General features: G+C 40.1%; 1 protein-coding gene across 1 annotated transcript; it reads right to left on the bottom strand.

The window, feature by feature from the left end:
• Positions 1-1,411: 1,411 nt before the first annotated feature.
• DCHS2 (dachsous cadherin-related 2) lies at positions 1,412-51,132 on the bottom strand. The gene is made up of 7 exons (XM_088526489.1): positions 49,333-51,132; positions 23,888-24,079; positions 17,241-17,472; positions 6,338-6,574; positions 3,944-4,963; positions 2,324-2,511; positions 1,412-1,542 (listed from the first exon to the last, which is right to left on the bottom strand). The coding sequence occupies exons 1-7, from the start codon at positions 51,130-51,132 to the stop codon at positions 1,417-1,419; spliced, it is 3,795 nt and encodes a 1,264-aa protein (XP_088382615.1). The 3' UTR covers positions 1,412-1,416.
• Positions 51,133-67,060: the final 15,928 nt, after the last annotated feature.

A 67,060-nucleotide genomic window follows, 5' to 3' on the forward strand; every position in this document is an offset into this window, starting at 1 on the left:
GCCACTAAGAAAATCCACTTGCTCTTTGAAGGAATATGTTTAGATATCCAGACAGAAATAAGAAAAATAAAACAAAACAAAACAACAAACACGAAGAGCCTTTCTAATATTGGTTAGTCAACACCCTTTAAGCAAAGGTTTGGGTACTACCTGTTCCATAGTTCTCTTTTTCTTAGGGTGTTATTTTCTTGCAAAATTTATTGTTCGCACTGCAGGAGTCTACAGTTCTCTCCAAATCCCTCTGAGAGAGGTAGTCACTTGCCAAATTAAGGCAATAAAGGTGTGGCAATAAAACAACCCTACCCACTTTTATTATCTGCATCCTTTAAAACTGCAAAATTTTTGATGCCTTAATTGTTTAAGGATCTCCTGCTGGAAGAGAAGAGAACCAGTTCTTTGGCCCTCTGAATTAGAATCTTAAAATCCTCTCATTACCCCACAGAAGTCAAAAGGATACATACAGTATAACATTATCTACATAAATCTTCCAGTAATTTCAGCCTTGCAAAGGAAAGATTACAGCTTTATTGCCTCCTTAGAATGAAGGATAATGTTATAAAAGTAGCTTTATGGTATTTAGTTTTGTTCTTTACTCTGAAGAGACAAACAATCATGAACCAAATTAGCAGACCGAATTAGCAGACATTTGAGCTTTACCTACACAGAAAAGAACATCTGAAAAAAATGTAATAAGCAGATGGGAATAACTTAAATGTGGTTCTGCTCTGTATGATTTCAGTGAAACAGCATGTTTGATGTGCAAAGTGCCACATATTAAAATATCAGTCTTAAAAAATATTGATTACATAAATCCTGTATTATGGAAAAAGTATAAAAATTGTATGGCACCCCCATGTAAACAACTTGCTGACAGATTTTTAGAACCATTTTTGTTCTTGATGTTGATTTTTGTTCTTGATGAGGGAAAGAAGTGTTTTTAAGCTGCTGCACCATGTCAAGCTAACACAATGCTAAGCAAAGGATGAAACATGGCCTAACCCCCAGATCTCATTGTCTGCCCAGATTATCTGTTGATCCTTCTGATCCCTGTCTCAGACTGCCGTGAACTATTCTTTTAGCAGGAAAATTTTCAATTGGTCATGGGAACCGCGAGATCATCTTTCATTTAAGATGTTAAAGAACTGACTGAAATACTAAACTGTACTGTACAGGATCGTGGTCCTAATCTTGCGTGAGTGCTGTTGGGACATTCTCTGGCTGACCCTACAAGCAGCTGAGTCCTTGGGATGATGGGGCAGAGGGTGAAACAAGATAGCTCCTCATGTCTCCTCAAACTTTCAGTAAGACACATGTTAGTATCGATTCCTCCTTACACTGGCACCTTTATTTTAACTGACATTAAATAGAAATAAAATCCTATATGTCTCTGAAACTAATTATTTCCATATGCTTTATTTATGAATAACATTTAGAATTCTTACCTGATTCTATTGAGTATAATACTTCAGCATTGCTCCCAGAATCAAAGTCTTTTGCAAAGATATTGGTGATGAGTGTCCCCGATGGCTGCCCTTCCAAAACCTGCCATCAAGCAGCTTATATATAATTTACAAATATAAAAGAATATCAGTGAGCTTTAAAACGATTCACTTCCCCTAAAGCAATACTTTAGTAGTAGCTATGTTTTCCATTTCAGTAATGCTCACAGTAAGTATAAACAAAGTATTTCAGAAAGTGTTCAAACTAATACATTTCTAGCAATATCCCATTACGGTCTGCAGATATTGCTAATTCAAAACCATTAATACAGCACATTTGGAAATCAAAAATTAAAAGAGTTTACTATACACATATAATTTTATGTATATCTTTTAAAACTAATAGTCAATGAGAAGTTTAATACTTTTACATATTTTAAAAGTATCAAATATACCTGAAAATAAATTTTAAAAGCCCTACCGCTATTTTTGTGTAATATGTTACTGTTTTATTATTTCATCAGTTCTACAGTAAAAGAGCAATTTAAATCCTTTAGAAGTAATATTTCTTAATAAATAATTTCACATCAGTCAAAAAACTTGGGGCTCATAACTGAATATTATTAAAATTCAGTTCAGTTAAGTTGCACATTCTCATCAACGTGTTGGTCACATGGACCAGAGGGTGTTTCCTATTGCTATCGTATGTTAATACCATTTAAGTGACAGCCAGATTACATGCAGTCCACTAAACACAATGGTGGTTATGTAGACAGAAATCCCACTTACAATTTGAGCTTTGGCCACAAGATGGTGCTCAGAACAAGTCTTGAAAGAGCATAGCCAGACCAAACCAGAAGGTTACTGAAACAGCTAGAACAAACCTTGACAGTTAGTTCTTTTCCAGATGTAATCTGCGGGAAGACAGGCTTGTTGTCATTGACGTCAGTGACTGAGATATAGACAGTTGTTGTGGCATTAAGTCGCGGTGAGCCATGATCAGTCACCAGGATAGTCAACTGGTGGTGAGATTGCTTTTCATGGTCTAATGCAACCCAGTTTATAATTTCACCTGATGGACAAAGAAAAAGGAAAAATGTGAGATATCGCTGTACGCTGGTATTAATCTTACTGTATGCAATTATACATTTGCTTTAATGTGAACAAATACTATATGTATTTTGATATATCCTGATTCTTACACTAAAATCCTAGCTTACTGAAATCCATTCCACAGAAATGCTTTGCGAATAGAAAGCTTGTATTTGTACATTATCATTATATTACATTCTTTACTGCACTCCAGATACCCCAGAGCAAAGGTATAAAAGAGTGTAGGCTTAACATGCTGACCTTCTGAAGAAATCCATCTGGCCTTTTCTTCACCATATTTCAGGATAGATAATATATGAGCACAGCCTTTCAATTGCTCGCACATGGCTTTTATTATGCCCTTGGGTTAGGAGATTCTCAACACAATGTCTCTATGATAATCAGGAAGCCTTAGGTCTTCTACACATGTTGGTAAACCCAATGAATAAATCTGACCAAATCTTCTCCCCATCTGCTCAACTGTACTCAGTACACCTGAAGATCTGCAATTGACCAATACTTCACACGGATGACCTAGTACTTTTAAAATCTTCTGGGTTAATTCCTTATGTTGTTTGCCTTTAAACCTTTATAAAAAGGTACTCAACAAGAAATTGCTTTGAAACAACATTTTTATTTTGAGATTCATTAGATAAATTCAAGATCCTCTTCACCCCCAGTGAACACAGGACATCTGGGAAGTGGAATTTAAACAGCAAATCCGTACTGCTTAGACATTCTTGTCTAGACATAAACTGGATTATTTTATAATGCTTGTGTTCCTTATAGGATATCCTTCCACTTGACTTCCCATGCTGTATTCTGTAGCACTATACTGTGTTGTTAAAGTATCTTTTACTGAAGGCAACTGGGATTCACTATGGATTCAACTTTATAATTCTTCACTACACTGAAGAATGTCTCAGTGAGTTTCCTTTTGTGGTGCCATAAACAGCATGAGCTTAGCTTTGATGCTACTTTTAGAAGTTTTGGCAAATATGTTTTAAAATATTAGACTTCAAATATCATAGTGAACTTTATAGTTGTTTGTGGCTAATCTGTACATTTCAACTATGCTTGATGATAGGCAATTAGAAGCTCTCTTCCTGTGCTCTATTGAAACTACTATTTAAAACACCTTCTTTTCATTTGCTATATTGTGATACTGAAACTTACGAGTAAGTGACCAGAAAAAAGTCACAAAAAAATCAAATCCTAAGGGTTCATTCTTCATGAACATGCATCAGGCTTATTTCATTCCAAAAGTTATGGACCTTTGAGTTAAGAATATTCATATACCAACCCAAGAGAGTCAAAGCAGTTCCTGAATTTTGCATATTACTTTCATTCCCTTAGAGAAAAACTACTTTCTGAAAGCAATATTAGGCCGATCACAAATCATAAAACGCTACCTGTGTTGGAATTCATCTTGAAATATGTCTCATCAGACAAGATGATATAGGAGAGTTGTCCATTTCTTCCTGAGTCTTTGTCAACAGCTGTGACTGTGCCAACAACACCCCTGGGAACTGGATTTTCCTCCATTTTGAAGAAGTAGTCATTATGTAAAAATATGGGGGAATTATCATTTTCATCTAGCACATTAACTATTACTAAAGTACTTGCATTTTGCTTGGAGCTTTGGTCCCCTAAGATACTAACTAGGGCTCTAAAACTTAATATCTGTGTATATTCATAGTTCAAATGTTTCTGCAAATAAATCCAGCCAGTATCAGAGCTGATTCCAAAAGCAACAGAATCTGTACTAGACTCTAGGGAATATGTCAGCTTGGAGCTGACATGGTGTGGATCTAGTGAGTGGGCTTGAACTTGAAGGACTTGGACACCCAGCGAGGAAGCTTCACTGATTTCCACTTGATACACCAATTTTTCAAAAGCCAGAGTGGGGCCCATCTTTTGCTCTTCAATAATCACTGACAACTTCAACACAGAACTCAGAGGGGGATTTCCATGGTCTTCTGCTTCTATGCGTAAAGTATATTCCTGCTGCTTATCTGCAAACACCGTCCTGGTGAGGTTCACCACTCCAAAGCTTGGATCAATACTGAATGCATTTGATTGCTCATTTGCCATACTGTATTTGATTACTGCATTTAGGCCACTGTCTTTATCTTCTGCATGAGCAATGTAGATAGCTGTGCCAGGAGGCAGGGTATGTGAAATAATTATTTTACCAGATTTGGTAAGAAATACTGGAGGGTTGTCATTGATATCCAACACAGATATGTTAACCTGGGTGCTACTGTAGACCGGGGAATTACCCAATTGTGACTGAACAGTGAGTAATATAACAGACTGAGTTTCATGGTCGAGTTGTTTTTGGGTGTGGATGATACCAAACTGCGGGTCAATAGAGAATCTTCCATATGGATCACCAGAGGAAATTCTGTAAGAAACCACTTCTAAAGAATCTGTAAGGGGGAACAACAACAATAAAACATAAAAAAGTATGAAACTGATAACCTGAAGGCTTCTACAAACATCTGTGAAGAATGTGTGCCATTAAATTCGGCTCAATAAACGTAACCTACATAGATACTTGTCTGTTTCAGGGTTTTTATGCTTCCTTCTTCCTGTCTCTTGATCCCTTCAGTAAAATAAACACTGCACAGATTTGACCTGACTGTATACATTTTGGCCAATTATGCACTCTTTGACTTGCATCACTAGTACAATAAATCTCTATGGAGAAAATACTATCACTGCCTCTTGTTTCTCCCTCATCCCAAATAACAGGAAAGCACTCTTAAATTACTTTTAAGCAAATAATTTCACTGCATATAGGTGTTCACTATAACGAGGAATAAAACAAATGGTGGTTCCCTGAGAAAACTATATTTTAACGATCTTACTGTTCATGTGTGACCATTGCTATAACCTACCCATGCCAAATGCTGATCAAAACTCTTCTGCACAATTCCACACGCTTCTGGCAAGGTGCTACCTCACCCTGGAAACTGTGGCCAAGAAGTCCAAGAAGTCTGGCTAACCACAGATTCTTAGGAAACTTCTGCTTTTATCACCTTACACACGGAGATCCACAGTCCAAGTATGTGGACTCATGTCCCACTATTCTGCACACGAACCAAACATACATTGCTCTGAGGTCAGGGTTCTTTATGGCGAGGAGCCTGGCAGAATTAAAGCCATTTCCTTCTCAAAGTGATGAAGGAAACAAATAGATTAAAAAGGAAAACTTTAAAACATTAGTCTGGATTTCATCATTGAATTTGGATTTTTTTTTTTTTTGCATCAGCACACCTCCTAGATTACTGAAAACCTCTGCATACTTTCTGTTTGCTCATCAGCGTTGCTCTGCAGTTCCTGTTTTGTGGCCAATGCTTCAACACAAGCCATGCTATTACATACCACTTCCCTACACTTTCGCAGGGCATTGCCCATCTCGCCATTCACAATCACACAAATCCATCTTGCACACAGATGCTTGCATGCAAAACACATGCAAGGAGACTACTTACAATATTTATTTATTTATTTATTTATTTAACTATCTTGCAAAGTAAATCAGAAATAACACAACAGGGGCAGTTTCTCTTCCCCATGGGCCACCAAGATGGATTCCAGTAATCTCCCCTTTGGGAAGTCTGTTCTAAAGAGATTCCTGATATAGCAGTTATTACAGCAGTTGCTGTAAATACTTTCAATAAATGCTATTTATGTTCAACATACTAAATAAATAATATAAAGTTCAAAAAATTATCTGCAGATGTTTCCAGCCTATGGCTACAATTAAAATATTTTTAATCTTTGACTATAAAACTTACTTAAAGGTTCTTGGGCCTTTACAGTTCCAACTGGGCTGCCTTTAGGTATATCTTCAGGAACAGAAAAAGCATACCGAGATTTCTCAAATACGGCTGGTGCCAAAGTGGCCTGAAGGATGTTTACTGTGACTGCTGCATTAACAGCAGAGGAAAGACCACCCCCATCTTGGGCAGAAACAGTCAGAACGAACGCAGAACCTTCCAGGTGGCTAAGAGCGGAGATCAAGTATATAATTCCTGAAAATACACAGAAATAGAAGAATAATGAAAGCACCAAGTTAATGACACTCTTTCAGATTTAGCAGGCTGTCAAAAGGGCTTCAGCATGTACCTTTAGCATAAAGGAAGGTCAGAAAGTATAGACTAAAAGTTACTGACTGAAGAGTTTGAGACATAGGTAAAAATGTGTCAGGTACTTTGCAGTGGTTGTATAAATGTTTTACCTCTTCCCCGTTCACTGTGTATGTAGCATTACTAATACCATTTTGAGGACCAAGTTTTCTCAAATTACATGGTCTTTACCATGCACAATGTCACTGAAAAACAGCAAGTTGCATCTCAAAACTCAGTGTCCCTTGCTGTGATTTTAGAAACATATATTCAGGACATGTCAAACTTCATTTTCAGATTTCCTGTTTAAAACTATGGTAACTTCCCTTAATTAGTGGAGTTGTTTTGAGTATTCAGCAATGTTATGACACACACGATTTGACCAGTAATAATATTTAGAAATCTGGAGGTAAATTTGGAAAAAAAAAAAATATATTACAACAGATCAAGTTATCTTTGCAAATAGTGAAGAAAGCTGCATTTCGAATAGGCTGCAGAGACATTCTATTCAAATAACTGCCCAGATAAAACAAACAGGGCCAAAGCCCTAAAATGCAAATCTTAAGAGCATTGGGGCCCATGATAGGTATCTACGAAACAACCATTTTCTATCTGATCACAGCTCTTCGGTAAAATACCCTTTGCTAGAAAATTCTAAAGTCAGGTTAATTTGCAAGCTATTGCCAAATACCATTTTTCTAAGCTACATGAAACAAGAAAACACAATGCTCTGTCCAGAAATAAAGCATTTTGGATCTACCTTCCTCAAGACAAGTATATTTTTATCACTTAACTCTTATGGGTGAGACTAGCTGTCTTTAAACATATTCTCTTCTGACTGCTAAAATAAGTCTTTGGTAACAGATAGATCATACACAATTTTCAAATACTCTGTATATTTCTACAGAAATCCCCATCTACATTCATGTGTAACTGTCATTACTTAAGGTAGTAGTATGGCTAGAAAGAATGATAAGGTAGAGATGCCATCTTCTACTACAGCAAAAGCTTATCCGAACATCAAAAATAGCTTCATTTGAGAATGACTTCAGTCTCAGCACTTCATGCAAACTGTATCTCCCTAGGGAATGTTCATAATGATCCAAAATTGTTATTTCCAATTGTTCCATGAGCAACTGATAGTTATTCATTCTCTGTTTTGAGCCAATTTAAGGATTTATAAATGAAGATAAAAAAATAAATAAATCAGTTAAGCTTCAGAGCATTCTGAAATCTCTGGTCTAGATGATGTGAACAGAAATACACAACAATTTAACTTCTAAAACAAGAAGCAGTGTGGTTGATGACAGAAGGTCTGTTACCTCATAAATTGTGTATCCAAACTATAAACTGGGGTTTTATAACTACATACAAACTATAGCCTGAGATTATAATTTCAGGACTGAGAGACTAGGTGCTTTCAACCACATAATAGATGAAATAAGTAAATGTAATTATGCTTTAATACTGTTGGACATAACTGATTTAATATTAAAAATAATTTAAGTGTAAGCAGTACGCATTTGTGTCCTCCTGAATATATTTAGCCTAATACTCATTTAGAGTATAGTTCATACAACTATAAAACTCAGGGAAAGACAGAAGTCTCAGTTCAGCTTTAAATAAATGACCCTCCATCACATGTACAGTTCTTCACATTGCCCTGACAAAGTAGAAGATTAGCAGGCACTTACTCGAAAGATTTGCCAAAGTTGTTTGTTTGTTGGGGCAAGGGGGGGAAGCACTTGGAAGCTCTACTTCCTCCTCCGCTGTAGGAGGGTCTATACTAGAAATTCCTCTTCCCCTCCTTTGACAAATAATAAAATACTAATAAAATATTTTATTCATAATATATTTCATAGCATGAAATATATTAGCGACAAGTATTTATCACAAGGAAATAAGAGAATAAGTATCTACAGTACACACGTCTTGCTATGTTGAGAGGTCTTCTCAAGTGCTCAAAAATATGTTTTCAGACATGTTTCTAAAAAAACAGCAGAAACTCAAAACAGATTTTTATGTCAAATACAGTATGCCAACTGGTATATTCATGTAGTCTATTCAAAACGGGTTATTCAATAAAAGATGTATTAATTTTTTTTTTCCCCCCTGATCTTTTTCATATCCTCTTCATTTTTCTCGTTCCATCTGCTCACTTCACTTTACATTCTACTGTTCTCACAGGGAACGACTGCAAGAACAGGAGAGTCTCCATTCAGGTAAATAGGCAATGATTGCTTTATATTCAAAGCATCATTATGATGTTTCTCTCCTTTTTCACTCCACATCATTATCATCAGCTTTATCAGGACTGAGAAACAAGTGCTGTGTTGGCAGTGATGTGATCTTTTTGTCTGATGCTTTCCAACATCTTAACTATTTCTGAGCAGGAGAAAAAATACTTTCACCTTTTCCGAGGTGAAGACAAAAGTTCCTCAGTATTCTAAAATATCTCGGTGGCCATAATGTTTGCAAAACATAGAAAGCTACTTGTAAAGAAGGGTGTTCCAATATGAAAACAAACAGTGACTAATTAAAAATGGATAAATTATTATTAATACACTAAATTCTAGAATTGTAGTGAGCTTGTAAGTAGCAAGGCTGTAGTAAACTGAAGTGCTTCAACCACCAAGGACAATTTGCTACACACCAATGGACATTTTTTAAAAAGCACGTATGCTTTTTATAGAAGCTAACGAAGCCAGCAGTTCAGTAAAACTAAACTTATGAACTTTGAGATACCTTCATAACTTTCTGCCTTTCAGAATAGATTTAGTAGGAAAGATGTCTGGCATTCAAGCTGGATATTTAATGGTCCTATCTGTCAGAGCAAAAATGAGATTTAAGTCGAAGTGCCTTACAGGATCAGCACATGATTCAACTCCAATATATCTTCTCAAAATTTAGGGTGAAGCCACAACTGTAATTTGTGATAATGCATTTTTAAGCAGAAAAATGGAAAACATAAAATCCTTATAAATATTCAAAGGTGCACGCACTATACTTTCCAATTTTACTGCCAGGACATTATAATAACAAACCATCATGACATGCTTAAAATGCATTCAAAGGGTCTCCAGGATCAAGGGAGAATTACTTCTACTAATAACAAAGCACATTATCCCAGTGTGACAAACCACCATCATAACTCAAAGATATAGACGGATTCAGAATTCATTGCTGATCCAGTTCCTGTGCCAGTAACAGAAGCTCTTCCAAGAATCAGTCTCATTTTCGCCTTTCTTTCGGTTGTCTGATGACTGGGTTTTACGATTAGTTAGACTGCTCAACAAAGTAGTATTCCAGCAGCATAAACTTCAGCATTTCCTGAGGTAATCTGAGCAACTGTAGCTCAAAGGAGAAGGAGTTTTAACTTTTTTTTTTTTTTCTCTCCCCCAGCAGAGGTTAAACATATAAACATGGATTTTAAACATTGTCACTGCCAGATTAAATGAAACCATCAAACATATATTACTAACTTGATCACTTCACTATTGGGTATTTTCCTATTGAAAAGGCCAAATATATTCTTTTCCCATTTTGGATACTTTACGATGCCTGTGAAGAGGAAAAAAAAAAAAAAAAACATGGATTTGATTTTGCTATTCTTATTTCTGTTGAGCTGCACTCCAGTGCAGTGACCAGTGAGCTGGTCACTCCTTCAGCAGGTTTGCTCCTAAGTGCTATTTCTTAAGAGTAAGGGCAGGAGACCAGGGCCATATATAATAATTCTTAAAAAAACAAAAACAAACAAACAAAAAAAAGGCAACAACAAAAAGGCACCTCCTGGTCTTTTCATGATGCTGTGTTCAGTCTTAACATTGCAAGAGTCTAGATCACCAAAGCAGGTTCACTTACAAAGACCACATTCTGCATAGCACAAATAGTACTGAATATATCAATAGAATTTCCACATATGCCTCTAGCTCACTACTTTGAAAACTCATCTGTTTTTCTACAGGGTCTCCAAACCAGGAAAGCAAAAATCCAGCACTATGTTTTTACCCATTAGGAGGTAAATGAAATATTTCTCACTAGTCAAGCAGTGCAAAAGTAAAGATACAAATCAGGACACTCAAATTTCAGTAACAAAGTCTGTATTACATGGAAATGTATACTTATTTACTTTAATAGCTTTAAATTTTTTTTGTTGTTCATGGAATAAAAAAAGAGTAACTTTAGAACACTGCAAGTGGAACAAAATAAACAACTGTCTAATTGAGTTCTTGAAGACTATGAAATCAAACTCCCTTGACTTTAAACGATGGCACTATTTCTTCAAAAACATCTTAGGACAGGTCAAGTGAGAACACCCGGCACAGCTCAGACAGTAGGCAGATGGCAAAAGGCATGCACAGTTCATCACCCCAGTTTGCCTCCAAAGCTGACAGCTGAAGCAGCTGCATAATGGTGTGTGTTAGTGCTGATGTGCACAACACGTCCCGACCAACCCAGCACACTAACTTATCAGCACCGAGACATGCGGTTTTATGTATCACAAAGTGCGTAAGAAAAACATTCAGGGTGAGCAACCGCTAATGGTTTTAGTGAACAAGAGGAATATTTCAAGTTTGGAAGGATTAATTACTTTAATTTTTCCATACTAAGTCCTTGATTCATCTCAAATCAACCTCCTATGTCTCCGTGTCATGTTAATCCATTACAGCCTCACTACTTCATCCACCTTTGCCTCTCAAGATAGGACTGGGATTTTGCTTAGTAAAATGCTCATGATAATGCAACAGGAGCTCCTGTGACTCGGCACAGGACACCGAAACTAAACAGAGAAACAGCAAATATTACTTTGATCTAAGCTTCCCTAGCATTACACGTTTAAACAATTCTGCCCTAGTAGCAAAAAAAAATTGCTAATTTGTCATAAAGTAGCATTTAACTAAAGAGACATAATTTGTTGTTGCATGGAGATCTCCCTTGGTTCTTTCTTGTTTTGTTTCCTTTAATACAATAGTAACTCAGAGTATGTTCACTCTCTTTGTAAGGAAAAAGAAACAAGTCTGCATTTCCACATGAGAACCAAGTTTATAAAAAAATACGCATATAATAATACAAACAAAAATGAAGTGGGCAGAACTCTGGATGACAAAGTGCTGTTTTTTCAAACAAACATGGCAACTTCCACAACCAACCTGCACAGCTTCAGCATTGCCATACCATCCCAGTACATCACTTACAGTTGCTGAATTTATTGAAGTTTTCCAAAAACATCTTTTTAATGAAGGATCTATTCACTAAAGTCATTGTCTGCAGATCCAAATACAGCTCAACACACAACCTGATAAAAAAAGAAATCCCCAATGCCATGGTAATCAGAAATGACATTCATTTGATGGTACTGTACAAAAACATGCATGTTTCCAGCACAAAGAGAGACCGGAGTATAACATAAACCCTACAAAATAAAAACAGCAAATACATCTTAAGAGCATTACAAAGCATTCTGGATGCTCATCATGGTTCTCATAAAAGATCTGCTACTTACATACACTGCCCAGGTTAGCTACACTGCCATGCTACTTGCATACACTGCCACATGCAGACTATGTTAAAGTCTTACAGAGCGAAGGCGTTTTGCTAAGGGTATTAGTTCTTTATATGACCTGTTGCTTTCAAAGCTGCTGCTTTTCTTTAAGTTAACCAAGAACATGAAGGTTAGCCCTCACTTTTCCACAGAAACCAACCACAAGGCTCTAAGACTGTTATATTCCTGAAGCATAACCACACAGCAAGATGAAGACAGGGGAAATGAAGTGCAAATGCAATCCATCTATAGCTGGTGATCAGAAAGGCAATACCTCTAGACCCTCACTCAGCTGAAATGGAGGGGAAACAAGAACAAACACTGCTAAATGCTAGCACCAACTTATAATTTCTTATTTCATATTCTGTACTTAAAAGGTGTATATATTTTCTATGAGAGGAAAAACTGTTGATTCACTGTATTTTACTGCATAAGTCTTGTATTTTTTCTCTCCTCTGAAAGGGGAAGTTTTGGTGTAATTTTCCCCTCTTTGTTTTTCTTGTACACGCCATCTGCCTCTTGCAGAGACAAAGAGCTGTGGCACTGGAATGCCATGGGAGTTTCCTCTTTGTCTAATTTGGTGAATTCTTTTGTTTCTGAGATCTGACATGGACTCAATTAAAAGAAAGAGGGGGTAGGCTAGAGTATTTTTGAAAATACTTCGCATTGTATTGTGCACAATGAATCCTGAATACAGATGTGACAGCACTATTGCATTGTTCCACTCTTGGCATGTAGCTTGTAGCGATTTTTCTCCTCATAAATGGTTGATTCTATTGAATTTTATTCCACATAAAAATAAAAAAAGACAAACCTATTAAGAGTTGGCAGTATGTATGTTTTCTTCTGTTCTGCTACAGAGCTTTCTTCCAGGGCCAAAATTAGTGCTCTTATACTCACTAGAGCAAATTTTGTATGCTTCAAGGAAAACATATTGCAACTGGTGCTCTGTATGTTAGATTTTTTCAATAGATGAGACCCCAGCAGGGACAAATGACCACTAATTCTTCAGCTGAATAACTAGCGATTCCTCTCTAACTTAACCTGAGTAAAAGTCTTAAAAGGCAAAAACTAAGTGGGTTAATCCAATGTCTTACATATATTCCTCTGATTTGCAGCATTCTGAATATGCTATCAATTTCCTATGTAAGGTCAGAAAAACAGTCATTGAAGTAAAAAAAAAAAATGTGGCCTCAAAATGTTCCAAAATAAAACACTCCTAATTTTAAATGTTGTTTTATGTGAACCTCTTCATATGTTTTCCAAATGTACTACATACTGTAAGAAGATGCCAAAAGTGTTTTAAAAATAAACTATTTTTACTATAATAATGTATGAAAACATCATTAATCATCATAAAAACGGCTTTGCTTTCTTCAGAAAGAATGCATCTCCATTTTACACTGATGCAGATTAAAATTTTCTATATATTAAGCATTACATAGCATGTAGAGTTAAGCAAACTTGAATTTTTTGTCCCAAAGGGAATGTTTTGATGTTTTCAATTTGTACTGTGATAAAAAAAAAACCCTAAAATTTTTCATGAAACAAAGATCTCCCAGGATTTGATTGGTAAACAATGATTCAATTTTCTTCAATAAAACAAAATTTGTCAACATTTTAACTAGAATGAATCTATTCTAGATCAAAACATTTAATTTTAGGCCAGTTTGACATAAAGTTACATTTACATATGGTACAGACGACAGTAATGGAAGTAGCAAAGCACTAAGTGAAGCACTGCCAAAATCTCTAAGATATAAAAACCAGTGGAGGAACCATTCTATTCTTAACCCTTCCTTTTGCATCCATTACCACCCTGTTAGACACACAGGATACTGGATTTTAATCTGCCTTTAGGCTGACTTAGTTAGAAATTCTTATGTTCTTAAATTTGCATGCACTTCTGTCATTTTCCTTTCTTCTTCTTGGAGGGACCAAACTCCTAGATTGATTCACATGTCTTCTAAGACTAATTCTAGCAAATCAACATTTCCCAAAACAATGCTAATTTTGAAGAAACTGTACTCTATATTAAAAAACTAATAATAATGCAGAAGTACTGACCAGATCTACTAATTCTGTGATTTGAAACAGGTTCCTTGAATCAATACTATAAATTAGATAATAACCATCTTTTATCCAGCTATAAAGGCTATCACCAAGATAAATGAAAAAAAATATACACCCTTAAAAGAAAATACTAATGCTCGTAACACAATGAAAGTTTGTAAGTTAAACTATTAATCCCAAATTCTTAATCACTGCAGAGGTTTTCTACCACATTTCTGATTGCATCATGTGACTTGCATTATGAATTATCTGTTTACCCACAATTATAAATAAGTAATGGGAAAATAAACAAAGCTCAGAGAGTTTCTTAGCCAAAAGAGCTCTTCAATGTGCTCTGTTCTAGTCAGTCCTCCGGTACTGTTCACAGATCGTGCAGGGATCAAATAGCTAGAGAAGGAAATATAAGAAGGCCAAGATGTTGTTTACATCAACGCTAGAAATAAATGGTAATAAAAGAGTCACGAGCTTGCAGAGGAGTTGTTAACAGTTCCACTATCCATGTACCTTTCTAGTTACAGACATTTTAAAGAGGTTTATCTTATGGACAGTCTATACTTAATGAAATGATAAACAGAGTATTCCAGTTATTTCTCTACGGAAAATGTAGTAAAAGTTATTTACAAGGGTGTAAGAGTATATCACAAGCAATACAGTACCTAAAAGCCAAAATAGCAAATAAGTATCACTATTTAAGAGCTTTTTAAAATTCAAACTGCCTTTCTAATGGAGTATCTATCTGCCCTGTGAACACTTCTTCCTTCCCACTTCCACTAAACTTGTCTGTACATGATATCCACATGCCACAGTGCCTTAAACAAAGCTGGAGCCTCTTCAGGCTGGAGCTTGGATGTGGCTCAGCCTTATAATCTTTACATTTCCAAAATACTGTCACTTGTTGACCATCTTGTATGATCTCCAGGCTGTGTATACCCTGCACTTTGAACAACAGTTCACTGTGCAAAACTAAGTTTTATTCATACAGCCACACACTTGCTTTAAAAGAGCAACTGCCAGAAACAAGCTGTATTAGTGAAGAATTTAGGCTATAGTTTTTAATTCCATTATTCATTTATCCTTTAAAAATATATATATGAAAGAAGTGAGAGAAAAATGTTGATCTTTTGTAATGTTTACCAACATTACAAAAACAATCCCCCAAAAAACTACAGTGAGATCAATTTTCAAATCTCCGCTCTTCACTCAATAAAATAGAAATTATACATGGCATGGAAAGCAGCTTCACCTTGCATGAAGATTTTAATAGATCATAGTTTTATTATGATGTGGCAAGCCATTAACTAGTAATTAATTTACATCTCATAATACTGGAAATATTACTCTGGCCATTTATACCTATAATCCTAAGGACTATGATAAAGTCAAAAGACCAATGTACTGATTATCATTCCTCATTTCTGTATATCTTGTCAATGAGAAAAATTACCCATTTAAGAGCTAAAACCTATTAGGATGGTATTTTCACAGGACAGTCCAACACCATCAGAATGCCTCCTTTTAAGTCCTTCAGTAGTGAAAACAGGAAATGAAATAGGATTTGCCAACTACAGATTGGGAAAAACTGCATAACCCATCAGTCACAGATTGTATCTCCACAGCAAAGAGCAAAACACCAAAGAGAAAAATATGGTTTGGTGTTCTATCTCCTGAAGAATTTCTAGTCTAGCCCTTCTGTTTGAAGGGTTTCTTTTTCTAGCCATATTTGTCCATCTCCTTCTGTTCACAAAGTGCAGTCCACCTAACAACTGGATAAAGTCCCTCAATAAAACCATTAGAGAAGCAAATATAAATGAGGGCATATGCCAGGGAGCATGGAAACAGCTTGAGCGAATGGCAAACTGGAAAAGGTCACCATTTTAACAAGTAGTAACACATAAGAACTCAAATCAAAGCCAAATCTTAAAGCATAATCCACGGGGGCTTTCTCTGACAAGCCTACTGGTGCTGCTTTAAAGTGATTGCTTAAGTGCTTGTAGAGATCTAGTTCCCTAATTCTTGATTGACCTATATATTTTTGGCCTCAGTTATACTCTAGAGTTGAAAGGCAGTTGAAGTCCACAGTTAAAGTTAAAATTTTAAAAGAGCCAAGACAAGCAGGCCAACTTACTAAGATTAGTTTCCTTTCTTCATGAGAATATTTTTGGACTGTGTAAGAGGGTGAAAATAGGCACCATTTTGAGAGAACAGGGCCTTACAATAATTCATATGGCAAAGAGCTAATATAAGCATACACATACAACAGCCCTAAATCTTTTTAAAACATATGAAATAATTGCCTGTGTCAAAACTAATTTATCCAAATAAGAGATGATCAGGAAGCAATACTGTTGATGGGGATGTATTCATAGTAGTATGAAAGGGCTGGCTTTCAAGTAAAAATGTTAGCTATGGTTTAACTAAGCAATCTCTTCAACATACTATGCACATTTGTGAATATACCACTTGTGTTCAATACATGTGACAGTGATAATTATTTCCTCGGTAATAAGATTTATTAGATAGAATGAGAGATAACTATTAAAGATTAGAAAAAATATATACCCAACTGGTTTGTGGCCATGTGAAAAGTGATGACTGTGAAATCCATCTGTCTTAGAGAGGAGAAAAAAAAACGCACCTGTTTTTTACTTTTACCTTACCTTTTACCTTTACTTTAACTTTTACCAAAATTGCTTTCCTATCTTCATTGTCACCCCTTCATTGAACTTCTTTCCAGAAACCAAAATTTGGAAGGATTGTAACAGGAAGTAATGGCAGAAAAAAACACTCAATAAGGTAATCAGCAAGTCAAACAGCGAGGCAGCTGGATGTTTTAAAACTAACTAGCAGAATCTAGCTTGCAATTGTATGACATAGCCCCAAATAAAGAAACCATCTTCAAAGAAAAAAATAATACATGCTGTCATTATAGCTTTGCTAAATCATACACTCTCACAGTACCTGTAGAAGAATCTACTGCGAAAAGAGAAGAAAATTCCCCTGGGATAAGTTCATAGGTGACAGTTCCAAATACTCCAGAGTCTCCGTCTGTTGCAACAACATTGATGATCTCTGTTCCTGGCTGTGTGTGACTGCTGATGCTTGTCACATAGGTGGCTTGTTCAAAAGTAGGTTGATTATCATTAATATCTTCTATCTCAATACGAACAAAAGCTTGGGCACTCAGTCCACCCTGTTGGATAAAACGGAAAAAAAAAATGAAAACACTGTCCGTTTTTAAAATGTAGATAGTAGAATGACACAAGTCTGGCTTGAGCTCATTAGTAGAATAAGGAACATACTGCAACGGTACAGATGAGCAATGGAAATATTTACTAAAAATAATTTGAAGTATCTACAAAATCCCAAAATAATGAGTTTAGGCAAAACATATCCTCAGAAAAACATGTGTACTACCTAACAGGATACACATAGTTCAATTTGTTATGACTCTCAGCCGTGAACATAAAATTCTTGTTAAATACTAATGAGTATTATCCATGTTAATTCCTTATTAGTTTCACTTTTTTTTGACTAAAATAAAATGACATATTGATATAAATCAATAATTGAGAGAGAGAACATCCACCAACTGAAGGGACTGTGCTATTTTATTATTTACTTATGACAGTAGGGGTTATGGAAAATGCTCCAGTAAGCATTTCACTTATGAAAAAATTCTGACTTAAGAGCATTACCATGATAACAGTGAACGTCAGAGCATTTCAAATATTGAATAGAAAGGCTAAGAGCAGACCAGTGCAGAATGGCCAACAGCTCTGCTCATGCACAGCATGTATGTATGTATGTCTACATATCCACACCTTCACTTAGCATAGGTAGAGGAAGAATGCTACCAAATTCAACAGAAATGCCTAGCTGGACAGACCTGTTGATGTAAAGTTTATAAACATTATGTAATTTTATTCGCAAGCTTACTTGTAACTCTGAGGAGAGAAGATCTTGCCATGCTTTCCAGAGAGCTTGGCTCAACTTCTTGGCTCTTGTTTTTATTCCCCTTCACAAACAGCTGGGAAAAGAGCCAGACCTTGAGTGCAGCTCGTGTGTAACTTACCTCTTAACAGCCTCCAGCCCCGGCCGCTTTGCTGATCTCCACTTGGTTGAAACTTCTGCTTTTGCTGCCCACCCAAGACTACCTCCCCACTGCAGCACTGTGTGGGCAGGCATGGATCCCCACTTAACCTTGCTTTGCATGGAAACCAGAAAAACAAGCAGCAACTTGCAAGCTAGTTTAGCAAATTATGTGATAGCAAAATCATTGCTGGCCATGGCAAAACACCAAATTTAAGAAGAATTTAGGAAAGAGAAAAAAAAAAAAAAGATAATGCCCTGGCTGCTGAAGCATAGACAGTAAAGGGTCCTCAACGAAATAAATGGCAATTCACTTAAGAGCCACCATCTCATATTCCCTGTTGACCCTCCATCAGTCTGGAGTGCTTCATATTTCCAAAGTTATTTGTGCAAGTGTAACAACTAAAGACATTCTTTAAAAGAAAACAGCTCCCTGGAACAGCCAACAATGAATCCTATGGCACTGAGGTATAGAATGGCATGAAAGGATATACACGCACATATATTGCATACACTGTAAATGGCACATTAAGGCATAGATGGAAAAGAAACTTGACTCTCAAAGCCATGCCAAGAACACAGTGCTTATATGAATTAGTTAATTAGAGAAAATGCCGACCCAAAGCCAATGTTGGGAAGCATAAATGACAAGCTATGCTGAGATATTCCAAACGTAACTATGATATGGTGGCTGCAAGGTTATCATTAAAAAAATGATGCTACATATTTCTGAAAACTAACAGTATATATCAAATATTTTTAAACCTGGACTTCATGATGCCACCTAATGATTCAGACGAGACACTCCTTTAGATTTGTCCCACAGTATATAAATATGTCCCCAAAACTACTGTTGATGTTTTGCCTATTACCCTCCACAGGCTGCACTTTGTTTTGTTTTTCTTTGTGGAAAAAATAATAAAAAAAAAATCAAAGAGCTCACTGGATTTTCACAGAGGCTTTCATTTTTTTTCTCCCATGTAGTACTATTATCATCTCTCTGCTGGGTGGCAGTGACATTGCTATAAAAGCTATAAAGTTTGAAAAAAATTAAGACTGTATCACACAGTATGCTTCTATATTTCACATGCAAACTAGCAAAAGCAGCCCACTTCCTCCCACTATGCTTGGGTTTTCTTCCAAAGAAAGGAAGGAAATGTGTGGAATGGCGTGATTTCTGATCCAGGTTTCATGCTGACATGGGACCAGGCAGAACGAGCACCTCCAGGCCAGGAATGCAGGGTGCACCATGCCAGCACCAGCCTCAAAACGCTGAAATAGCCATGAAATTATTTGCTGCTTATAAGATGGGGAGATGCGGAGATCTGGTGGGCCTCCTGCTAACATCCCCATCCCCTTTCAGGATGAACTTTTACTTGAAGCCTGAATTTCCTCACGAAGGAAATCTCTGCACAGGGACGAAATGGGGGATCCTATGTGTTCAAGCCCACTAGCAGATGCTCTTCAGCAGAGTGACTCCACAGCTTGCAGGTACTTTAGAACAGGAATCAGAAATAGTATTTTTAAGCGAAGTGTGCCAAGGAAGAAGTGAGGTGAATAGCAAAAAAAAAAAGCATCAAAAAATACTAAGAGGTTCACAAAGAATTAAACAGCAAAACTCATGGGAATTTGTGTTAAAGTCCTTCCTCCAAGTGTCACTATTGCTAAACAGACATGAAAAACATCCCACTCCTCAGCCGATTTATATTTATCCTATGGAACTAAGTAAAGACTAAAATCTTTGGGAACTCTGAGCAAGTTGTAGACTTACTATTTGATCTTCCAGAAGACAGACAAAATTTTATGATGGAGACAGATCCTGCTTTTCCTCAAGAACTGTATCCCCATTGCGCAGAAGTCGAGAGACACAAACTTGTTTATGGCCCAGGACAGCGGATATCAAATAACCTTTTTGCCTTTTTAAACTTCCTCTGGCTACAATAATTTTCAAGTAACATCCCAAGTGAGAGGGAACCAACTGCCTCTATTTCTAGCCACATGGATGTACTTCATCTGTTCAGAAGCGAGCATGACATAGAGGATCTTCCAAAATATGAAGACAGAATTAAACAAATGTGTTGTTGAAAGAAAACTACATTTGTTAAAACATGTTATAAGCAAAAACAAAACACAGTTGCTTGTTTTGAAATCATGTCTCAAACATTTTTAACTGCTATTGTGCTTTCTGATGCAACAAGAAGTTACAATTACAGTTTTTCTTTTTTTTTTTTGTCAAAACTGTAAAGATTTGATGTGATAAGATTTGATGTGATATGTTGTGATTTGTGGAAGAAAAAAGGGAAATAAGAAATTACTACCAAGTCAAGATAACCCACAAGTAGTAATTTTCTTTTCTTTGTTAGGACCCGGTTTGTGAGAAGATATAAAGCTATCAGTATACCTCTTTGTCATATTTAAAAAAAAAAAAAAAAAAAAATCTTATCCTGCCCTTGGGGACTCTCTATCTTAATAAGTAGGAATGGTGCTACTTTGAATAACTGTGTTTCTTTTTGTTGACACACTGTAAAATGCTTAAGAATCTGACAAGATTTCCACTGAGGACAGCCACCTTTTCATCAGTAAATTGTGCTGTCAATTTTTGTTCCTAGTTGAACTGTGATATACACGATCTCTGATAGAAAGACATATTCTCTTTGTAAAACCTAAAAGATACTGTGCCAACTGGACAAGTTGCAATGTTGTCATGATGAGAGGAAAAAGACACTACCAGTTACTTCAAAAACTTCCTTAGAAGCTCTACCATCAGTACTGAGTGATTATGTCTACATTTTAATTGTGGCATCATAAAAGACAAAGAAAATTGAACAAGCCACGCAGTGTGGCTTACCCACCCGCCCCCCCCAAAAAAAAATTGAGTTATGTTTTATGCATAGCAGTAAGATTTGAGTTGCAACTGTTATGTCAGCAAAAATAAGCACACTGTTACATAAGCAACAAGCATTAAGTTACACATTTAACAGCTTGGAGACCACCAAGCAAATAAGAAAAAATGTGGAGGGTCTTAGTTCACTTCATCCATGTTGTAAAAGACAACAACAAAACAAACAAACAAAAAATAACATACCACACACACACACACAGGACCTAATATATAAATGTTTTTAAAAAATAGTAATTTTGCCCCTTGCTTCACTTTTGAAAACATGTTAAGAATTCGGTTAGAATTTGTTATTCCATGTGTTCTTTTTGCAAGATTTGATTTCTCAGATATTTGTGATGGTTTTCCAAGCAAAATGTCTTCATCTGTCTTTTATTTCAAGAGTAAAAAAGTTACAATTTCAACATCATTATTAAGAAAATCTTTTTTTTTTTTTTTTTGCTCACTCTCTGGGCTGCTGCAAGTACATAACACAACAGCACGTACCTGTGACTTAAAGGCACTATTTGAACTGTCCGTAGTCATAAGCAAGAGGCAGCATGTGAAGCCTACTACGGGTCCGCACAAAGAACACAGCCCGTGACAGAGACCCCAAAGGAGGACAACACGCAGACGCTCTGTGATTCAGTGCAAATACCTTTCCAGATCACTACTTACACGATTACTTTTCACACAGAAGCGTTTCAAATATGTATGAGACAATAAGTGACTTTGGGATCAAAATGAGTGCTGCCAACTGAAAAAGCTCATGCCAACTTTATTATCAGCCTTGTCCTCATTTAAAACAGTGAGACTTTCCCTCTACAAGGCCTCCCAAGAAGTTGAGATTTTACAAGCATCCATTTAACAAAATCAGTTTTACACTTGCCCCTCCATGGGCCAGGCAATTCTAGTTCTCTCATTACTGTTTCTAAACAGTGAATTAAAAACAAGGCAGTCAAGCTCTAAAACCATGTAATGGAGTAGATAAACAGGTGGAAGAAATTGATAGTTTTGCTGTAAGATAAACTGAGCACCACCTGGAAAATACTTTCTTTTCCTCCTCATTTCTAATTAACTTTCTTATTTTCTTTCCTTTTCATCTCTCTCCCTCCCCTTTAAAGAAAAACAATGGCCCTCATTCTTCCTGTCTTTTCTCAACACATTTCTCCCTGCTTTTGATCACAGTCTCTACTTTGAACTTCATACCTGACATGTTTTTAATCAATCAAAATCAGCAGCAGAATGCCAGAACATAAAATTATCCTACCATAATTCAGCTGTAAAGGTGATATATGACTTAGCATCACTTCAGGTATAGTGGAAATTTTGAAGTGAATATTGATATTAGGTACTTCAATATTTAGCTGTCAGATGACTGATTTGGCTTCTGCCAATTAGATGTGAGCTACAAAGTGCAGAGTTCCAGTAATAAAAATTCAAGCCCTATCTGCCAAAGAAAAGATGATCAAAAATTAAATCCCTCATTTTTGAATATTTGAAAATATAAGTTCCCCAAATGAAGATAAATCGATTTTAAAATGAAACAATCTATAGTTCTTGTGCTTTGGCAGTTTCCCTACAACTTCTGACATGAATTGCCATGACACTATGGCAATAAATAAACCAAAGTACGCACATACCTTATTCAAATAAATATATTTTATTTTACATTTTCAAAATACTCTTCTGGACCAGAATAAAAGGCCATGAGAAACCTATAGAACTTACAGTTCTGATCCTACATAGCCTTTGTTAGTAAGGCTAATCCTGATACTCCCTACATTTGTATGTGTTCTGCAGGCTTCAGAACATGTGAGGCCCTATATCTAATGGAAAGTCTGCATTAAATATACACGAGAGAAAAAAGATGAAACATAGTAAAATACATAATTTTCTTCTGTTATACATTGTAATATTGATTCCTTTACCAATCAGGACTTGGAAATGTGTGTTCATGTGTATGCTAGGAACTCTGAAGACAGAAATTGCTTCACAATGAAATTCCAAAAAGGACACAGAAATACATGTCTGCAAGAAAGATTGGTGATATTGTCCTAACAAAAAGAATTTAAATTCTGAAATTATCACACATTGAAGTAAGACACAGTTGTAGGTTAGCAAACAAACAAAAATGATATTTTTACATCGGTATATATAGGCACAGTACTAAAGGCCCTGTTAATATAAAAGAACGTCTGTTGTGTTGTGCCTGTTGCCTCTAGAAATATTTTTTGGCACTCACTCTACCCATGCAGTTGTTCAATAAACAAATTATTGGTTTATTAGTGGTGCAACCATCTTTAAAACAGCAAGCAGAATTAAAAAGGAGTTCAGCAGTTCCAACAGGAGAGGGAAAATTGCAAGGATCAACAGTTCCTGGAAAGGATTTTGAACTACTTGTTTAGTAATGGTTGTGCTTTTCACAGTGAAGTATATCAATTCAGGTCAAAATGACTCCTGTTGGTTTTGTTGTATTTTATGGTTTTAAAATATCAACTCTGCCCTCCGTAGCAGTAATAAATTAATTCAAAATCACTCAAATTTCATATATTCCATCCTCATTCAAAAATATTTAGCACATCCAAATTTGAAAATGCATTTTACAAGTCTGGCAGAAAGGAAGGGTGAAACTTACCCCATCTGTAGCTTTGACTAGGAGATCGTAAGTAGCTGGATCTTCCTCTCTGTCAATATCTTGAGACACACAGATTTGACCAGTATGTGGGTCAATCTGGAAAGCTTTAGATTTTTCATAGTAATTGAACCCATCATAAAGAAAATACTCAATTTCACCAAACTGGTCTGCATCTGCATCTGTTGCCTTGACCTGTAGGGAAATGTAAAGATGAAAATGTAAAACAGATAAACTATTGGTTAATCATTTAAAGATCAGAGATACTTCGCTTTAAAGATAACTCTTCTGTTATAAAAATAAATGTGCACACGCAATACAAACATATTCTACTGCCTAACCTGTCTGCATACTGCTTGTAAAATAATGACTTAAAAGCTGATGGTGTAATTATTGCAGCAAGCATAAAACAGACTAGATCTTGTCTGCAATATGACTTGTTTACCTGACAATAATTATCACGATCAAATGAACTTCCCATACCTAAATAAGCCATACACATTAAGTCACACTAGTAGGCCACATCTTAAGCTATTTTGCCTTCATGTTAAAACATGTTCATTCTACCAGCAGAGGTAGGTCTAGGTCTCACAAAAAGCATGCCCCCTTTGGATCAGAAAAATGAGTCAGGACTTTTCTTATCTAATGTATTTCTAAAAGTTTCCCTTGAATTAGTTTACTATTTAATTTCAAGGACAGCTTATTGGAACGGTGCTCCATAAAAATTAAGGGATTCAATCTGTCTGTCTTAGAAGCTAGAACTCTACCAACACAACCAAAACTTGACTGCCATATGCACATGCAACAAAAAGGAAACATGTACAGATTGCAATAAATTACTATGAGAGATTAAATTCCCATGTCATTATAGCCTTGCATATGGCTGTAAATGCTGAATATCCAATAAGCACTGCATCTTTTATTTTCAGCTATATTAATTCTATCTTAAAAGCATTGAGGATTCTGCTGTAAATCCAAAACATATGTCATAAATAACTATCTTGAAGAAATACTTCCTTCAGAGGAATGCAACCACATAGCACCAAAGACAAGTAAATGTCCTAAACTGACACGAGAAATGAGTGTCAAGAAAAAGAAATGAGGTTTGCTAGGAACTGGAGCAGAGCAATGAGTGAGCAATGAGTGCAGGGTAATCTATGGCACCAGATGGCTATTTCCAAGAAAAAAAAAAAAAAAGAAAAAAAAAAGGAGGAATTCCTCCCCTTCTTTCCAGCTGTACATATTCTTGTGTTACCACCAAATGACACAAGACCAGTAAGTGGGATGTAAATAAGATGTTTTCAGAAGCCTATGAAAACCTGGAGTAATTTTGAACATGCTGTATCATCTTCTCTCAGCTGAGTTTTAAACTCACAAAACATTAGACAAACAGTAGGGATCAGTGCTCTTAATTTGTTGGGAATGTATTTGGTGGCTAGAAAGCATAAATCTTAAAAAAAAAATCATTTAAAATCATCAGGTGTTTTAAATTTTCAGACAGAACATATTTGGAAGATTATTTCCAACATTAAAATCTTTTTTTTTTTGACACACAGAAAAGGGCAGAAATCAACAAATGTTTTAAAGTATTTTAATAAATCTTAATAAATAAATACTATGGCCATAGGTTTAGTCTATTAAATAAATATATGCCCTGTGAGAAGAAGCCGAGGCTTCTTTAGCCTGGAGAAGATAAGGTTTGGGGGGAATTTAATAGCTGCCCTCCAGTGCCTAAGAGAAGGCTAGTGATAAGACAAAGCCAAGCTCTATCCCAAGGTATAGTGCAGGAGACTGAGAAACCACCACCATAAACTGAAACAGAAGAGGTGCGCACTAGACTTAAGGCAACATTCTCACTATGAAGATAATGAAGCACTGGAAGAGGCTACCTCCCCAGAAAGACTGCAGTTTCCATCTGCAGAAGATCCAAGACCTGACTGGACCAAGACTGGAGTAGCCTGGGCTGAACCTGCTGTCGGCCTGGCTTGAGGAAGAGCTGGGCTGGAGACCCCCGAGGCCTCTTCCAGTCTGCACGAGTCCCTGATTCTGCACAGCACTGTGCAAAAACGCTGCAAATTGATCATGAGAATTCAGCTTCAAGGACACCAGCTATGCCAGCTCAGGTGACATTTGGGCCACAGAACAGAGTTCTTGGTTGTTTGACTTACTAGTACAAACAGGGCCTTAAAGTCCACAGGTTGCGGCTTAATCACAAACCACTTCTCTGACCTCGAAAGAATTATTTTGGCATTAAGATAGCGAACTGAGATTAAGTCTAAGTGAACAAAAACGTGGCTGGTGAAGGCTGAAAAGCATAGACAGAGGAAATGGAAACTGCGTGAAAAGTATCAAAGCAAATTACGAAGCTAAAGCTCACTCATGAAGCCAAAGCTTACTCAAGGCCCATTGCTTCCACCAGAAATTTAAACAGGCAGAGGGCCCAAGAGTGCTTGTTACTTCAATTGGCTTCTTTTTTGGTACTCCCTGAGGCACTGTTTCTCTCTCCTTCACCGTCCTTGTAGTTTGCCTTGCACAGCTGCAGCACAGGATGCAACACAAGTCTTGACTGAAGGCCAACCTTTTGCTCTAGTAAAGTTAAAAGGCAAAACCCACACTCAACTTCAATAAAACAGAGTTCTGGCCCTAAAATTGCTCTACAGTTGTATGTAAATCAAGTCTATAGCACACCGGTCTTGTACTTTTCCATTTTCTTCCATTTCCATTACAAAAAATAAAGCAGAAGCCTAGTATGCTTTTAATACTTTACTGCCTCAATATTGCAGAGCAGTAATTCATTTAGCCTTTGAAAAAAATATATTTTAATTAATTTTTGTGCCTAAAAGATGGTGTGCATGACAATATTGAAAGGTTTCTATCCAACTATGCCTGCAAGTAGCTCAATATGTAAATGCTAACATTTATGTATGCAGTTGACTATGGGTCAATTAGTTAGGGCTGTAAAATCAGGGGGTTTAGCCCATTATGTTCTTCAATTTTTCTCTCGTAAATCATGCAGTCCTTAAATATTTAACAGTACATGCAAAGGACTAATGAATGATATATTTGAATAAAAATAATTCTGTTCAAATCAATATAAACCTGAAGGACCAATTTTGATCAACTTCAGTTACTCAAATCACTTCTCGAAAAGCAAAATTAAGTGACACCAAATTTCTGCATTTATAAAAATGTACTTTTTCTCCTTGTCAGAAATCTTAGCATGCATTCAAATTCAACCTAATTTTAACTTATTAACCTTATTATTTAAACTTTTTATTATAAGTCTTTTTTTTTTTTTAAGTACATAGGCAATCTAATTTTTTGCCAATAGCATCATTGACCTAAAGAGAAAATAAATCTGAAATTAAAAATGAATAAGGAATTTATCATAGAAAACACAGCTGAGGTTGTGCCACCAAACCTGGGGCCTGGGGAGCTATTAACTGTTATTGACACAAGCTGATTTAGAAGAAGAAATCTAGTCAAAACATGCTAACAAAATCAAATTTTCACATGCAATCGAAGAGAACAAGCTGCCACACATTTTAGAAATTAAAGCGTACTGCAGTCATAATCCAAAATACTGCAGGTTATAACATTGCACTGCAGTCATACTGCTCTTAACTATTACAGTAGTTAAGTATTCAAAAGCTTGAATTATAGCACTCCAAGCAAGAGGAAAATGAAGACAGTAGTAGGAATTTTCACAGTGGGCTGATCAAGAGTGCTGGATGTTGGCAAACACATCACAAAGGTGACAGAGCTAAAAAGATTTATAGGCATTGCAGATGTGGGAGGCGAGATGGAGCTGTAACACCTCTGTTCTGACAGCTCAGCTGAATATGATATTGAGAACCAGGAGAACAAAAAGGGAAAAATAGGAGGATTAAGAGGACAAGACCTTTTTTATTCTTTAATTGAACATGTTTCAACACCCTAAGTTGTAAATGCATGTTATTAAGAAGTGTAAACTTGGGAATAAGGAACTACATGACAAAGTATTTCCCTATAAATATTTTTAAAAGCCAACAAAAATCATTGTAGGGATAGATACTCACTGAACTTCTCCATCTGGTCACACTCTCTGTAGCCTCCTTTACTGTATTTGTACACTGACTAGATTGCAAACTCCCCAGAGAAAAACAAACAAACAAAAAACAAAAACCACTTTCTATTGCCCTATTGACATTACCAATAAAGTAGTAAGTGGTTCAAGCGCAGTCATCCTCTCCAGGGGAGGAGAAAAGGAGACCCAGGGAAATGTTAGGGAGAACAGTTGGTTCCTTTCACTTCACTGGAATTAATGACAATTCACAGCAATGGGTATTCTGTCCCACGTTTTAGGACATGATAGAGTATCGAGTTTTTTACTATGTGAAATACCTGCTAATGTGCTTATGTTTAAACCACACTATTAATAACATCTAATCATTAACGAGCCACTTCGCTATATTCTCAGAATACAGCCTGCACTACTTGCAGTTATTCCCTGTAATAAGGGTCACATCCCTAAGTGTTAAATAGAAGAAGAATCTCTCTCCTAATAAAAGCAAACATTTTGCGTAACTGCAGGCTGTGAATCACAGACAATTTATACTTGGAAATAAGAAGATGAGGGCTCTCTCAGTTAATTCCTTAGCCTCCTTTTATGGGAAAGTTAAAGCAAAGCCAAATTCACAGCTTGAATAATGTATTCATAGTGCTTTATAAAAATATGAAATTATTTTGTTCATTGTAGACATAAGAATTAGCAAGGGATCTTTATATCTTCTAGTGACTAGTTCAAAAATTATGTCTGACTTGAAGAAGGACATTTCTCCCCTCCTTCTAAATCACATTTTCATACACATACCCATTTTGTTTCCCACTTCTCCAAAATTCCATGACAAAACTATTAGCTATTTTTGCTGTATACAGGCCTCACACTCACGTAATCAGATGCTTGCAGACCACAATGCATAACAATAAGCAACCATCAGAAAGATCAAGAGATGCAGGACATACTATCTTAACCTCAGTATCATAACCCTCAACAAAATATGGGATACCCTAACAGGAAAGAAACCTTTATTTGCTCTGAAATGCAAAACTCACTGAGGGCACAATCACACACACAGAATGGTTGAGGTTGGAAGGGACCTCTAGAGATCATCTAGTCCAACCCCCCAGCTCCAGCGGGGACACCTAGAGCATGTGGCACAGGGTGGCATCCAGGTGGGTTTGGAAGATCTCCAGAGAAGGAGACTCCACAGCCTCTCTGGGCAGCCTGTTCCAGGGCTCTGTTACCCTCACAGGAAAGATCTTCCTTATATGGAGATGGAACTTCTTGTACCACAATAAATCAAAGCAGCAATTTAAGTTAAGTATGTAAATATACAAACAATTCAAATGGATCTGCTTTGAATGCATGTAACTGGTAGAGACATTTCCAGAAAGCTGAAGAACATCACCTAAAAAGTGTGGTGTGTAAGCAGTGACATGCAGAAATACCACAGGGTCACCACTCGAGGTTCACGTCAGCACGAGCTGTTCTAAAGACAGATATTTAACACGCTTGCTTTACAGAATAGAGCTTACCACAAATTCCATACTGCTCCCAAATGGACAAATCCTAACTGGTATTATGTGAATTAGGCACACATGACAAAAAATCTCTGTTAAGTGCTAGCAAAATTTACCTGATACTCATTATCACGACAAGTCTTACACATGCAGAATGAAAATAACTGTGCAGTTATACACACTCTTTCTTTAATCTCTTGATCTTTAAATGAACACAGCAACGTAGATCATCAGCCACACCTATCAGATCCATCTCAGAACCACGGGGCAAGAAGCACTTCTGTCCCCGTGTCAGACCTTGTACACATACTGGCCACATACAGGCTTGACATCCAAACAAAACTGTGGGATGCACCAGACTTTCCTCTCCTACGACCCCTCTCTGCTCAGGCATTGTCCATGCGTGACCACAGGCACCTGATGAGCATCGGACTGGCACGTTACCCGCATGCAAACTAGAACACGCTATCCCGTGGCACATGCCCCATTCCTGGAAGTGCTGCCAATGCGACAGATGTGCCCTCGGTCGGATGGGATCCGTGAGCAAGCCACGGGCTGAAAGCCTGTCCTGCTGAGCCATACGCAGCTGGGAAGTTGAACATCCACAAGCTGCAGAAGATAACAGGTCCTAACAGTACAGAACCCACTCACAGAGAACCAAGAAAAAAAGACAAGGAGGGACTGTCTAATACTGTAGCCGTGAACCTACTCCAGAAGCAGCTCCTAATTCATTACAGTTTATCCATTTGAGGTTCCATTTGTTTCATTCACCAGTAACTTTTGCTGCATGAAGTGAGAGCTTTTGAATAGCATGATCTAATACCACACAAACCTTTGGCCTATGCAAAATACACCAGATAGCAAAGGGAACATGGTGTGTGGGAGTAACCAAAGAGCAGCTCCGAGCAGAAAGCACGGCTTAGATTTATAGTGTAACATCTAAGGGAAGCGTGCTATGTACCAGCAACAAGCTTTAATTACTAAAAGCAACAGATGGATTAAGTTCTGTGAAGGAAATGAAAAGGGCTGAGGAGGCATAAATTGGCCACATCACTTGCACACATGGAAGTGTCCTTTCTTTTCTGATATGGACTTCTCCCACAGACAAACAAGACATGAGTCCTACACAGCTCTAATACTTCTTGCACAGCAAAAGACGACAGAGCTGTTTTGAAGTGGGAGATTATGAACACCAGATGTCTAAGTCCATCTGATCAGCTCCAGAATTCTCTGAAGTCTTTTGCTTGCTCTTAGGAAAAGGAAATGCTCTGTTTTGAGGACCGCTTTTGAAAATCTTGAATGTAGCCTTTTCAGTGACCAAAGCAGCTCACTGAAATAAATTTCAACTTCAGTGAGCAGAACAGCAAGATGATCTGGCGGGAGGAAGGAAACATTCTTCAACATCTGCTCTTCAGAAAGAAAAACTAAAAACACAGGAACTCCCAAAAGAATTACACATCCAACTTGTGTATGCATAATTTGTGCATCCATATGTTAAGGCAAGGTTGAGGCCTCCCTGAATATTCAGGCAGTATGTCTCTAATACTAAATCACTTTTTCGCATGTGCTACTTTTAGACAATCCATTCCATTCCCTATTTCTCTATTACCTTTTTTTTTCCCTCAACTATTTGATGAGACCATTTGCAGCATAGTATTTAACCTATAAGCAGATATTATTAAGTCAAAGAAATCCCTATAACTTGCTCACACCTATATGCTAAATTAATAGGTGTTTAATTTTCATAGTTGTGGACAGTTCCTTATTTTCTGGAGAAACTAGAAAGACACATTAGAACTCAGGGAACTGCTGAATAATGAGGTTCTTTTCTCCATTACTTCTCTCCTTCATGCATATCATTGGTACCTGTCCACAATGTTCATTAACCCCACCCAGCTGCTTTATTAGAGCTTTTCATCTGACCAAAGAATAAAGCTTGTTTTTTCCCTACCTTTGACATGTCACACTTCAGCCCTAGCCTAGGGCCTGTCTTTTCTAATACCTACAGGGAATGGTAGCTCCTCCTCATGAGCAGCCACACAGTACAGCGCAGAGCAGCAGCTTTTCATTAAACTTGTAAAACTTGTAAACTTGTATATTTTCCTATGGAGAGCTGACTCCTGTTGAACTACACAAATGGGAATAACAGCAGCTAAAACTTCACAATAGAACTATTTTATTCTAACCACAGAAGAGACACCAGAGAGCTTATAGATAGGGATATCAAGGCTATAGTGTGTGCTCTTTCCACTTTGCACCATTGACTTCCAGTCTGACTGTAAATACACTAGGGTATTTTAGTCTCAAAATATTGTTCCAATGCACAAAATCAGAGTCTGCTTTTCTGGTTTCTGCTGCCATAGTATACCTTCCCTTTTTTACTTCCTTCCTCCCCAAATGAAACTCTACCTTTTGAAGGGGCATTACAGAAACATAAAACTTCCAGACCAGAACAGGATGACTGATTCTTTGGTATCTTGCTCCTGCTGAATCCTTGACCAACTCTGAAGTTCACATTGATCAGTGCTGTGGAAGGGGGAATCTCAGTCTCTGATAGGGTCCTACAAACTGGTAGAGCCGCACCAGTAGGGATCTTTTCCCATTGATGATCATCTAGTAACATTTGATGCCTATATTCTCGATTTGGGAATATACCATTTACATGACACTAGGAGCATCCAGTGTGCAGACTTAGGGATAGGATACATAGTGGTTCACACACCAGGACTGAAATGTAACTGTTAAAAAGGCTAAAAAAAACTACAATTTGTTAGAGAATAATGAATAGCACTTGTGGCCTGAAGCAAGCATGGCACCTGCACAGCTGAATTTAGCTACAGCAAAGAAGAGACACAAGGAGCATACCCAGGAGTGTACAGCTGAGTAAATCCAGTTCTTTAGCTGCAAGATTAATAAAGAAAAAAACCAAGACCAATAAAAATGCACTTCAAACCCAAGGGAAAAAACATACCAGGGAACTAGACTTTGCAGATGGAAATAAAAACCTAAGAATGGGGAAAGATGACAGCATCAAGCAAGTAGTGAAATAACACAGATTTTTGAAATGTGATTCCTCTCATAAGTTGTTCAAAAAATGTTACAGAAATTTATGATAAAATAAATGTGCATGCTGAGTGCGCGTTTTGGTGGGAAATCACCTGCTCTAGCACAAAGTAAATAGAGTCCATCTGATCCATAAGTTCCTCATCAGAACTGGAGAAGTCTGCACACTTGAGCAGTCAACTGCTGTGCTTTGCAGACACAGGTTTTGGTGACTGGAAACAAATATAATCTCTACAGGGCTGCCATGCTCTGTGCCCCACTAAGACTCAAACCTGCCCTTTGAGCTCTCGCTGCCGTAACCTAATGCTCCAACAGCCCAGTCTGCCCACACACCTGGTAATGCACATAGCACGTGCAGGAGCACGGTGGGATAATATAAAATGAAGCAAATGCAGAACAGAATCTATCTACTAATATCTAGAAGTCTATCTACAAGTATCAAATATAGTTATCATGCCAGTGACATGCAAAACTCATGAACACTGTTTTTTTAAAAATAATTATTGTTAGAACTTCTTATATAGAACTGATTAATCACTGTTTATATCATAAACACACACATAAATACCCTATCCAGAAGAAAATAAATTGGTGCTTCTTGGAAGCCGCTGAGCTAAAATAGGATTGCCACACAGAAGGGTATGTTTGCCAAGAAATCAATTTTAACAAAAATTGGCAAGACTGCTCAATAGTATTTGCAAGCACGTCAAAGAGATTTCCAGAAACAAAAGCAAACCACAACAAAAATGATACATTGTGTCCTCAGTGAGTGACAAAACTTTTAACAACGCCTTTCCCTTCTGCTGGAGCAGCATGGTCTCCCACGGCGCTGTAGTACCGAACAGCAGGATTTACACTTCTGTTCTCTCACTAATGACAGTTTGCAAAAGCTTCCCTGAGTCTGAGAAACTTCTGCACCCGGCTGTGGTCCACATCACATCCTGGTTCTTCTGTCACTTGTCCATTGCCAAGACCATAGTCTAATTTTTGTAACCATCTCGCTTTCATCTACTCCTGCTCTACAGAATTCAGTTTAGCTCTCCACATTTAATTACACAAAGAGAAACTGTTCATCCCACTGACTGCACAATTCCCAAAACCCCATAAGAGCTCTATTCACGTAGACATTTATAAACCAGATGTCAAAGTAAAACTCTGATGAAATATAACACGTAGCAATAAAAGCCATGAGTCAATACTGAATGGAATATGATAATTTCATGACTGAAGTGAGAGGTGTCTCTTGCAGCAAAATACAGGGGTTCAAAATGCTCCTCAAGCAGCTAAAACTACCACAGAACTCAACAGAAGAATTAAATCCCTAGTGAATACACTCATGCTTACAAGAATATGTCTATGTCAGAGTAAAAATCAACTCAGGAAATCAAACTCAACTCAAAAGGCAAAATTTACATGACAGCAAATGACTCAGTTCAAAGGATCTATTCCAGCAAAGCAGTGTTTAGTAAGCCAGTTCTTCAGTGAATGTGTCTACTTTACGCATGTTTGCTTTCTTTTGCATGCAGTCCCACCTGGTTTGGCATAATATATCAGGAACTACATAGAATACAGATGTAAAATTACAAATGGTGAATTAAACTAGTAAATTTTAAACCTTTTTTTTCCCCCCCTGCAGTAAGCATCAGAATCCCTTAATAACCACAGATACTGTTGAGATCCTGGTCCTTATTTTCCTTGGCTGCACCATATCTAAACAGATCTATTTTCCCTCTTATTCAAACTTAAATCCCTAAGTAACTATTATTATTTTGTCTATTGAGTTAACCTGTCCTCAGTTACACATTACTTTTATCAAACTTAAAAGTTCATACAGCAGTCATTTTTTGTTCAGATAGTGTCATGTGAACAACTCTATTTGGATCTTTTAATGTAAACAATTGTAATGAGACTTTATGAATTTTTATGGGAAACTTTCAGCTATTCCCTTAATATACATTTGGTTTCCATCAGGCCCCAAAGTAATAGCACTGATAAAATGAAAACCCTCTTGTCTTTGGAGAGAACAAGTTTCTGCTGACATGTCTCTGTGCCAACCATAAATTAACACACTGCCAGGGCAGAAGTGGTTTTGCTTTCTGTATAACTTTTTTTGTCTTTTTTGCTTAGCTACCAACAAGATTTGGTTCTTTGATGGTAGTTTCCATAGTGTACCTGTAGTCAGCCAGCCTGAGACATTCAGTCCCATTTCTAAAAACTGAGCAGGAGAAAAGAGTAGAAATATTCAGTAGTAACAAGCTACAAAACTATTCCTAACAATTCTGGTTGGCAGGATACAGAAAAGCTTAAGCATTTGGTTTTCAGTTATATCATATTCCCTTTTAAAACTCTTTTTTTAAGGGCCCCCTTTGAAGCATGCCATTTATTCACCTCCTCTACTTACCTGCCTTCTGCAATATAACCTCCCAATTTCTAAGGAAGTCAAGTAAGAGACTTAACGAGAACTGCCTCCAAGCCGAGAACGTTACTGCCATAAACACGTCACCGGGGTTATTAGGCCTGCACTGAGGGGCTTTGAGGGTTTGGGGGGTTTTGTTTTTTTTCTTTTTTCTTTTTTTTAAAAAAAAGAAAATCACAATAAATTCCTAGTTCTATAAAAACAATAGGAAAAAAGATATATGCCTTATATATGACTAACATCCCTGTCTATCAAATGTAAGACCACCATTTCCTAGTTATCCAAGATCTGAATCAGATTGGTTGACTGAATACTAGTAACATGGTGCTAGTGGAAAGAGAGAAGTTGTTAGAAGACCCTACCATCTTTCTAGTGTCACCAATATCAGCTGTAATCTCCCCACAGAACATTAGGCTACCAGTTTTGGCATTTAAATGAATTTATCATTCTTCCCAAATGCTCCAGAGGCCAGAGGTGCACAGATGCTTCTATTCCTGCTACAGAACCCCAACAGGCCTCTCTACTTGGGCTGCAGCTGAGCAGGTAACTGGCCACACCACAGCTGCACGTCTTGAGAAAGCTCCAACCAGATGAGAACACAGCAAGGCTGCTGCTCAGCAGCCAAAGTCGCTTCTTCAGCCAATGCCTCTTCTCAATTTGACCATTTATTAACTTTCCATCACAAAACAGTTCATATTCAAAGCTTCCAATCCCAATCTTCAAGGCTCGATCCCAATCTTCTGACCTTCTTCACGGATAGTAAAGCCATTTCCAGAGGAACAGCTTTTCTAACTTTACATCTATTTCATGTCACATGTTCAGATATTTTTTTCCATGATGGGAATCTCCCAATAATTTGGTGAGCATTTGCAGAAGAGATGAAGAAGGCAAACCTCAGCTTTACCCAAAGCAGAAAGCAAAAACGTTTTTTTCCCTTAAACTGCTCTTTTGACAACAATGACGGAAACCAAATTCCCCAAAAGTAAACAACAGAAGTTAGTCACCACTGCCAAAAGATGGGAAAGAAGATCGGATTTGTGATCCTCTAGGCAAACAAATACCATGGTAAGAGGCACTGTCTCTTTTAAGAGAGACAGATGTGTAAGTCTTCCGATTGAACAAAATAATTTCCAGATGATTATAAAACTTCATAATAAAGCAATAAACACTGAAGTGTGTATGTAAACATGAAGCAGGGATAGATAGAAAGAAGAGAATTACTGCAGGACTACCACCAAGGAAAGACTCACTGCTATCTTGAGCCTAAAGAGAAAAGGAAGAAAAGCTGTTGCTGATATCCATAAGAGGAAAATGTAAATCTGATTATGCTAATTCTCATATATTTATCCTATATATCCTTATTTACCCTCTATGTTCTTCCCTTTATCTATGTAGTCTCATTGATCTAACAAGACTATGCAACTACAGCTACAGACCAAACTGAAAGTATTAAACCATTTTGAAATATCATGCTAAAGTGTGTATTATGGAATACACACATGGAGTTCATATATTCTTAGATGCACACATATTCAAACCCATACAGAACACAGTTCACAAGAAGAACATAGTACTTTTCTGAATGCTACATCACCACACTGCAGATCAGAAATATATCCTTCAATAACGTGATTTCACCAAGCTAAACAGACACATGTAACCACTAAAGCAAAATTCCTAGAGATGTATTATGAGAATAAGCATCTTTATAGTATTAATATTTGACAGGCTTAGGAAAAACAGACATTTTTGTATGCCAGCAAATAAGAACATAGGCAAGCTTTATAAATCAGATTTAATGGATTCCTCCAGTCATTAATGTTTCACAGCACTGTCTCATTTTACACTTTAACAGCTTTTCTGTCTATGCACCCAACTTCCTGTACAATGGTCTGAATAAGAAAGTGGCACCAAAGCTCTGGCTGTCATGCTAAATAAACACTTGTGACTCCAGAGAAGAAGCAGGTCAGTTGTGCAGGCCCTACAGCTTGCCAATCCTGCCAGTTTTTGTCCCAGAAGATAACGCACGCGGCATTCCTTGGGCTCTGTAGCTGCATCTGCCATGCTTCTAGAGCCAGGGTGCACAAAATACTCTTTTATATTTTCTTACAGATTCTACCCCACAGGGTTCCCCCTGGTGCCTCCTCTGGAAATTCACATTGAATTTTGTCAAGTAGCCTTAATAACAAAGTTAATAACAAAGTTGTGAAAACAAGTCTTAGGACATCTATTCAACTTCCACAAACTTGGAGCCGAGTATAAGCAGCCATGTAAATTGTCACCACTCCAGTGCAGAACATGACACCCAGCCACGGGGGATATTACTCACAATGGTGGATGGATTTTTTTTTTTCAATTGCTCAAGTCTCTTGCTCTATCTAAGGACAATGAATGCAAGCCTCATGGAAACATGGGAGCCTTCCTACAAGAAACTAAAAAGCAGCTGTTAAATTTCTCATTCTTTTCTAAGCTCTGATTTCACAGTCAGGAGTCAGTTTTACAAAGAAAGTGGATGCCTGGTTTCCTTTTTTACAATAGGACCTGACCTGTTTGTTTTGGAGCTCCTCAGAAGAAGGCAGTAGGACGCACTACAGCTGTTGAGCTCCGGAAGAACTAAGATTTCTTTCTGTAATAAAATACTGCCTATGGTCATTTTAAAGGTATAAAATGTGTGGTTTTAAATTTATTTTAGAGTGGTTGCTGGGCAATGGTATCTATGAAGTACCTAGGCAGTCTACATAGCTGGTGTGGATTTTTTCCTGCAAGACACCTGGAAATTTGGCAGCCACTGTGAATTAAGATAGTCATACAAAGTTCTCCAATTCTTGCAGCTTTCAGAAATCAAACTTTGACTTTTACATTGTATTTCTTTGAGTTCAGACAGTGAAATCAAGGTGTATTTAATATGTGTGTGTGTATGCTTTTATACACACACACACACATATAAAAAGGTAGGCTGAAACAGATTAGATTTGTTCACAATAGCTATCCTCACAATATCATAGCAATACAGAGAATGTTTATGAAAGTTGAAAACCTTAAAAAAATACTAAAAGTTATAACAAATTTATGTTATAATACTAATGAAAATAGAGTTGTCAGGCTTCAGAAACAAATGAAAATCTAAAGGCCAGGTGCAAGGACGTTGAATTCTTGCTGCTGTACATGACCGCTCCAATTGCAGTCAGCGACATAACTTAAATTGCAATACAACATGAATATACTATTTAATGCCAGACCTATATGAGCAGGAATGGCATTATAACAGACCACAAGAACCAAATATGATACAGTTAAAAGCAGTCTCAATCTGTATACTTAAAGCCTAGATTAGGTTATTATGTACTTACAGGTACTTAAGCATCTAGACAAAGCCTAAGATACTTGCCATTATCAAAGGCATTATGACAGGACAAGACATTACAGGAAGAGAACTGCAGGAAGAGAGTTCCTCCGATATGATCATTTTGTATACATTTTGAAGAGCATCACCTCTTGGGCCTCCAAAGAGTTACAAAAGATCATACGGATAAGAAATCATTGCTAAAGGGAAGTTTTCACAACTTTACAGTGGTTAGAACTTCCATTTTGAGTGAACAAGGAATTCTGATTTACGACTGACTATAGAGTAGAGAATGTTCATGGCCAGAAATACAGTAGAAAACCTGTATTTTGATATCAAAATATAACAACATTGCCAGAATCAGAAAATATGACAGTTAAAAATATCAAAGCTTTGTATATTAAATTCGCCAATACATGTCCATAATTCTTTACAGGAAGGAAATAGACTGACCACCATCTTGGATAAGGTTGCGTTTGAGGCTTATCAGCCATGCTGCAGAGGGATAAAAATAGCAAGTGTCTTTAGTTGACTTAATTAGAAAAAGAGGAACCCTGCCACACATCAAAACAGCATCATGACAGTACTAGATGTTCAGCATCTGTCACATTGATGTTACTAAGTGCTCCTGATGCTAAAGCATGAAAACGCAAATGTTGCTGACAACAACCATAAAAGCTTATTCAATAATCTATTGCCATCTGTATTACTGAAAGCACATTTTTCATTTAAACAAATTCTTTAACAGCATGCAGAACAAATGACTATTCTGGTTTACACTATGAAATACTCCAATACGATCCTACAAAGCAAAAGTCTAACAAGACAACTAAAAGGAAACATCACACAAGTAAAACCTCATTATATATTTGGAAATGTTATTCTATCAAAAAAACCAGTCTTCACAGTTCATATATCTTTCAGTTTATCATGTTATTATTTACAATATGATGAGTTTCATGGGATAAAAAGAGTGGTGCAGTAATGCATGTATATCATATGGGCAACCTTGGGAGGTTATCTTTCAGACAGGATGTACAAGACGATTTAATAAGCTGAATCAGTTTCAGTTGCAAATGAAGTAAGAAAAATAAACTAATCACGTGGTCAAGACACTGAAACACAAAGCATCTTGATAAAATGTTAAAATAGAGAACAAGAAACAAAATCTGTTTCATATTTAATGAGAAAGACTGTCCAAAAAAAAAAAAAAAGGCCCATTGCCAGACTGATTTTTAGCATTATCACTCTCCTACATATTGCTTAGTTCAACCTATTTACCTGGAAGTGTGTCTGCATAGAGGTCTTAGCAGTATTGGTATGTTACTTCTACTTTCTGTATCATTGGATTTAAAGGCAAAAGGCTTCCCAGTAGGCCCTCAAAACTGGGCCCTGACATAGATGAACTGGAAAAAGTAACTAAATATTATTTTTAAATTCCCTCTATTAAAAAAATAGTTTGAAATACTTGCTGGATATTCCTTCTGGGTATCATCTCTACCAATACTTAAAAATAAAAATCTGCTGTGCAGGTTCTCTGCAATTTGACACAAAGAGGATTTCCCAATCAAATAATAAAGCTGATGAATGGCAGAACATTTGACTACTTCCATTTAGTATCAAGTTAACGTAACACATTGTTGTAAAGCTCACTATAGCGTGACCTAGTAACTTTTAAGTATGCAGGCACTTAGCACATCTCAGTAGCTTAAGAATATTTTTCATATACTATCAAAACAGCTAAGTAAAGACAGAAAGATTACACACAAAGCCACCTAATACCACCTTATTAAACCCATTCACTTCTAATACCAGAGAGCAACAACGTGAACTCCAGTGAAGGAGCATTCAACAAAATATGATCCTTGCTACATTCAAAAACAGGCTACGAGAATTACAGAAGCCTTAAATCGAATCACCAAAAACTTCTCCCAACTGCAGTTATAAGCCTTTGGGATGAACAGACATTCAGTATATCTGTTGTCTACATTCATTAAGATTTTAATTGCAATATGCAATTTAGAATTTCCAGTAATCTCTGTCTCATGCCTTTCCATTTTCCTGTTCGTAACATACACTAACCAAAGAACACTAACACACAAAAATATCATTGATATCGTACTCCACTGAGTGGCAAATGAAGACAAGGGGCACATGTAATACTGAAGAGGTGAAATTTCTAGGGAATGGGAGTGAATGGGAGTGGGAACACTAATAATCTCTCACGCAGGAATGAAATGTATTAGGCTATTAACTGCCTAAGTGTTATATGCCACTGTAGCAGATGCAGTTGAGGCTGTACTCTTAAAGACTGTAAACATTTGAACAAAGCAATTAGGTTCTGAAGTAGCTAGTTACCACTCTCAGCAAGCACCAGGAAAGCTTTACCACAGTGTTCCCAGAGGAAAAGGTGCTCTTGAAGATTTTCACATTTTAATCCATTTCTGCAACTTCACTGGAAGCCCCTCACAGGTCAGCCACTTGACCTTTACGAAGCAGAACTGTGATTTACTGTCCAGGACTTTTTTCTCTTTCAATTCTCCTCTCTTCAGTCCAATTTCTGAACAATAATTTCATTTCCTGGTTTTCTTGTCATAAATTCCCCAGGAAATATCCTAGTATTCTATAGTGTCTCTTCAGAATAGTATCACAACAGTAAGAACTCCTTCAGAACTAAAAATACTATCCAAGCACAAGTCTACAGCTGCGATTCTGGAAAACTGGATTACCAATCTGAACTGTACTTGGACTTACAATTAGGAAAAAAACATTTATATATAGCACTATACACAAACTTTCTAGCAAGAGGTTACTCCTCCTTCTCCACAAGGAAGGGGTGGACAGAGTGGGAAATACCTAAACAATATAAATTCAGTATGAGGGGATAAAACACAAGGTTATATATATTAAAAGAAAAATAAGAAGAAAGAAGAACATAGACAGGTAATTTTCAGAAAGAAGAAAGAAATTGGGGTCTTATTTAATTGGAGTCATGCAAGACTCCTGAGAGAACAAAACGTGAGAAAAGCCCTCTATGTGAAAAAAAGCTGGAAGCTGCAGAAGCCAAGGGAAGCTGAGCTGAATCCCTACAGTCACTTGAAAGATTTATGGCATCTCCAGAAGGTGCTTTGAGACCTCACGGAGTTTCAGATTCCAGAGGCTTAAAGAATGTATGGACTAATGAAATAAATCCCTAACACAGCAACCAGTGAAGTATCGCACCACAGAAGAAGCCCTACTAGCAACTCCTGTTAACTCATACAGTATTAAAAAAATATATAGAATGAATTCACATGTGAATCCATGAGCCAAGAGAAATAGAAAGTTAGTTCTCTGAATCAGAGGATGAGATTACAACAGTTGGAAAGCGTTGTGCTAATGCTCAAGGGCAGGTTGGCTAGTGGGTTCCCCCCACCCCAGCATCACATGGAATAAAGCTGAGTATCTGCTACAGGCCTCTTCAGCCCCAAAGTTAGATTTGAGGATATACAGGGAGAATTACTCTGCTCTGGAGGAAAGACTAGCACCCCAAATCATTTCTTTACAAGGCAGTAATTTCTCAGATAGAGACTGTCAAGAATAATAAGAGTTATGAGGCATAAATATTTCATATCATGTCATTATAACTTGATCTTAAAATTCAGCTGGAAGAATAAACAACAGTCTAACTCATAGTTTATAAGAGGTAAACAAATAATATTAAAAATTAAAGGAACCAATTAACAGACATATGGACAAAGTCAGCGATTTGGATAAGAGGGAAGTATGGGACTTAATCATGATAAAAATTATGCAGATATTCATTAAAAAAAAAAAGAGTAAGGCGCTATCATGTGCTAGGACAAAATTACAGGATCCTGTTAAAATGCATGAGAGCTGAAAGATGCATTGCTCCCTTCTGCAAACAGCATTGTGGCCATGGCAACTAATGGGAGTAAGAACACAGAAATGGCAGTTACACCTCATCAAGTTAAAACTCAAGCAGCATTCAAAGTGAGAGGATCCAGTCTAGAACTATTAAAGAACTGAAGCAAAACTACATGCTCACAGCAAGCACTATTCTCAATCTTAACACATTCATCTCCCTTTAAAATACCAAATGGAGGGCCTGTGTTTTTGAGAAGAGAAACAACTGAATATGAGCATCAGTCTGACTTAAGCAGATGGAAACTTCTGAACGAGTTTGGAAGAAAGCATAACGATGCCTCTGGCATTAAAACAGTTTGATCCCTTGCTAAGCAGCATTATTTCCATTATATGACTGCACGTAACGGCCTGTAAATGAACCGAGTGCCCCAAAAGGTCCTTTTCTATATACCACTGCCCCTTAAACTCACCAACTTAACTTTTGACAGCCAAAGAAGCTTACGCATAACATATACTCCAAGGCAACAACTCTGGCAACCTCATACTTGTTACTCTGGTGTTACCTGCTGTGCTTGAAGTTAAGCTTTCCAATGCTTCGCATTTGATGAAAACCTCTGCCTGCCCGTGTAGATGCAGCAATTCTGCTTTGTGCCCCAGAAACCTGGAGATGAGGTGGAAAAGACCTGCTGTAGCTGCTAGGAGCCTTTGGAGAGAACTGGCACTAAAGTTTGCACTGATAACCTCAGCAAAGCTTCTAACGTTCACCCACACCACTTAGAAAAACAGCCACCATTTAGTTTATGCCCTCACTGTAAACAAATATTCCTGAAAATTAAAATTAAAAATCTTCCAAATGCTATGTTTCAACTGTTGGGTTTTCACGCAGACACACATTAAACTAGCTGGGATTTTCAGAAGCTAAGAACCTTAAAAACAAAAGAAGAAACTCAACTTGTGTGGACATCAATGGCCTGATGTTGCTATACAGGACTACCATATGGCAGCATTTTACACTTACTTTGCTCAGGCTTGCACATGTGTGTGGCTTGGTAAGAGTCTATGAGAAAACATACAGTTTGTCACAAAGTCTATTACCAGTGCAGTCACAGTGCAGGACACAAGAGAAAAGGTTTTGAGAAATTACTACTCCGGAAAGGAGCTCAGAATTCAAAGCAACTACAAAATGCAGCAGGAAAACTGAAAGTGTTATATATATATATGTATATACACGCTTTATATAACACTTTATATATATATGTGTGTGTGTATAAATATATTTGTACATATATATATATATATGTACACACACATATATATATGAAGTATTTATTGGGGTTTTACAAGCTCATAATGTAATGCGCAAAAGAATAACTGCAATTGTCTCAAGCAGTTTCCCTAATTAACAAGGTACATCCAGTTCTTTGGATGCTACGCTAAACCATATGTCCTTGTTTATAATAGTTAAAAAAAAATGCACAAGTTGTTTGTCGCGCATATGTTTAGCCAGACACTAGTGTAAGAATTGCCCTTCCTGTTACCCCTTCCCCAGTCCCAGATGTAGGTACCGCCACTGGAAGTGGAGCAGACATAAGCGTGACAGCCTAATTCTCCGCACGAAGGGAGTAGCTGGGGAGGGAAAGGGAGGCAAAAAGCACTAGGCAAGAGCCTCACAAGGTCAATGCAGGAGACAGAGACATCTGTCAAGGCTGAGAGTTTTACCTTTTTTTTTTGCCACAAATACTACTGGTATTGCAACAGTTTTATCCCTAAAATAGAACAGCCTGTGAATACAATAAACAGGCCTGATAGTATGCTGATTTTTATTTTAAGTCTCATACACTACAGGAATCAGACCTAGTAAAATCTGGCACGGATGCAACGCGTGCCGTTGTGGGGAAGAGGAGACGAGAGGAGAATCTCGAGCTGCGAGCCTGATGCTGCGCAGCAGAAACTCTTCGGAACAAAACAGCATGTCAGAGCTCACAGATGGGATCCAATCTCCCAAAGCAACCTACGTATCAAAGGAAAGCAAAGGCTTCGGGGCAAAGCAAACAGGCACAAAAATGGGTTGCAACATATACATCTACTCTTCAAATACATTCTGCTTACTCTCAGCAGCAGATGCTACCGTAAGAGGTAAAGCTTTGGGCGCAAAGGCAAGTTTGGTCTGTAAAAAATGTATTTATATTATGGTCTGTAAAGAAAAGCCCAACCAAAAAAGTGCAACCTTTCTTTACATTGCTTGATTTACATGTGACTGAGCTAGTAATAGGAATTATGTTGATTTTGTACTCTGAACAGTTTCATTAAACCCATATATTTTAGTACAAAGTTCCTGCAGTCAAACACTATCTCCCTAAAAATCTCAACCAAGTAATTATCAAGAGAAATAACCAGAGCACTAACATCCAAGCACTGCTAGTCAGCACATGGGTCCTTAAAATCATTCCTTTTGCTTTAGCGTGTGCTGGCAGTTACAGTAAGTGCTGACAGTTACTACATTTGGTCACGCACATTTTACATAGAATAAAAGTGTCTAATTTACTGCATTTTTTTGCAAATATATATGCCTGCATTTATATATATGCACACTATTTTTTATTTTAGATAGATAGACAGGAGAACAGCTCAAAGTGAAAAGGTGAGAAAGGTCTGTACATCTATAGCAGCAATGCTCAATAGCATATCACCACTGCATATGCTCTCCAGGGATGGCATAAATCCCATGAAATTCTAGATATAATTCTACATTCACTAGAGAAGCATGTTTCGCTGAGTGCCAAAGAAATAAAAGGCTCCTGATTTTGTAGGGATTTTTATAGAGGAGTCTTAAAGCACTTAGAACTGATTAACTGCAATTTATAAATTTCATACTTTAAAAATCCATTACTTCTTCTGAAAGAAACCTCTTTAACATTATTGAACTGCTCTTTCAGACTGTTTCATAGCCTGTAAAATATAGACGTTCTTTCACTGCACCACCTATGTAAGATTTCGTTTTATCTCTTCCCCAACGGCACATTTCAGCATTGGCTCAATCCAACACAAGCACAAAGTGTTTCCCCCCAGGATGCGCTGTTAGCCCTTTATGCCGAGGGCAGGGTAGGGGTTGCTCAGACAAACGCTAGCATTAACACCCGACAGCACAAGCATATTGAATTGAACCCCATAAAACTTCTTAATTGTTTCTAAAACAAACTCGTGAATTTTAAAAGAGAAATTCAGCACGAATCATTGATGACCTTTCAGCATGCAAATAGAAGTTTGTTCTTTAGAATGAATCATTCAGCAAAAGAAAATAAAAATAAAAACTCATTCTGTGATGAGTCAGTCCATTTACGTACTAAGGTTAGAACTCAAATTCCAATTCATAGATTTCCCTGTGCTTTAAAATCTTCCAGGAAAGACTAAGGCTTCACTGTCTGCTGACTAGCAGCTTATGAAAATCCATACAGATGATAAACTGATATTAATATTCGATATATGAACAGAGAGGCCACACGCAGCCATTCACAGTTCATTAGTAATTTGCTAATAAATTGTTATAAATAATAATTTATAAATTATTGTTATAAAACAACGGCTGAACAACAATATATATTGTTATAAAACAACGGCTGAAGTCAGCTCTGCATAAAGGTGAACACTAGCAAAACCATTACACTTTGAATTGTGTTGCCTGCTAGCTAGTTCACAAAATAATTAATGCAGAAGGTCAGCAGCAATGAAAGAAAACTTCAGTAAAAATTCATTCAGTATTCTAAATAAAATTCTATACAATTCTAAAAAATAATAGTGGACTAGCTGATTCCCAATTCAGTAAAATACTAACCCAGATTGGATGAAATAAATAGGCTTGCATTAAAATTAGAAGTTAAATAATATTTTTGCTGTAACTGTACTTTAGCCTGGGTTTTGGTCTTCCTTGTTTCCATTATATTAGTTTGAAAATAAAATATCTCTCTAAGCCAACAAACTAAAATCTTCAGTCTTTGGCAGGTCCCTTTTTCAAGGTGGATGCAATGAAAACTGGACTTGGAAAGCTCAAGAAATGAGCAGAGGAATGCAAAGCCTAATCACTTTTATCTTCTTTGTGTCTCGCCTCTAATTAGAATGATGATTTTAGAGCTCTTTCTAATCCACATGAAACTGTGTGCTGGCTTCATGTCTGTTCTTTGTAACAGCAATATGGACGAAATGACCCAGAATGAAAAAGATCAAAGGAAGAACTATCCTTTCAGCTCCTTTTTCAGGATTTCTGGGCAAGAAAGGAGGAAAAAATGCAGTCTGCAGCCAATGCTGATACCTGGTCAGGGGCTTAATGGACAGGGAGCCTCCAAGTTTCCTTCCCTTACACCAGACAGAAAAAAAATCCTTTTTTTTCCCCTTTTTTTTTTCCTCCTTTTTTTTTTTCCAGAAAGCAGTGAAAAGTTAAAGAAAAGATACAGGTTGAAAGTGTTTTTTGAGAACTCTCTCCTTCTGCTAGGGTCTCTTGGAAATACGTGAATTTTAAATAAAAATAAAGAACTTCTCATATACACTAAGAACTTAAAAAAAATAACAACTTTAAAAAAATTCCTTCTTACATATATTGTTGCCCTCAAATACATTTTCTAAAAGTCTACAGGCTTTTCCCTAATTTCTGATATACTCATATTTTCTCTGATATTTTCAGTTTTAGACAAAATCTTTCCTTGAGGTCATTGCACTTACCTCTCCCCTCCACCTCAACATCATAAAGTCTGCTATTTTAAAATAAAAAAGAACTGAAGAGCTCTAACCTGTGAGTTTAAACAGTTTCCTTAATGCAGCTGAAAAGTGAAAGCTGTCATAACACCAGAATATATATTGGCCTTTATCATTTGATGGACAACATATAGCTTTAAAGGCAATAGGCATTATTTTCTTTAAATAAGACATAGAAGAAATAAGTTTAGAACATAGCTACTGATATAACTGTCAAGAAATCATGACAATTCACCCTTTCTTTTCAAGATCAATTACAAATACTTAATTTGTTAAATCTACCATAAGAATGCATGTTCTATATAAACTGAACTATATTCATGTTATAGAATAGACGAGAAGATTTCAAATCCTGACAAAACTGGCAGGGACCTCTGTACTGTAATTCTGAGCTGTATAGCACTAATACTAAAGAAAACCATTGCAGTAAGTATTGAAAAGTACTTTAGTCAGACCAAAAAAAAAAAAAAGAAAAGAAAATTAAGAATCAGAATTAATCTATGATAGCAAGGCAGGTCTAAGGCAAAGTTTTATTCATTAGTTTATTAAATTAAATTAGGAGAATGACTCAGAAGAGACATACTTCATTACATTCATCACTCTTAGGCCACAGATGCAATCATCAGAGGCATAAATTGCCTATATCAAATCCACCTGAAATTGCTGAACTGACACCAAAGAGTAAAGAAATATGATACAACAACACTCAGAACTCTGCAGGCATTTATATTTACGTTAGTCCATGAGAATGGGATGAAAAGTACAGTGGGAAAAACAGGAAGCAGCCAGAGGTTCTCCAATGCTTTCCTCCAGCTGATCTCATTCCTAGGCCATGGTGGAGCGCCTCAGAAAATCAATTCATGCTCTGCAGAAAGTTACCTTCTCTCAGCCTGTCCTATCTTCTTACTAGGCACCTATGCCATAAGGAACAATCTTTTATCAATAAAGAAAAGCCTAAAAACATGTTTGGAATAAAGCAGTGTTTCCAGAAACTTCTGCAAACTCTTTATCCCCAAAGTGTGCAGTTAACTATTCTAACCAGTGAATTCTTCCAGAGCAGGAAAAATTGGTAAAGGACAGATCTACACGCAAGTTGAATCACCTCATATAACTAGTCCATAAGTTATTATTCCAAAGGGGAAGAGGATGTAAAGAAAACCAAAGTAATAATCACAGTAGTAGTAAAAGATTTCCCAGAAGGAGAAAAAAAAAAAAAGCCAATTAGCAACACATAGTCAAAAATGCCTTTCCCAGATTGCTTGTAGCTCCAAAACCTATTAAAGCCAGTACACAACAAAACACAAACATCTCTGTGGCAGTTGAGGATTACCCTGCAAGCAGAAACACCTGCTTGCTCCCCTGGTGGCTCATGCTCACCTGCTGCTCCTCCTGCCCATGTGTCTCACACCTCATCCTCGTTCACCTTTGGCTTTAACCTTCCAGGTGCGATTGCTCAGTCACAAGGCCATTTTTTAAAAACTCTCTAAACAGGATTATGGTAGCGTGGTGACAGCTTCAAAAGTGAATACACCATGCACGCTGTGCACCATATGAGACATCTTTGACTTGCTAGAGTATTTGCTTCCTCAATTAGTATATCAAAATGTATAATGAAAAATACACACATCTCTACACCTCCTCAAAACAAAACAAAACAAAAAGTCTCACAAGCCCTTGAAAATTCTTGTATATGACTAAATCAAATGTAAAAATCACTAGTCACTGACTCCAACAGTGCTCTAAAGCTGTCACATTTTCTCCCAGTCATTTTCCCGAGCTCTGTTTCAGCACCACGGACTGCTGCCCACACAGCCACACTCACCGACACCACTGCAGCCGAGACGGGGCGGAAGGTACCCACATCACCTCACTTTTGTGAAGTGCCTTCACCTGGGATTCACTGCTGGGAATTTCCTACTGCTGGAAAAGGCTTTGCCTTGTTCTAACGTATGAATTCTGAAATCTCCTTCCAAGCTAAAAGCAAAGGGATATCTGCCTAATATCGGCATTGCAACACCCCCATTCAGCTCCACTGGCAAAGAATGAATTATTTTCGGCTAAACAAGTAAAAAGTCTTCATTAATCATTTTCTGTAAAGGCAGAATGAGTTGATTCTCATTAGCCGAGAGGGCCCGGTGGAATTATTACAAAGCCACCGAATTGCTTCTTAATTGCAGGTGCTGGCTTGGCTGGTTCCTCCATGCAGCGGGACACTGGTACACATCACGCTAGCTTGCAAAGGCAGGTTGCACCGCTCTTACCCTGAGCACCAACCCAAGCCCTTGGAAGTATGCGACACTTTAAACCCCCATGAGATTTAATGAGCGCTGACACCTAAACAGCTCCGCGCTTCTGCGCTCCTCACCTGCACCCGCACTCTGTGACTCTACAGCTGGGACACCCCGGGGGCAATGAATAAACGCACAAGCAACGGGATGCGGGCGCGCTCACCTGCAGCAGGCAGCGCCCGGGCGGCGCGTGCTCGCGGAGGCGCGCGGCGTAGCGCGGGCGCGCGAAGGCGGGCGCGTTGTCGTTGGCGTCGCGCACGCGCACGCTGAGGCGGCAGGCGGCGGCGCGCGGCGGGCGGCCGCCGTCGCGCGCCACCACGCGCAGCTCCAGCGCCGCCCGGCGCTCGCGGTCCAGCGGCGCGCGGACGCGCACGGCGCCGCTGCGCGCGTCGATGCGCAGCAGCGCCAGCGCGGCCGGCTCGCCCTCGAGCGCGTAGCGCAGCGCCGCGTTGGGCGAGCCGGGCTCGTCGGCGTCGAAGGCGCGCACGCGGAGCACGGCCGTGCCCGGCGGCGCCGCCTCGGACACGGCGGCGCGGTAGTGCGGCCGCGGGAAGGCGGGCGCCTCGTCGTTGACGTCGGCGACGCGCAGCAGCAGCGGCCGCTCGGCCGAGAGCGGCGGGGCGCCGCCGTCCGTGGCGCGGAGGCGCAGCGCGTAGCGGTCGCGGCGCTCGCGGTCGAGGGGCGCCGCCACGCAGAGCAGGAAGACGCCGGCGCCCGCGGCGCGCAGCGCGAAGGCGCCCTCGGCGCCGCGCAGCGACAGCGACACGGCGCCGCCCGCCTCCCCCTCCTCGTCGGCGTCCGAGACGGAGACGCGCGCCACGTAGTCGCCGGGCCGCGCGCCCTCCGACACGCGCGGGCCGCCGCTCTCGGTGAGGAAGAGCACGCGGATGGCGGGCCGGTTGTCGTTCACGTCGAGCACGGCCACGGAGACGAGCGCGCGGGAGAGCTCGGGCTGCGCGCCGCCGTCGCGCGCCTCCACGACGAGGCGGTGCAGGGCGCGCGCCTCGCGGTCCAGCGGGCGGCGCAGGCGGAGGACGCCGCTGCGCGCCCCCAGCGCGAAGAAGCCGTGCGGGTCGCTCTGGCGGCGGTCGATGGCGTAGCGCACCTCGCCGTTGGCGCCCAGGTCGGGGTCGGTGGCGAGCAGGCGGCACACGGCGGAGCCCGGCGGCGCGTCCTCGCGCACTCGCGCCCGGTACTCGGCCTGCGCGAAGGCGGGCGCGTTGTCGTTCTCGTCCAGCACGCGCACGGCCACGCGCAGGCGGGCGCGGCGCCGCGGGCTGCCGCCGTCCCACGCCTCCACGAGCAGCCCGTGCGCGTCCGCGCGCTCGCGGTCCAGGCGCCGCAGCAGCACCAGGTCCAGCGGCTCCGGCGCGGCGCCCGGCGCCGGCCGCCCGTAGCGCAGCTGGAAGAGCGGCGGCTCCTCGGGCGCGCCGCCCGCCGCCAGCAGCGTGTAGCCCTGCGTGCCGAAGCGGCCCGCGTCGGGGTCGCGGGCGCCGGGCAGGCGGAAGGCGGCCCCGGGCGGCGTGAGCTCGGAGATGTTGAGCTGCAGGCGCTGCAGCGGGAAGCGCGGCGCGTGGTCGTTCACGTCGCTCACGGCGATCTCCACCTGCACCACGTCGCCGCGCAGCGTGGCCGCCGCGAAGCTGTAGCGCGCGCGGCGCTCCCGGTCCAGCCGCCGCGCCGTGCGGATGACGCCCGTGTCCGTGTCCACGTGGAAGTCGGCCAGCAGCGCCGACTCGCCGCTCCCCTCCGACAGCAGGAAGCCGCCCGGCTGCGCCGCGCCCGCCGGCAGCCCCGCGCGGATGTCGCCCACGGGCGTCCCCGCCGGCAGCCCCTCGTCCACGAGCAGGCTGAGGTTGTACACGGGCGCCGCGCGCACCCGCAGCACCCACAGCAGCGCCAGCGCCACGGACGGGGCGCCCGCCGCGCGCGGGGAGCCCCGCGGCAGCCGCCGCCGCTCCATGCCGAGCCGCGCGCGGGAGCCGCCGCCGCCGGGAAGGGCAAGTGCGAGCGGGGGGCGGGCTGGGCGGCCCCCCCGCCCGCGCAGCGCCCGCCCCCGGCACCGCGGCCGCGGAGGGGGCGGGCAGCGGCGGCGCGCCCGGAGGGACGGGAGCGCGCGAGGGGGAGCGCGCCGCGCTTCACGGTCTGCTCCTCGCGGAACGGCCCGCGCTCTGCGCTCGCGTGATGTAGGCGAGCTCAGGGCGCCGAGCAGCGCAGGGAAGCGGTTACTAGAAAGGAACTGTCACGTGGAGTGTTTTAAGGATGAGTTAGAGTTTGCTGAAGTGACACTGAGAATATCATCATGCGTAGCCTTTGCAGACGAAGATATGGGAAGGGCTTTACCCACGTTTGCTGCAAGCGCGCTGATGGCTAAAAAGACCAATATGGGAAAGGCAAGTCTGGTTGCAAAAGGCACAGCGGAAGGTCTCCTTAGGTAGTATTGGCAAGGCATGGTTCTTTCTGCATTGTCTATTCTCTTTGAGACTGATTCTGCATGTGTGCTCATAGGAAGCAGCAGCGTGGTGCGATGGTGCATCTCTGTATCTCCCCCTTCAAGGCCAGAGTGGACCACTGATGGTAGTCAATATGGCCAAAGCTGAGGTGTTGTTTCAGGGAGACCTTGTATCTCCTCTTTGGGGCTCCTCTCTTGCAGCAGCCAGTGGCAAGTTCACCATAGAGCACAATCTTAAGAGAGGCAGTGATCTTCTACCCCGGAGACGTGCCCTGCCCAGCGCAGCTGCGTTCTCAGCAGCATGGCCTCAAAGAGTGGTGACCCCTGCCTGGTCAAGGACAGGCACATTAGTCACATAATCAGTCCAGTGGATGTTTAGGATCGTACGGAGGCAGCACCGATGGAAGCGTTCAAGGAGTTGCAGGTGGTGGCGGTAGATGACCCATATAGATGACCCATATAAAAGAGTAGATAGTACAATGGCTCTACAGACACCAATCTTTGTATTTCCTTCAGGTGTTTATTGCACCAGTTTTCCAAAAGCTCTGTATGCCTTTGCCTACCTGCTGTCTATCTCATTATCAATCTTACCATCTGAGGAAATGATGCTTCCCAGATAGCTGAACTTCTGCTCTGCTTAAGCTCTGATTTGCCTATGGTGATGTGGGGATGATGGAAGACTTCCTGAGGTGCAGGTCAGTAGAGAACTTCTGTCTTCTTCAAACTGACTTCCAGCCCAAAAAGCTCAGCAGCCTCTGCAAAGCAGGATGTTAAGCGCTGCAGTGCTGCTTTGTATGAGCAAGGAGGGCAGCATCATCAGCAAAAATCAGCTCACGGACAAGGTGATTTAGGATCTTAGTGTGGGCCTTCAGACACCTTAGTTTGAATAGGCTTCCATCAATACAATATCGGATGTAAATGCCATTTTCTTCATCGAGGTCTGCCACGGCACTTTGGAGCATCATGCTGAAGAAGATTGTGAATAGAGTTGGTGCGAGAACGCAACCTTGTTTCACACCATTGGTTATTGGAAAGGGCTCAGAGTGCATCACCATATCTGACTTGGCCGTGCTGATCCTCATGTAACAGGCTAATCATTTTGAGGAATTTGGCGGGACATCCTAGTCATTCCAAGATCTGCCACAGGCCTTTTCTGTTCACAGTGTCAAAAGCTTCGTCGAGGTCAACAAAAGTTATATAGAGTCCTTTGTTCTGTTCCCTGCACTTCTCTTGCAGTTGTCTGAGAAGAAATACCATGTCTGTAGTACTCCTACTGGCTCTGAAACCACATTGGCTTCCAGGTAAGAGTTCTTCTGAGATAGGGGGTATTAATCTGTTCAAAAGTATTCTTGCGAGGATTTTTCCAGCAGTGGAGAGCAGAGTTATACCTCGGTAGTTTGAGCCGTCTGACTTTTCTCCTTTCTTCTTGTACAGGGTGATGATGGCTGCATCATGGAGATCTGGTGGTAGTTCGCCTATTTCCCAGCAGCGCACAACGAGCTCATGAAATTTAGCACGGAGTGCTTGGCCTCCATGCTTCCAGGCTTCAGGTGAGATTCCATCAACCGCAGCTGCCTTGCTGGTTTTCACCTGCTGTATGGCCTTAAGAGTCCCGTAGTAGGAGCTGTATCCAATTCGTTTTTCACCGGTTGTTGCCTAATGTGCTGAATTGCTGAACCTTGGACTACACGGTTGGCACTGGAGAGAGTCTGGAAATGTTCAGACCATCGATTCAGGATGGAGGTTTTATCTGTCAGAAGCATTTGGCCATCTGCGCTGAGTAGGGAGCTTTGGTATGTGGGTCTGTACACTGCTTTCAGAGCCTCATAGAATTCCCTGTGATCACCTGAATCTGTGCAGAGTTGAGTCTTTTCTGCTAGGTTGGTCCACCACTTGTTCTGAATGTCTTGAAGTTTCTGTTGGAGCTTACTGCATGCAAGATGAAAAGCTGCTTTTCTTACATGGCAAGATGGCTGAGCAAGGTGTGCTTCGTGAGCAGTTCTCTTCTTTGTCGACAATTCCTGGATCTCTTGATTGCTTTCATCAAACCAGTCTTTGTTTTTCTTGAAGGAGAACCCAAAGGATTCTTCAGAAGACTGCAGGATGCTATTTTTAATATGTTGCCAAAGCGCTTCAGGAGAGGGATCTATGGGGTGGTCTTCAAGTCTAGTTATTGGGAGAATAGCACTAAAATTATTAGCAGCATAAGAACGTATTTATTAGCGAGAGACCAAGAGAATTATGAGGGAAATAGCAAGATAACTAATACCAGAGGAAGAAAAGTAGTATTAGCCGGAGAGGAACAGTATTAATAGCAGCATATAGGGAGAATTATTATATGGCATGCAAAAGATTTTTTGGGAGACTAGGAATCAAATTATTTGCAGGAGACAGAGAGATTTATGAGTGGCAGAGGAGGAGATATACCAGCTGCACAAGACGACCATTGTCAGCGCAATAAAAAGGGAATTGTTACCTGCAGTGAAAGGGAATTATTGGAAGAAGAGGAATAAATTTATTGGCGGGACAGGAAGAGATTTAATAGTGGGAAAGCAAGAGAATTGTGAGGGAAATAGGATAATTTTTAGCAGAGGTAGAATACAATGATTAGCTGGAACAAAATGGAGTAAGTAAGGGAATAAAAAGAGAACTATTACTTGCAGTAAAGGAGAATTACTGGGAGAATGGCAGTAAAAATATTAGCAGCAGAAGAACAGATTTATTAGCAGGACTCCAGGAGTTTTATGAGGGAAATCAGAAGAGAACTTTCAGCACGAATGGAAAACAAGGATTAGCTGGAGAGGAAGGCAATAATTAAGGGAATAAAAAGAGAACTATTACTAGGAGTGAAAGAGAATTATTGGGAGAATAGGAATAAAATTCTTAGTGGGAAAGGAAGAGATTTATTAGCAATAGACTAAGAGAATTATTAGGGAAATAAAGATAACTATTACCAGGAGAAGAAAAGAAGAATTATCCAGAGAGAAACAGTATTAATAGTGGCATATAAAGAGAATTATTATATGGCAGGGAAAAGTTTCATTGGGAGAATAGTAATAAAATTATTAGAGAGAGACAGAGAGAATAAGAGCAGGAGAGAAAGATTTATTATCAGGAAACCAAGAGAATTCTGAGGGAAATACGAAGATAATTTTTAGCAGGAGTAAAATACATGAATTAGCTGGAGATGAAGGGAATAATAAAGGGAATAAAAAGAGAACTATTACCAGGAGTGAAAGAGAATTTTTGGGAGAATAGCACTAAAATTATTAGTGGCAGAGGAACAGATTTATTAGCAGGAGACCAGGAGAATTATGAGATAGATCAGACAATGATTATTAGCAGAAGTAGAACAAAAGTATTAGGCAGAGAGGAAGAGATTTATAAGAGGAATAAAAAGAGAATTCTAAACTGGCATGCATGTGATGAATTGGGCAAAATAGGGATAAAATTATTAGTGGGAGAGGAAGAGACTTATAAGCAGAAGAGGAAGGGATTTATTAGGGCAATAAAAAGAGAATACTTACCTGGAGTGAAAGAGAATTATTGGCAGAATAAGAATAAAATTCTTAGTGGGAAAGGAAGAGATTTATTAGTGAGATACCCAGAGAATTATGAGGGAAATAGCAATCTATCTATTAACCAGAAGAAGAAAAGAAGTATTAGCCAGAGAGGAAGAGTATTAATAGCAGCATATAGAGAGAATTATTATCTGGTATGCAAAAGATTTATTGGGAGAAAAGGAATAAAATTATTATGAGAAGATGGAAGAGAATTATAAGGAGGAGAGAAAGAGATTTATTAGCGGGAAACCAAGAGAATTATGAGGAAAGAGCGAAATAACTATTACCAAAGAAGAAAAGAAGTATTAGCCAGAGAGGAACGGTATTAATAGCAGCATATAGAGAGAATTGTTATCTGGCAGGCAAAAGATTTATTGGGAGAATAGGAATCAAATGATTAGGGGGAGAGGGAGAGAATTATGAGCAGGAGAGGAAGAGATTTATTAGCAGGAAGCCAAGAGAATTATGAGAGAAATCAGAAGAGAACATTTAGCATGAATGGAAAACAAGGATTAGCTGGAGAGGAAGGAAATAATGAAGGGAATAAAAAGAGAACTATTACCAGGAGTGAGAGAGAATTATTGGGAGAATAGCACTAAAATTATTAGTGGCAAAGGAACAGATTTATTAGCAGGAGACCAGGAGAATTATGAGGAAAACAACAAGATAACTATTACCAGAAGAAGAAAAGAAGTATTAGCCAGAGAGGAACAGTATTAATAGCAGCATATAGAGAGACTTGTTATCTGGCAGGGAAAAGATTTATATGGAGAATAGGAATCAAATTATTAGAGAGAGAGGGAGAGATTTATTAGCAAGATATCAAGAGGATTGTGAGGGAAATAGCAAGGTAACTACTACCAGAGGAGGAAAAGAAGTATTAGTCAAAGAGGAAGAGTATTAACAGCAGCATATAAAGAGAATTATTATCTGGCATGCACAAGATTTATTTGGAGAAAAGGAATAAAATTACTAATTAGGGGGAGACAGAGAGAATTATAAGCAGGAGAGAAAGAGATTTATTAGCGGGAAACCAAGAGAATTCTGAGGGAAATAGGAAGATAATTTTTAGCAAGAGTAGAATTCAAGGATTACCTGGAGAGGAAGAGAATAATTAAGGGAATAAAAAGAGAACTATTACCTGAAGAGAAAGAGAATTTTGGGGAGAATAGCAATAAATTTATTGGCAGGAGAAGAAGAGATGTAGTAGCGGGAAAGCAAAAGAATTATGAGGGAAATCGGAAGATAACTTTTAGCACGAATGGAAAACAAGGATTAGCTGGAGAGGGAGGCAATAATGAAGGGAATAAAAAGAGAACTATTACCAGGAGTGAAGAAGAATTATTGGGAGAATAGTACTAAAATTATTAGTGGCAAAGGAACAGATTTATTAACAGGAGACCAGGAGAATTATGAGGGAAATTAGACAATAACTATTGCAGGAGTGGAACAAAAGTATTAGTTGGAGAGGAAGAGATTTATAAGAGGAATAAAAAGAGAATACTAAACTGGCATGCATGCTATTAATTGGGAGAATAGGGATAAAATTATTAGTGGGAGAGGAAGAAAATTATGGGCAGGAGAAGAAGAGATTTTTAAGGGGAATAAAAAGAAAATATTTACCTGGAGTGAAATAAAATTATTGGCAGAATAGCAATAATGTTATTAGTGGGAGCAGATGTGATTTATTAGTGGGAGACCAAGAGAATTATGCAGGAAATAGGAAGATAACTATTATCAGTAAAAGAGAAGAAGTATTAGCTGCAGAGGAAGAGAATTATTAGCGGAATAAAAAGAGAAGTCTAACCCGGCGTATTGCGAGAATAGGAATAAAATAATTAGTGGGAGTAGAAAAGGATTGTGGGCAGAAGATGAAGAGATTTATTTGAAGAATAAGAAGAGATTTATTACCTGGAATGAAAGAGAATTATTGGGAGAATAATAATAAAAATATTAGTGGTAGAAGAAGAGCTTTATGAGCAGAAGAAGAGAAATATGAGGGACATAGAAAAACAAGTATTAGCAGGAGAAGAGAAGTATTAGCCAGAGATGAAGAGAATTATTAGGGGAAGTGATGGAGAATTATCTCCTGGCGTGCAACAGATTTATTGGGAGAACAGAAATAATAATATTGGTGGGAAAGGAAGAGATTTCTGAGCGGAAGCGGAAGGGAATAATTAGGGGAATAAAAAGAAAATTACTACTTGGAGCAAAAGTGAGTTATTGGGAGAATAGGAATATAATTATTAATGGGAGTTGAAAAGAATGATTAGCGAAATAAAAAGAGAATTATTATCTGCAGTGAAAGGAAATTATTGGGATAATAGGAATAAATCATTAGCCATAGAGGATGAGATTTATTTGTGGGACACCTAGAGAATTGAGGGAAATAGGAGATTCCTATTATCAGCAAGATGAAGAGAACTTACCAGGAGATGAAGAGAAGTATTAGCTGAATTATAAGCCTGGAGTGAAGAGAGAATTACTGGGAGAATAAGAATAAAATAATTAAGGGAAAAGGAAGAGATTTTTAAGGGAAATAAAAAGAAAACTATTACCTGAAGTGAAAGAGAATTATTGGGAGAATAGCAATAACATTATTAGTGGGAGAGGATGAGATTTATTAGCAGGAGACCAGGAGAATTATGAGGGAAATAGGAAGATATCTATTACCAGGAAATGAAGAAAAGTATTAGGTGGAGAGGAAGAGTTGATCAGGTGAATAGAAGGAGAATTATTACCTGGAGTGAAAGAGAATTATTGGGAGAATGAGAATAAAAATATTAGCGGGAGAGGAAGAGCTTTATGAACAGGAGAAGAGATATTTTTTGTGAAATTTAAGGAGAATTATTACGTGGAATTAAAGAGAATTATTGCGAGAATAAGAAGAAAAATATTATTGTGGAGCGCACGAGGAAGAATTATTGTGGAGAACGTGGAACAATTATTATGGAGAGAGACAGAAAAACAGGAATGATGAAGAATTATGACAGAGTGTGGAAAATAATTCTTACGGAGAGTGCGAAACAATTATCACAGAGAAATGGCAGCTACAGAGAAAGCTTCAGAGCATGCAAGGAGAAATTATTGTGGAGTGCAAAAAGAATTATTTCTGAGAGAAAAAGGGGGAGTAGGAGGAAGAATTATTATGGAGTGCACAAGGAAGAATTATTATGGGGAAAGGAAGGAGCATGGAAGTATTATTAGAGAGGAAAAGAGTTACTGCAGGACCAAGGAAAGAATTACCGCGGGGACAAAAATGAGGAGTGCAAAATAGTTATTAAGGAGAGCTCATAAGCTTTATTAGGGATAACACAACAGTATTATGAAGGAATGCAGAAAAAAATTACCACCAAGAGATGAAGGATTGCTACGGAGAGCGAGAAAGAATTATAACAGCATGCGAAAATGAGTTAGTGCAGACCACGAAAGGGGGAGTGCAGAAAAATTGTGCTGAGCGCACAAGGAGGAATTGTTGCGGCGTGAAATGGCATGCACAGAAGTAGTATTATGGAGAGCGCAGAAGAATTATTATGGGCAGAGAATGGCAGAGTGCAGAAATTACTACGTGGAGCGCAGTAGGATTATCACAGAGAGTGTGAGGAATAGTTATTATGGAGAGAGAAAGGAGCAATGCGAGGAGGAGTTATTGCAGTGAACGCAAAAGAGTTAATATGGTGAGAAAAAGAGGGAATGCAGAAGAATTATTATGGAGAGCAGAAATCAATTATAACAGCACGTGGGAAAGAATTATTATGGAGAGAAAAAAATAATTAACACCAAGAGTGAAAAAGAATTGCTACAGAAAGCAAAAGGAGGAGCCTGGCTGAGTTATTACAGAGAATGCAGGGAAGAGTTATTATGGAGCGCCAAAGAGAATTTCTATGGAGAGTGAGAATCGATTATAACTGTGCATAGAAATGAAATACTGCAGCAAGCGAGTAACAATACTTGCAGGAAGAAAAAGGGAGCACCTCCCTGCACCTGTAGTAACTACCATCTTTAAACAATGTGAATCCTGTCAGAGATATAAAGTGCAACAAAATCCGCAATGGGATGTGGGCTATATCCATCAGGGAGAAGTTCTGGGAGCCGTATGACAAGTAGACTTTGTGGGTCCATTGCCCAACAGCAGTGACTACAGATATATCTGTGTAGCCATGGACATTTTTTCCGGTACCACAGTAGCCCACCCTTGTCAATTTTCTACTGCAAAAGCCACCTTAAACTGCTTACATCAAATACAGCTGAGGTATGGGGTACCTGTGGAAAGCCAGTTTGACAATGGAAGTCATTTTAAAAATCACTTGGTGAATAACTGGGTGGAGAAACATGGGGTCCAATGGATATTCCATGTCCCATACCACCTGAAAGCTGCTGGGTTAGTAGAACAAGTAAACGGACTACTAAAGGCACCATTGTGACTCTTAGGAGAAGGGACATACAAAAATTGGAGGAAAAACTTAGATCAATCCACCAATATCTTGCATAATCGAATTTTGGGGAATCAAGGTACCATCCCACTGATGCTCACAAAAGGAATAATTGACAAAACGCTGCAGGTATGCTCTGCTCAAAATGCAAAAGAAATAATACGCTATTGGACTGAGGATGCGGTGGATATAGAAAGGGAAGACATACCCCGGACTAAAGTGGTACTTCACACAGTGTAACTAGTGACCCTAGCCGTTCGGGGGATTGCGTGGCTGCAAACGACAACCAAACTGCAGCCGCAGACAGAAACTCTACCTGACTGGATATCCTTAACTCTCTCCTTGAAGCAACAGGGCTGTGTGCTCGCCCAAGAATTTATAACCTGTTAAACACCTCGGACTTTGCTTCTAGGATTATTAAATATGACAGAACGTGAAATCCGAATTGATAAAGGTGCAAAGTGTGCTACCCTACACTTCATGAGTACCCCATGAATACACTGGGAAAGGGCTGAGCCAGACAGTAAAGAACTCCCTATTGCCAGCCAAAAGGGGTATGGTACCAACCGCACCGAGGCGAAGGCCCACGTAGAGCCAAAATAATAACCAGGGGCAAAAACGGTCTAGTCGTCATTATCACCAAAGGAAACAATAAATGGAAACTAGTACCACCTGATTATCTCACCTTGCATGAGTGGCCGGCAGGCATGTGTTTCTGTTCTCTTCTAGGAGCTATGTGGAAATCACCGGTCTGGTGGTTGCTGATCTAGGGAGCAGCAGCACTGCATGAGACACGTCGGACACACCTTGGGAATATGAGTCTGCGTCTATCGATCAACAACTCCGGCAGTTAAAGGACCTCACCGGGGACATCTGAGAAACCACTGACTGGGTAGGCTTCAGCTGGGTCCCCAAAGGAAGTTGGCTAAAACAATTACTTGCTACCGGATTCTCAATCCGTATAATCTTTCTCTGTATTCTTTGTTGTATCCCTGTTCTCACATGCTTATTACAGACCGCAGTTGCAAGAACATTGGCAGGTCTCCAGGTACACGTCATAATGGGAGATGTACGAGGATAGTATTGAGAACTGGACACCGTGATCACCTGAACAATCATGAGGTGGATATTGCACTAGATGGGAGCGATTGATCGACTGGGTGTCGCAGGTCCTTGTCTCGCACCTGCTGTGTGGGACATAACCAATTGAGCAATGTGTGAAGTCCTCATGTCTGGAGTGGATGGATGAAAAATAATAGACTAGGGAACTTGACATTTGAAATGTGGAAGCCATTCTGGCCAAGCGAGCTTCCTCGTTTCATATAGAAAAAACAACCCAAGTGTAATTACTGCTACATAGGCTTGTTTTCTCACAGCCTATAACAGTGAGGCGTGGGCAGTGCTGACTGGGGAGAAGGAGCCAGCTCGCCACTGGGGATGCCCGACCGAGATCTCTGCTGAGTGGTGCCCCAGGCAGCTGCTTTTGGTCACCAGTGCTCACGCTCTCTCCTCTGTGGTGATTGAGGTATGTTACAACCTTTGGGTTAGCCACTGGGGTGCTTTGTAGCTTAGTTTACTTGTTTATTTTCCTCTAACTAATCCCTGGAAGTCCTTGGTTTTCTATGCTATATAAATAAATTTTGTTATATTGCACCCAAGATCGAGTGTGTGGTCCCTTGTCACCCAGAATCCGGCACCCTCTACTACACAGGGTATGGTTGCTTAGTTTGACTTCACCTTACAGTTCTGCCCTTACCTGCCAGGTACCCTCTCTAATGTCTTCTGCCTCTATGCCATTGCTGCTGATTAAAAGTGGGTATTTTAAAGTAGCAGGGGTTCTTTTAGGCCCTTCACTAGTGTTTGGTTTTGTTTTGAGACAAAAACTCATGTATCACCCATACACCAATCTACCAACATTCTTGATGGAGAAAGGCCATCAAGTCCTCTTCACTGTGGTGGGACTAAATCAAAAAGGGGGGAGACAAGTCACATCCCGTATTATCAGAAAGAGCCTTCTCCTGTTGTCCCGACGCCGAGCTTACACAGAACACCAGAAGAGGCAGCGGGGGACTCGCCAAGAGCCTTTGTGCTAGCAGAACCAGCCAACTTTATCTGGTTCAGTCCTCAGCTTCTCAAGGGCTCCCCAGCCCTCTCAGCTCTGCCTGCTACAGCAGGAGCCGCCGTCCCACAGACACTGAGCAGCAAGTGCTCCTCCCTGCTCCTCCCCACCTCCACAGCAGCGAGCGCACTTCTCAGCCTGCTCTGGATACAAACCAGAGCCCTAACGGGACACACAGAAAAAGGGCAGTTCATCCCCACACTCCGGCAGACCTGACTGCGCACTCTGGGTATGGGCAGAGCTGGCGCCAAATCCATGCCAGCACGAGCCCTGCACTGCCACCTTCACACAGCAATGGACCCACCAGCAGGACACAACCCTAGGCCCGCAGCCACCCACAGGGCTGCAGAACCTCTCACCGCATCCCACTGCAATGCTCCTGTCTGGGGCCCTACAGGTGCTAACGGCCGCCACAGGGCACCAGGTAAGATGGGATCACAACCACCGTGCAGGTGCCACCAAGAGGGGACCAAGTGGAGGCCCAGGGTGGGGTGGAGGATGGAGGGAAAGGGAGGGAGCAGGTAAGACCAGCAGTGGCCTCAAGTTGTGACAGGGAAGATTCAGATTAGATGTTAGGAAAAGTTTCTACATGAAGAGTAATTAAGTGTTGGAAGAAGCTGCCTAGCAGAGTGGTGGAGTTACCGCCCATGACTGTTCAAGAAATGCGTAGATGAGACAGGGAGGTGCTTTAACAAACATGGTGTTGAAGAGCTTACGGTTGGGCTCGATGGTCTTGAAGGTCTCTTGAAGATTACAGAAATGTCGGAGAGGAGCAGTTGACAGTGCCATGTCGACACCGGAAAGCTGCTGGAGGATGGAGGGGAACCAGGACTTATGGCCACACTTCTGCTTCTCTGATCCTCGAGCAAAGCAGCAAGCACAGAGGAGCGCTCAGCGCATGTGCCTCTCCTTTTCAGTGCAGCTAGCTCGACAGCGGAGGACAACACCAAGCAGAGCACTCTGCACGTGCGCGTTCCCCTTAGCTGTTGCAGTACTGATTTTTAGGCACAGGAGGGTAGCAGAGAGTGCTACACAATGCACATCGCATGCATGCTGCCCTTTCGCCTGCAGTTCTGCGATTTTGACAAGTTCAAGAGGCTTGTTCGCTTTCCAGAATGCCAGGACGATTTTCTTTTCTCTTAACCATTAGTGTGTGAGTCTTGCTTTATTACTGTTTTAATACCACCAAAGCCTCCAGCCCTACTTTTGAATAGACAGATAGGTATCCACCTTTTACCTGGAAAAGCAGATTCTCCAAAGCTGGCGGCAAGAAAAATGTTGCAGTCCACTTGGAGCTTGCCATTGCCAGGGATGGGCAGGACGCTGAGCCGCCGCCGCTCGCTGTCAGAAGGCACGGGCACGTCCCAATCCCGCTGCATCTCTGCAGTCAGGACAGGACAGGCGCGGGCAGCAATGACCCAAGGCAAACCTGCACCCAAGTGCAGCTCCCAGACGGGGCAGTACCGAACCTTCAACGTGGAAGGGCACCAGGGCAGCACAGCGCACTCTGCATCCACCTCCCCACCAACCGCTTCCCGCTGCCACGATTTTCAGGCACACGAAGGTGGCGGGGAGCACTGCACATAGCAGAGCAGACATGCGCCGCCCTTTCGGCGGCGGTTCTGCTTTACGGACGAGTTCAAGGGAATCACTCATTTTCCAGAATGGCAGGACTTTTACTTGGGGTTTTTTTTTTTTTTGCTGTTTTTTCAACAGTGACTGTAGTCAAACAGTTTTAAGTTTTTCATGTTTTAAGGATAAGAAACCCCCTATTTTATACAGATATGCAAGTATCCACCACCCTTACCTGGACTGAAGCAGCAGCTCCTTCGAAGGGGGCTGCAAGAAAAATTTCACTGTCCAGTCCATACTTCTCCTTTCCAGGATCTTAATGACATCTCCAGTCTGGGGTAGCTGTCAAAATGCTTCACTTGCAGTTTTGCTTTCTGGGTGTGCGAGTACAGCACTTAGGGGTGGCAATGCAGGGCACACGCATGCCATTCGTCTGCGGTACTCGTTATTGGACACGTGAGAGCAGCACTGAGTGCGGGGATGGCAGTGGGCATGCGGGGCACCTTTACCTTTGCAGTACTTCTCCTAGTCACAGGACCGCAGCAGTGAGAGCTCGGGCGTGCACTGCGCATGCGCCCACTCTGTGCTGATGCTGTACAAGCTCCTTCCCACGCGAGGACAGTAAAGTACAGGCCAAGCAGTGGAGCCCCTCGCGCGCAGGCGCGGAGTCATCCCGTTGACCGCATGCGCAGAGCGGTCTTCATTCGGCCCACACGCATTGGCACCACCAGGATGTCTTTCTTCAGCAAACAGACTGCTCTAGTTTGCAGCGTATCTAGTTTCTTTTATTTTACTAAACCACCATTACTACTATTACAGTCTGAAAACAAACCCTAATGGCTGGGCATGTCTTTCATACAGATGTGCTTGCATCTCCCACATACCTGTTTTCAAGCAGGCAGCTTCTTCTGAAGACTTCAGAAACCCAGTCCCACCTAAGGAGCAGAGCCCAGGCAATACAGTTCTTAGATTGATTTGGCAGTTGAGAAGAAAGGATGAAAACTTTTGGATATGGGATCTGCAGCAAAAGCAGCAAACTGGGCTGCTTGTTGGGAACAACTGCTTAGAGATGAGCTGGAAGGCATTACTTCCTGTGAAGGTGGAAGCCAAGGATGGGAGCATTCCTGAAGCATAGGCAGGTGTTAGCATGGAGGAGGGTGAGGTGTCAGTCCCTGCATGTTAGAGACAGGAGGATGGAAGGACTAAAAGAATGAAACAGCAAGGAGAACAAGAGCATGGAAACCAGCATTTCTATGTTCAGTTCCTTTTTATTTTTTTTAACATTTCCAGTAAAGAGAAACTTTGTCTTATGGTTGTCTTTTTGTTTGAAGTCTTCCTTAAGAGCTCAGGACCGAGAGGTAACTGATGCAGGGATGATCTCGTTTGTTTGTTCTGATGCGATTTATAGGTCAAGTAACAGAATAGCAGAATCCATTTTAAAATCCAGTCAGGTGAGGAATGCAAATTTCCTAATAGCTCCCATTTAACTTCTGATATAGGTAATAAGCTTTCCTATCCCAATGAAGGACAGAAAGATTTCACCCATGGATTGGTATGCCCCGCACTCTGTCTCATTTTGAAGCTTCAAAGGGTAAATGAGGAGTTCCAAGCAGACATGAGCAAAACGCACAGCAAGAACAGGATTCGGTGCATGGAGCCAAAGAACATGCACCTCCTGCCGAGCTGGAAAGGTCCAAAGTCGAAGAGCCGGACGGAGACAAGCTTGGCAGGTAGCTGCATTTATTTTGTTCTCTTGTCTTCTCTCTCTCTTCCTAAAGAATCACTTATTTCTTAAGCGGCACGTTAAACGGAGCAATGAAGTGAGGCAAGTGTGTTCTGGCAATGCTGTAGTGAACATCTGCTCTCACCTTAGAAAGCAGTGACAACAACGGAAGCACATGAGGCTGCGAAAGAGAAAGAGCTGGGGTAAAGAGGCTGCCAAGAGCTGCCAGGCATCAGAGATGACCTAAACAGGCAGGAGAGAACCTCTAAGATCTCCACCACCCTGCATCAAAACGGGAGAAGATCCAGTTCAATCGAGATGGGAATTGGCTCTCCATGCAGTAAAGGAATACACTGCAGTGTCCCTTAGGTCAAGATTGCCCATTTATGAAAGAGAAGAGTCCTGCATTATAGAAAATCTAGGCCTAAGGCCACTGAACTCTGCTTTTTATGCTGTGGTCATCGTTGTACTGCACAAAGCTTCCTTTTTTAGTTGAAACTTCTAATTCTAAGCAGAGCTGCTGCATTAGGAAAGAGGTATTTCTTACATTCTAGCTACTCTATGAACATTTCTTCTAGCAGTACTTATTTTTCTTTTGTATAGAGGTATTTTTTAAACGAAATGCTTGATTTTATTAGCTGCTCGGTAGATAAGGGCCTTCGGGAGTTCGTATGAAAATAACTGCAAGTTTTTACTATGCACATCCTCTGATACTTTCCATTTCACCCACAGCAGGCGCAAGCAAGAAGAGCAAGAATAAGCGGAAGAAAGCAACTGCAAGATGGTAGAGGGAGTTCTGCGGTAGAGCAGGCAGCGTTCATTCTAGGAAAACAGAAGAACATGCAGGATTCTCTATCTAGCCTGATACTTGCTAGTACATACCAACAGCTTTTAAGGAGAGTCAAATATTTCTCATCCTTTCAAAAACTCTTCCCGTCCAAAAATATTTTCTCCAAAAAAAAAATATATCTGCCATCTCCCCCCCCCGAAAAATTCCTCCCAAAACATTTTCCCTCAAAAAAAAAATCCCTTACAAAATTTACCTCTGACAAAATAATTTTCCTTCCAAAAATATCTTCCTGTCCAAAAGACCTAGAACACCAAAGTTGTTACCGCTTTTCCTAGTTAGTACTGTGCAAAACAGTCCTTTTGACTACGGAGCCGTTGCTCATATCTGTGTAAGCCCCGTTCTCTGCTGGAGCACAGCAGGCCACGCTGCTTCGTTTCAAGATGACTTCCCTTACTTCATCACCCTGCAAAACAAGCCAGAAAGACTGACAAGGCCAGGAGGGCAGCACATTTTTGGACCACTTCTCCAAGACTGTCTGATGCAATCACTTCACTGCTTCTCACAGCTTACTCAAAGCCACCTTCACCTAGTACTTCACACGTAACTGCTTCTGTTTTAAGAGAGCACCGCTGATCATCTAAACCTTACGTAAAGTTCAGAACCTGCCACACATCCTCTCTAGTCCCTTCTGCTTCCCCAACATTTTGGGAATTAAAGGAGGCCATTATAGTTCCCACTGTCCTAGGGCTGCAACAAAACATTTCTCCTGCTCTGAGGTGCCTAGAAGCCCTGCTGCCTCCTGGAGCCTCCCAGGGGCTTCCCAGAGCTCCTCGGGGCTCCCTGGGGGTTTCTGAAGCCTTCTCTTTCCCTCGGTTATTCCTTAGCCTGCATTTTCACTCGCAGCCCTCCCTAAGCACCACGCACAGCAGCTAGCCCCCATTAGCCACATCTCCCACACACACACAGCGCCACAAGAGCCAGCTCAGAACGAAAACCCGTGTGGCACCCATGCGCCCGCCGGTGGCCACCGCACCAGCAAGAACCAGGAACCCCCCTCTGGCTAAAGCGGCTGTTAGCAGGGGGCGAGATGCAGAGCACACGCAAAGGCACCAGGACACCTTGTACCAACCCACGCGCTGCCCTTAGCAAAACCCGGGGGCTCTCGGGGCGGCAGCGAGGCCCGGCGGGAGGTGCCGGCAGGCGCTGCGCGGCGGGGCCGCCGCCCCTCTGCCCTGGGGC

This window comes from Tinamus guttatus, unplaced genomic scaffold, assembly GCF_059628265.1.
Source record: "Tinamus guttatus ecotype Peru unplaced genomic scaffold, ASM5962826v1 Tinamus_guttatus_pri_ptg000247l, whole genome shotgun sequence".
Taxonomy (NCBI): domain Eukaryota; kingdom Metazoa; phylum Chordata; class Aves; order Tinamiformes; family Tinamidae; genus Tinamus; species Tinamus guttatus.

Excerpts from the sequence above, each read along its gene's own strand:
- DCHS2 (XM_088526489.1), bottom strand. The coding sequence starts at position 51,132 with ATGGAGCGGCGGCGGCTGCCGCGGGGCTCCCCGCGCGCGGCGGGCGCC. Across the intron at positions 17,473-23,887 it reads TAGTCAAAGCTACAGATGGG|GGTGGACTGAGTGCCCAAGC; the intron begins GTAAGTTTCACC and ends TTTATCCAACAG. Across the intron at positions 4,964-6,337 it reads AAAGGCCCAAGAACCTTTAA|ATTCTTTAGAAGTGGTTTCT; the intron begins GTAAGTTTTATA and ends TCCCCCTTACAG.